Source organism: Agelaius tricolor, unplaced genomic scaffold (genome assembly GCF_023055355.1).
Source record: "Agelaius tricolor isolate 1412-34295 unplaced genomic scaffold, bAgeTri1.0.p SCAF_27, whole genome shotgun sequence".
Lineage (NCBI taxonomy): Eukaryota > Metazoa > Chordata > Aves > Passeriformes > Icteridae > Agelaius > Agelaius tricolor.
The window spans coordinates 9675617-9747705 of record NW_027269287.1 but is presented as its reverse complement, the minus strand read 5'-3'; the positions used below and the strand labels follow the sequence as shown (position 1 = coordinate 9747705).

The 72089-nt window shown below is 40.3% G+C and overlaps 1 protein-coding gene across 1 annotated transcript; it reads left to right on the top strand.

Moving 5' to 3' along the window:
- Positions 1-28933: 28933 nt before the first annotated feature.
- Positions 28934-59012, top strand: GDA (guanine deaminase). Its single transcript, XM_071448701.1, has 14 exons — positions 28934-29206; positions 34118-34206; positions 35913-36084; positions 38576-38663; positions 39899-40004; positions 42853-42880; positions 44240-44347; positions 44826-44933; positions 47061-47158; positions 47685-47752; positions 48204-48350; positions 50555-50673; positions 51554-51581; positions 52300-59012. The coding sequence occupies exons 1-14, from the start codon at positions 28970-28972 to the stop codon at positions 52368-52370; spliced, it is 1467 nt and encodes a 488-aa protein (XP_071304802.1). The 5' UTR covers positions 28934-28969; the 3' UTR covers positions 52371-59012.
- The last annotated feature ends 13077 nt before the right edge of the window (positions 59013-72089 follow it).

Genomic DNA, 72089 nt, shown 5'->3' with positions numbered 1-72089 from the left:
GCTTTCTATCCATAAATATGTTTTCCTGAATACAATGAATGATCATTCTATGGAATAATCAATATGTACCATTCTAGTAGCAGCACTAGCCACTCTCATTTCTAGGTAGTTTCAGAAAATAAAATGCAATTTGCTTTCTCTTATTTCTCCTATTGCACATGAGCTGAAAATACATGATTCAATAAAACACATTTGTTTGATAAGAGAAGGATCCAAAAGGAAAGACCTGTAATAATATTTTAGACTCCTGAATATGCATTCCTCCTCTAGTGTTCACTGAGTCTTCAGGATGACAGACTAGAAATATGAAGCCTGATTTTCAACTAGTGGGAGTCAGCTCAGCTCCATTAAGGACCTATCTATGATGCAAGGTGGCTTCTGAGTGTCAGGCTCAGTATAATTGCAATACTAAGAATCTTGAAAGGGAAATTCAGTTTGGATATGAAATTTATGTATTTTTATGAGCTGATATGAGACATGAGAGAAGGACTTCCCCATTATTAAGAACAGAAATAAAATTTAATCACACTTCCCAAATAGCTAGCTCATAAATAATAAAAAAAAAACCCCACACTGAAAATGATCTTATTTTGAAGCAGAATAGTATGAAACATACATGATACATTCAGTAATTCTACATGGCTTCCCTAATGCAGAAAGCAGCAACTAATCTTTCAAGCCCTGTCTTTCAGGGCTTGAAAAAACTAAACAATTTCTCAAATGTCTGCCAAAGCACAAACATAGAAGTAATGTTAGAAATAATGAAGAAACAGCTTTATTCAGTGTTCCAAGACAGAAAGAAGGGAATAATACAAAGGAAAAATTCCCTTCAGTTTCATTATGAAAAATGGACTAATTTTTTTCCAGAATAAAATCGTCAGCTTGTTTATTTGGGCCCTTCTTTATTATGCTATTCACAGTACTCATCACAAATCTTACAAATGCAGTCTTACTCTCCCCTTACTCCTGCAGCTGCAGTGATGTGTGCAGTGAGTTCATAGCAGATGGAAGTCTTATTGCAACCTCCTTTTATGGAACTTCCAGTGGGAAATAAGGAAATTAGTTTGATGTGTTATTGTTTAGGAATGGTATTCTCCAGTACGGTGCCCCCACTAAAACCATGCACTGCTCGCTCCCTCCTACCCCACTCCAGTGCCGTGTGCTGGAGAGGGGACCTGGGGGTACAAAAGGCAAAGACCACGGGCTGAGATATGAACTGTTTACTGGAAACAGCAATAAGATAAGAAAATGAACGGGAACAGCCACAATATTAATGACAGAATGTACAAAGGAGGGTGATTCACATGTAAAATGCCCACCTACAACCGTGACCAGGAGGGAGCCCTTCTCCCTGGAACAGACTCCCTTCCCCTACTCCTGGTAATGAATTGAGGTAGTATAGAATAACTTCTGGGTTCTGGCCATGCCCCTCCTGGCTACTGCAGATAAGGACCCTGTCCTGGCTGGAACCAGAATAGATGTGAAATAAGTTAATACATTTTTATCTTCTTTCTTTCTTTCTTCTCCTTCTGTTACTGAATTCCCAGATTCTTCATCCAAAGTCTTCCAACCACTGTCTGTTGTAACTGGGGCCTTTGAAATGGCTTAGAGAACAGGTATATAACCTGAAGCTAGATCTTGACATGATAGAAATAGCTGCAGCCATTACAATTATGAAAGAACAACTTATTACCTCTAAGAACAACCTGAAAGAAAGACTACTTGTGGAGGCCACTTCATAAGAAGAGACAGGCTGACCTCAGTTTTGTCTCCTCACACTGTCCTCGAGATCTCTTCTTGAGGTAAAATTAAGCTTCCAAATTTTCAAGTAGAAATCTCACAAGCCCTTTAAGAAGATACTTTGGGGGTAGAAGTTTCAGGGCTAGTATAATAAGCTGTTTCGCATCCTCCACATTAAAACCGCCTCTCTGAAATTTTTTATACTTCAGTTAAAGATCTGTTAAGCAGAAAGCTCTGAAAAAGCTCTTTTTTGGCAAGTACTGTGGTACTGTGCAAGCAAGTACCCAATGGAGATTGGACAGTCACAACAAAAAGAGCTGCTGCTAAGTGGAACATATAAATTCAGAAGCTTAAGTCAGAAAAAAGGGAGAAAAGCAGGCCCAGAAGCAATGATTAGCTTGCACATTCAAGCCTATCTGTAGCCATTTTGAAATAGATTTTGTCTTAGCAGGCACACTTTCACTGCAAAGGCATATAATATGTAACCAGTCTTAAAAAAACCCTCAAGACTATCTTTAATCAGGTGCATCTGAGCATGATTTAAAAGAATGAGTTATGAACAAAGTGGGTGTTTGCATGTGGGAAGTGAATGAAGTTATTCAGCAGTGAGGAGTTAACGAATTCTGGTGGGTGCTGCTATTTTTGTTTAAGGCACACTGAGCTGCTGTTAGTATTAATACAACCTTCAACTAATTAGTTGCTTAGTCTTCAGCCATTACAGGGTATTAGAAAGGGTATCTTCTCACTCCCAAAACTAGTTCAATTAAGTTGCCCAGAAAATGAGCTACAATCTGGCTTTTCTAATCAACTCCTTCACTGTACAAATTTGTTTCACAATATAAACATTCCTTCCCCCTAGAGAAAGAAAGGGGTCCCTGCCAGTAATTAAATAGGATTTTAATGTACACAAAATCTTGTATTTCTGCTGTACTATACTGCCAAAAGTATAGACTATATAATATGTAATATGTAATATGTAATATGTAATATGCAGTGTAAAGTAATTAATGGTTAGATGGAAAATGTATTAAAAAAAATTGTAAAACAAATTAAACATCCAATGAGCCTCTGACCACAGACAACCTGGAGACAGATTACCACACCGAAGTGGTTGCGAAACTCCTGGTGGCAGCAGGGATGAATGCCTCGTTAACTAATAAAAGATGTGGCTGGTGCAGAGATGGGCTTCCCCTGGAACCACCCAGGAGCACCCAAGGACGATCAGTACTTGATAAGTGTCATCACTCAAGATAACCAAAGTCATCAAGAACATCCATCTGAATACCCGACTCCCCCTGACATGATCAGCACCCACCACCACCCAGGAAACAGCGATTGTCCAGCCCTGCTGCAGTGAAAGAAATTCTCATGCATGTGCGGGATTACAAAAGAAATTGGTGCACCTCTGCCTCAGGCATAAAAAACTGTATAAAACAGCGACTCTGGAAATGGCATTTGGGAACAGAGGGAGATCCGGTGCCATAGAGGTGGGATCCAGGTTCACCCAGTGCTGATCCCGAGCTCAATGCTGTCTCTTTGGCTGTGGGTTTTTGAGGACCGTATTTTGGTCACAAAAAATAAAATCTTCTGCATTTATTAATTTGGCTTTCTTGTTGATCATTTATAAAAACTATAAACCCCAGTTTCATTTTGTGATGTAAAATGCAATTGCCCACTTTTTGTTTTGTAGTTTGGCTGTGTCAAAATAACCTGGCTTTTTCAGTTCTAACTGCTCAGCTGAGGAGTGAAAGATGCAAATGAGGCTTTCTCTGCAGATCAGCCTTCCTTATGTGATAGATACATATTATAATATTGGCTTTTCGCAAATGTTAAAATGGATTTTATATGTGTAGTGTTAAAGTAACTTTGTTATAAAGATATAGTTTTTACTTCTGTTGTTAATTAAGCTTAGACATAGTAGTGAAATAGCTATGCTTGTATTAAAATAACTGCTTGGAGGGGATAACATCCAATGAACATAGGATGAGGACACCTGCTACAGATATGCCAACTATCAGCTCCCACTGTCTGAAGACAGTGTGGACCAAGGCCCAAACTGGAAGTGATAAAGAGAAGGAGCCAGAACCACAGCCAAGAGATACACATGCTCTAAAAAGGTGGATCCAAGGAGGGACCATGTAAAATAGTTCCTGGAAAATGTAAACTAATTTATGGATATGCATGAGGAGCGATGAATATGCAACAGGCTGATGTAAGGGAAAAGGTATTTAAAGGGTATCTCCGAAGATAACAGTGTGCTCTTGGCTGAGTGCCAAAATGCACCTGGCCATAATAACCTTTGATCTATGGTCCTTGTCTCCTATTGTCCTTTAGTAAACTTTTTAAATTTTCACAGGAGAGTGAATGTGTTTTTCACACTTATAATTCGATATAATTTTTTTATAAATAAATTTAATGATTCCATAGACGAGATGAAATCAGGAAGTCTGACAGCAACCATTTCAAAATCATTTTCCATTATTTCAGTTCAGCCAGTTTAAGATTCCTAAAAATACATGGGATTTAAGTTTTGCGACAGCAGAACATACTCTGAGGCCAGTGTTTGAGGAGCATCACCACTCACAGCAAGAAACCAGCAGGGGTAACGGAGACTTCTATGACATTTTGCAGTCAGAAACTTGCTCAGATATTTTACATTTCTGCACAATTTCCCTGATGTGACACAACAGACCTGGCATTGCTGGAACATAGTTAATTATTGTTTAAAATGGTCTGGATTTTGCTAGCACATTGCTCTGGAATAGCCCAGGCACATCCAGCTTTGTTAGTTTCCTAGTGTCCCCTGGCCACCTGCTGTGCTATGCAAATGCCTCTGGAGCAACCATGTTGTTTCCTACAAACCAGGAGTTGCCACATATCTCTTGTACCCAGACCACCACCTAACTGATCATAATCCTGCTTGGAACTGTGCCTGGATGTCGGCAATTCCCTCAGCACAGTGAAGGTGGCCTTCCCTCTTGGTAGTCATTACTGCAGTACAGGATGCCAATTATATGACAGTTTTAAAATCTGTCTGGCTTTATAATGGAATCTATATACCCAGAGCCTTCTGTATGTGTGTGAAGAGTGGCACACATATATGACCTCTAATCTTGCAGGCTTGGGAGGTCTGTAGTTGCTGCAAATACAGCTATAAATTCTTCTTCCTTCCCCCTCCCCTTTTCCTTTTCCTTTTCCTTTTCCTTTTCCTTTTCCTTTTCCTTTTCCTTTTCCTTTTCCTTTTCCTTTTCCTTTTCCTTTTCCTTCCCTTTCCTTTCCTTTCCTTTCCTTTCCTTTCCTTTCCTTTCCTTTCCTTTCCTTTCCTTTCCTTTCCTTTCCTTTCCTTTCCTTTCCTTTCCTTTCCTTTCCTTTCCTTTCCTCTTCTTGTTATAAATGATCAACAAGAAGGCCAAATTAATAAATGCAGAAGATTTTATTTTTTGTGACAAAAATACGGTCCTCAAAAACCCACAGCCAAAGAGACAGCATTGAGTTCGGGATCAGCACTGGGTGAACCTGGATCCCACCTCTATGGCACCGGATCTCCCTCTGTTCCCAAATGCCATTTCCAGAGTCGCTGTTTTATACAGTTTTTTATGCCTGAGGCAGAGGTGCACCAATTTCTTTTGTAATCCCGCACATGCATGAGAATTTCTTTCACTGCGCAGGGCTGGACAATTGCTGTTTCCTGGGTGGTGGTGGGTGCTGATCATGTCAGGGGGAGTCGGGTATTCAGATGGATGTTCTTGATGACTTTGGTTATCTTGAGTGATGACACTTATCAAGTACTGATCGTCCTTGGGTGCTCCTGGGTGGTTCCAGGGGAAGCCCATCTCTGCACCAGCCACATCTTTTATTAGTTAACGAGGCATTCATCCCTGCTGCCACCAGGAGTTTCGCAACCACTTCGGTGTGGTAATCTGTCTCCAGGTTGTCTGTGGTCAGAGGCTCATTGGATGTTTAATTTGTTTTACAATTTTTTTTAATACATTTTCCATCTAAGCATTAATTACTTTACATTACATATTACATCTTCTCTTCTCTTCTCTTCTCTTTTTTTCCCTCAGCGCAGCAGGTATTTGCCTTGGAAGCTGTAGGGTTGGCACACAGCAAAACTTGTGTAGAGTCACAGAGTAGAAGTTTTTTTTCTCAAATGATACATCCAGAGCAGAAAGAGTATTTTTGGCTGGTTCTTACCTAGTTGTCCAGACGTCCATTTCTCTCTTACTTAACAGAGTAATGGGATAAAACTCCTCTTCCCCCAGACAGTGAAGGACTCACCAAGAAACTCTGGTAGGCCCCAGCTGTTTTTCTGTAGCTCTGTATGGAGGACTGAGAAAAAGGAGCCTATTTGATTTGCATAAATTAACTGCCTTTTACAAAGACTTAGTCGTGGTGGTTTTTTTTTTTTTCTCCCTGTTGTATCTAATAGAAAAAAACCCAAATTACAGTGTTTTAACACTGATAGTGTGTGAATGAGTGTGTCTTACCAGGGATCAAGATTCTCAAAGCAGACAATCCACTTTGACTGCTCTGTCTTTCTGTCATGGTGTACTATTTAAAGCTTCATACTTGCATATCAAAAGAGCCTGTGAGTCACAGAACATCTGAATCACAAAAATTTGTGCTTGTGCCACAGATGAAAAAAATAGCTTCACTGTGAATGCTACCAGGCAGCAGACAGTTGAATACCTGTGTGTATGTGAGTAGATGTTGGAAGCAGAACTTCTGCATTCCCAGGAAGCAGCCTGATAGTTGCAAGGGTCACTGGGTGGACCTGTAAATACTAATAATACCTGGTTTAAATACAGATAGCATTTTCCAATTCTGGAAGGGATGTCAGAAACCACTTAAGAGGCTGATGACATATTCTGCTTCTGCACACAGACTATTCGAGTAAGGAAAGCTGGAGCCTGGAAAAGAGTAGGTAAAAAAAAAAAAAAGACAACTCCCTGGAAGTGAAGGGAGACTGGAGATCAGACAGCTGAGTGAAGATGAGTGCCAGGAGATGCCCAGAATTTCTAGCCAGCACCACACTAGAGAGGTAACTGCCAGAGGTGACACAGCAGGAGCCTGTGTGACATTCTGGCTGACAACACTGGGTCAGCAGTGACCTCCCTGCTGCAGACTGAGGTTGACAATTGGGAGCCTAATGCTGAGAGAAACAAGGGTGTAAGTGCATAGCTCAGATCCCAGATCCTTGATGAGCTGTCATTCAATATGTCTCATCTGGGAAACCTTGACAAGTTGCTTCATATTTTTAATTTAATGATTTTTAAACAATTTCAGAGCAAAGATTTACTAATGTATGCCAGGTGATGCACACAGATGCTTTGGATTAGAGATACCACTGCTCTTTCCCATAAGGATTAAAAGAAACAGTGAAAGGAAAAAAGCACAGGACATATTTACTGTAATGATTTTGAGTGCTTTTATCTCTTAAATAAGATTTTTCTGCTATAGTGGAGTGATAAAATTCTAAAAAGCCTAAAATTTTAAAAAAACTTCACACTGAATGATCTGTTTTATCAGAAATAGCACAAGATGGGATACCATACAGAGTCTGTTTTTGACCATCTCACTAACTCATATGGGAATGACAGACCTCTAGCCACTATTCATGTGAAAGTATGTTATGGTATCTCCACTAGAATTGTGGAGATACTGATGCTGTGCTCCACATTCATCTTACTAGCCATTAAAAGAATATATAAATTTTCACTGTTACACTCTGCAAAATACACCGATAGGAAGAGTAGCAAATAATAGAATCCACTTCTGTGATCTGGACATCTTGACTGCTTTGTCTCAAGCAAATTGTGCATACACAAATATAAGGTGTATGCTCATGAGTGACTAATGTATATTGTATTTATTATGCAGCTGGATAAGACATAGGATTTATTGTGGTCTATAAGGCAATATGGCCTGTTGGTGGAACAGTACAAACAAAATGGCAAACATGCAGGCTTTAGCTGTATAAATAGGGACATTACATAACCTCTGCATTTGGCTTTACCGTGATTGTTTCTAGCATATGGCATTCAGTTCTCAACATCCATGACAGACACTGAAATCAGACAGAATCAGAAAAAGACATAAGAAACATTTAAGCTGGGAAAATAGGCTGTAACATGCAGGACCAAAACCACAATCCATTTAGATTGTCAAACAGAGAGTGAAGGGATCTTCTTGTTACTAGTGAAAGCACAACTTTCATAAAGAGTTTTCCTTCTCAATATAAAAATATTTTTGTTTGGGAAACCAATGTGAAAAAATTCAGATTATAAATAAAGTGTCTTTCTCTTTCTTTTTTTTTTTTTTTTCTTTTAATAATTTGTCACATCCTATTGAAGACCATAATGAATACTCTACTACTGGCAAATTATTAATCAAGGTCTTCCTAGAGATATTTGAATTAACATACAAAGCCTCAGGTGTTGCTAGTGGCATATATTACATAGATCATCAGACTGTATGATCACAGTTGTCTCTTATTTATACAAAATTTAGCTACATATATGAATGAAGGGACAAGCCATGGAACACACCGCAGTTTAACAGCCTTGCATTTACTGTCTCAGCTTAAAACTTGAATGGTAAAGGACACCTCTTCATGTCACTAATGTGAAAAACTAAAAAGCACATTTTAAAAAAATTGGAAAATTTGCTGGAAGTTTTAAGAAAAGAAAAGTTTGAAGAAAACGTGTGTAAACCATAACAATCCTTGAATACTGCAAGGCAACAAAACATGTCTGAGAACAAATTAGAATGTTATGGTATTCATCCATTCACTTAGGCTGAGGCCAACTACATGATGTTCAATAAGGTCAAGTGCTGGGTGCTGCCCCTGGGTCAGAACAGTGCTATAGGCTGGGGCACTGTTATGGGCAGGCTGTGGCTGGAAAGCTGATGGCAGGAGAGGACCTGAGGATGCTGTTTTAGAGTGGCTGATCATGAGACAGTGTGTGCCCAGTGGCCAGAAAGGCAGTGGCATCCTGGTGTGAATCAGCAATAGTGTGGCCAGCAGGACCAGGGCAGTGATTGTCCCCCTGTGCTCAGCACTGGTGAGGCCACACCTCAAGTTCAGTGTCCATTTCTGTGGTCCTCACTACAAGAAAGACATTGAGGTGCTGGAGGGTGTCCAGAGAAGGGCAATTGTTGCGGTGTGATGTCATAGCTTGCCTCAGTTTCCTGGTCCTTCCCCAGGTGCCTGTCACCTCTGCTTTCCCCACCCTTACCCCCTGCTGAGTGCTGTCTGTCAGTTCTGGCATTCTAGAAGGGCGTTGAGTGATTGGCAGAGTTCAAAAGATGCCTTTCAGCCCTGGAGGACATTGGGCCATCCAGGTGCCATTTGTCTCTTAAGATTTCCCCCCCTTACCTGGTTGGTGGGATCCCTACCCCTTCCTACCCCCTCTCCCCAGGGTTAAAAGGAACAGCAGGGACACAGTTCAGGGAGTTCTGTTGGAGCTGTTGCTGGCTTCAGAGGCCTGTGGGCAAGGAATAAAGCTCTGGATCAAAACCCTCTGTAATATATGGTAGGGATAATTCATGCTAATAATGAATGTATGTTATAAAAGATTGTAAAAATCCAAACACATGTCTCTGACCACTTTGGCCCAAGAGCCAAAGTCTATTCAGATTACAATGAATTCCTGGACACAGCTAAGATAATGATTGATGCTTTAGTTGAGAACAGAAGCTTCCAGGGCGATGATCACTGGTATCTCGAGTTGTTGGAAACCACCTGAGAGTGATCATCGCCCTGCTGATTGCATCAATCAAGATAGTCAGCGGCTCCAAACTTATACATCTGAATACACGGCTTCCCCGGAGCCCATCAACACTGACTGCACACCTGGAACCAGCTTTTGTTCAGCTCTGCACAGTGAAAAGAACAATGACGGATGTGAAGAGTTACAAAAGAAATTTGGACACCTTTGCCATGGGCACAATAAATTGTATAAAACCTCACTGCAAGAAGCGGCATTCGTGATCAGGGGAGATTCTGACACGCTAGGGATCGGGTCCAGGTTCACCCAACACCGATCCCGGGCTCGATGGTGTCTGTTTGGCTGTGGTGTTTTCGGAGACCGAAATTTGGTCGCGCAGAAAGATTAATAAATATTTTCAAAATTTTTGATAATTTGGCTCATGATTGATCATTTATAACAATCTGGTGACAACCCAACGTGATTTGAATTTGGGATTCGGAGGCCCCTTCCCAGCCAGAAGATGCCCCACTGATTTCAGCGGTCTGACGGGATTGGGCATTCGTGAGACCAATCAGAAATCACCGAACTGAAACCGGAGTCAAAAAGGGATAAAAACAGGCCCAGTTCTCAGAAACTCGGCAAGATCCAGGAGAGATCTCTGAGGCCGAGGTGCTTTTTCCACTCAGAAATCGATTTGCACAAAGAATCCATGCGGGAAAGGAACCCTGAGTATTGTGCGGTTGAGTGGGGTATGACCGAGAGTGTGTGTGAGACATGATTCTGTCACGAAGTGAGTGTGGACCCCACGATCGCATTCCCACTATCCTGCGAGGGACATGGTCGGTCAAGGGGGAAGCCGACACTTTTCCTTAACACACATGGGACTGGGGACTCACAGGGAGTTCAGGGGGTAATTGGTCACGGTTGGGTCAGAAAAAGGGGAAAAAGACGGTCCCGGAAAATTCCAGGAGCCCGTCTGCCTTCTGATCCGGAGAAAACAGCTAATAAGACCGGAGATCAGTTGAAAAGTCTGTGGAATGGTTCTCTGCGTGACTGAGTAAGACTGGCAGCATTTTGCAAGCACAGGAAATCGACATCGGACAAGGATTTGGGACACATATCAAGCATCCCAGCCAGAGGAGACAAGGTGAGAAAATTCGCAGGCAGGATTTTTGGAAAAATGGGATTGGGAAAAAGCAGGTTCCAGAAAAAGCCCCAGGAAAAATCTCCCAGGGTCCCGAGAAGGTTCTGCCAGAAATTCCAAGGGAAATCTGTTGGGATGGATGCTAGAACATTGGGACAACAGCCCTAGGAGAACGGGGAGGTCCAAGGAGAAAATGGTCCATTTTTGCATGGAAAAATGGGGAGGGAAGGAGATTGGAAAATATGTGGTCTGGCTGGTGTTTGGCACGTCTGAGGCATGGACTTGTGAGTCCCTGTACAATCAGGTATTTGATCACCGCCCACAGGATTTCAAGGAAATTGAGTATGCCGAAATGTGGAGGTACGCTTGTACGAGTTTATACCTGGTATGAGCCCTCCGACGAGCAGCAAACAAGGGAAAAAATGAATGGGAACCTTTGGACAATCTTCCACCTCCCTACCTTGTTCCTCCACCCCAGCCCGGACCAGTCCAGGCACCGCCGGTGCCTGTGTTGCCTCCTGAGGCAGTGATCCCACTGGGATAGGTCTCAGTGCCGCCGCTCCCACCGGAGCAGGCTGTGGCGCCTTCCCTCCCATGTGAACAAGTGGCAGCATCTCTGCTCCCATGTGAGCAGCCACTGCTGCCGACCCTCCCCAAAACTGAAGAAAACCAGGTAACTTTCCCAGAGACAGCTCTCCCTTGGCCCATCGAATGAGGTGGTGAACAAGGAAGGCAACCACGGGAGACAGTGGGGATGAGGAAGAGAAACCTGGCATCTTTCCTTTGCGGGAAGTGCCAACGGCTCTGGGAGTTATTGGCTTTGTACATGCGCCGATCAATACCAGAGATGTGAGGGCATTCAAGAAAGAGATGGGAAAATTGATGGACGATCCTTTGGGGGTGGTGGAAATGCTAGAGGAATTTCTAGGGACCAGCACCTACACCTGCGAGGATCTGAATACAATCCTGAGGTCACTGTTCACCAATGAGGAGAGGGAGATGATCAGACAGCCGCGATCAAGGATTGGGAATGGAGAAATCCCAATGGGGAAAATGGGGACCAGAGGTGGCCAAACCAGAAACCATCCTGGAGTGCCCAGACGGAGGAGGGGAGGCAGAAAATAATAAACTTAAGGAACATGATAATTCAGGGTATCAGAGAAGCAGTACCCAAGGGGCAGAACATGAGTAAGGTACTCAGAGAATGCCAGGGAAAGGATGAGACACCCACGGAGTGGTTGGAGAGGCTCCAAAAGAGCCTGAGAATGTATTTGGGGACAGATCCTGATTCTCCGATTGGGGTGGTTTTGTTGAAAACTCAGTTTGTGGCAAAATCTTGGGAAGACATTCAGAAAAAATTAGAAAAGATAGATGGATGGCAGGACAAGGGATTGCAGGAATTGCTCTGAGAAGCCCAGTAGGTCTACATGAGAAGAGACGAAGAAAAATAGAAGATTCAAGCTAAGGTATTGGTAGCTGTAGTAAGGGAAGCACAGAAACAGGAGCAGGTCAGAGACAGGGCAAAAGCGGCACTGGCAAAGAAGCAGAACCCTTCCCAAGTCAGAGGACAGAACAACCAAAAGAAGGATTTCGAGTGCTATTACTGCAAGCAAAAGGGACACATCCGAAGGAATTGTCCCAAAAAGCCAAGGACAGGCAATGTTTCAAGATTAGGGGTGTCAGGGACTTTTCAGTTTGGGGTCCGGAACACCAAGGAAGCCCTTGATAAAATTAAGAATAGGACCCCGCAGACAAGAGATGTGGTTTTTAGTAGACTCAGGGGGGGAACGAACAGCAGCGCAGCAGCTACCGCAAGGGTGCTCTCTGAGCAACAACTCAGTGATGGTAATTAGGGCAAAAGGGGAACCCTTCAAGGTTCCGATCATAAAAGATGTAGAAATAGAAACGGAAAACAAAAGATGTACAGGAAATATATTATTGATAAGGGACACAGATTTTAATTTACTAGGGCAGGACTTGATGGTAGCCCTAGAGATCGGCTTGACAGTGGAAAGTTCCCAGCTCAGGGTGAGGATATATAAACTCACCATCCAGGATGAGGAGAAAATAGATCCGAAGGTTTGGTATGTCCAAGGGGAAGCTGGGAGGTTGGACATAGAGATGATTCGTGTCGAAAATGAGAGACCAGAGGACCCCATTCAGGTCAAACATACCCCATCTTCATGGAGGGGAGGAAGGGATTGAAACCGGTGATTGATGAAGTAATAAAGAAAGGAATGTTGGAGCCGTGCATGTCCTGGCACAACACCCCAATTCTGGCTGTGAAAAGACGGATGGTAGCTATAGGATAGTGCAAGATTTAAGGGCTGTGAATCAGAGAACTAAGACTTTGTTCCCCACGGTCTCAAATCCTTACACCTTGCTGAATAATGTTTCTTCCGAGGACATGTGGTACAGCGTGATTGATTTGAAGGATGCTTTCTGGACCTGTCCTTTAGCAGAGGGCAGCAAAGGGCAGCAGAGATTATTTTGCGTTTCAGTGGGAAGACCTGGAGATGAATAGAAAGCAGCAGCTCAGATGGACATCGTTGCCTCAGGGCTTTGTTGATTCCCTGAATTTATTTGGGCAAGCACTTGAGGAGGTGCTGAGTGACTTTGTACCAACGGAGGGTACAAAATTGCTACAATATGTAGATGATTTGTTGGTTGCAGGTCCAAGGGAGGAGGTTGTGAGGGTGAGCACCATTGAACTTTTGAACTTTTTAGGGGAAAAGGGGTTGAAGGTGTTGAAGTTGAAGTTGTAATTCACAGAGCCTGAGGTCAGGTACTTGGGACATTGGTTAACCAAGGGAAAAAAGAAACTGGATCCAGAGAGGGTGGCAGGGATTATTGCTTTACCACCCCCGCAAACAAAAAGGGAAGTCAGACAGCTTTTGGGGTTGTTGGGATATTGCCGGCAGTGGATTGAAGGGTACAGCGAAAAGGTGAAGTTTCTATATGAGAAACTCACCATGGACAGAGTCAAATGGACAGAAAAGGACAAAGAGGAATTCAGGGGAGTCAAGGAAGCACTCACAGCGGCACCAGGGCTGAGCCTCCCTGATGTGAAGCAACCATTCCAGTTGTTCGTGGACGTGAGCAGTCACACAGCACATGGGGTGCTGACACAGGACTGGCCAGGGGTCAGGAAACCTGTGGGTTACTTGTCGAGGCTTTTGGACCCGGTCAGCAGGGGCTGGCCCACCTGCTTGCAGGTGATTGTCACTGTAGCATTGCTGGTGGAGAAAGCCAAGAAAGTAACGTTTGGCGCACCTTTGGTAGTATTTGCACCGCAAAATGTGCGGGGCATACTATAACAGAAAGCAGAAAAGTGGCTCACTGATGCTAGATTGCTAAAGTATGAGGCCATTTCGATTCACTCGCAGGACTTGGAACTGTGGACAACGACCGCACAGAACCTGGAGCAGTTTTTGTTTGGGGAAGCTTCAGAGGAGCTGGTTCACGATTGCGTGGAAGTGGCTGAGTTGCAGATGAAGATCAGAGAGGATTTGGAGGAGGAAGAATTAGATGAAGGAGAAAAATGGTTTGTAGATGGGTCAAGCAGGGTGACTGAAGGGAAATGAAAATCAGGATACGCAGTTGTGGATGGACAGACGGGAAAAATGATTGAAGCAGGTCCCCTGAGTGCAAGTTGCTCGGCACAGGTTTGCGAACTGTACGCAGTTCTGAGAGCCTTGAAAGGACTGAAAGGGAAAAAGGGAACAATTTTTACAGATTCTAGGTATGCCCTTGGGGTGGTTCACACCTTTGGGAAAATCTGGGAGGAAAGGGGGTTGATCAACACCAGGGGAAAGGGACTGATGCACGGGGAATTGATCTGGCAAATCTTAGAAGCTCTAAGGGGGCGGGAGGAAATTGCAGTGGTCCACTTGAAGGGACACCAGGCAGGGATTCAGTTCCGAACCCACGGAAACAATTTGGCAGACCAGGAAGCCAAGACCGCGGCACTAATGACGGTAAGTACCCCGGAGATTGAAGGGATCGAGGTCCCAGATGACCCTTGTCAACCCTCCCAAAAGGAGATTGGAAGTTATGAGAAGACTGGGGGAAAACTGGAGGAAGGTAAGTGGAAATTGCCAGATGGGAGAGAACTAGTCTCCAAAGGTTTTACCACGAGGATTTTAGGGAAACTGCACCAGTGAACACATTGTGGGGCACAGGCAGAACAATTTTTGAAATTTTTTGGGTGCAGGGGAATTTATGAATTGGCCAAACAAGAGGTACAAGGATGCCTGATTTGTCAGAAAGTTAACAAGACTAAGGCATGACAGGCCATCCTGGGGAGTCGCCCCATTGCATACTGACCATTTGAAAGGATTCAAGTCGATTTCACGGAGTTGCCCAAAGTGGGGAGATCCAAATTTGTGCTGGTGATTGTGGACAAATTGACCCATTGGGTGGAGGCTTTCCCCAGTCCATGGGTAATGGCTCAGACAGTGTCCAGAAAATTACTGGAGGAAATTGTACACCGATATGGGGTGGTGAATTACATTGATTCGGACCAAGGAAAACCTTTTATGTCAAAGATTATTAAGCAGATGGCTGAGGCACTAGGGATTCGGTGGGAATACCACACTCCGTGGCATCCCCAGAGCTCAGGACGGGTGGAAAGGATGAATCAGACTTTGAAAGTGCAGTAATCTAAATTAAGTTTAGAAACTCAGATGTCTTGGCTGAAATGCCTGCCTTTAGCATTGCTTAATATTAGGATGATGTCACATTCAGAGATGGGACTCTCACCGTTTGAAATGTTATATGGGATGCCATATAGGGATGGGATGCTGGTGGGACACCCCAGGCTCAAGGACAGCCAGATTCAACCATATTTGGTTGCGATCAACAAAAATTTACAGGAACTTAGGAAACAAGGGATAGTGTCTCAGAGTGCTCCTCTGGGATTTGCTATCCATAAAATGCAACCGGGTGACAGAGTGCTTGTGAAAGTGTGGAAAGCTGTACCCCTCTCTCCTCACTGGGAAGGTCCCTTTCTTGTGCTCCTGACAACAGACACGGCCATTCGGATGGTGGAGAAAGGCTGGACACACGCATCTAGGGTGAAGAAAGTCAAACATCAGGAGGAAGCGCCCGAGTGGAGGGTCACTTCTTCCCCAGGCAACTTGAAAATCAAGTTTCCAACGTCCTTGTAAATGACCAACAGCGAGCAGATAAGTTGTATACTGTCTGACTGTGTATGCCATCCATTTGTACATTTCAAGTGTGAATATTGTCAGGGTGTTTTTGTTGTACACTGCAGAAGGAGACAGAGGCCAAAGGGATTGTGCACTCAGTGTCTGGAAGAGGAGCTTGAGCTTACTGACCGTATCCTAACCCTAGCCACAAGCCTAGGAATCATTGAATTAGACTTGCAGGAGTGGTTTCACATTTTTCAGAATGGGGTGCATGGAAAGCTCAGGTCTAAGGCAGAGGTTCTGGATGTGGAGTGCTGGAAATTGATCAAGGTACCATGCAGCTCAGATGCTGTCAGAATTTCACGGTGGGGTGCCTTCAAAGGAGGTATGCAGCAAGGTCAGAGAACGTATTCCCTGAAGAATACTCCTGCTGCCTCAAAGATGGTCTTCCTCACCAGTGATGGCACTCCAAGGGGTGGAGGCAAAGGCAGAGGAGTACACCTGGTGGGAATCTTGATTGGCCTGAGCCTAGCCATGTGTGGGACACAGAGTCTGCACATTGAGGTCCCGATGAGAGGTGGAAATGAGAGCTCCGCAGACGAGTGTGGAAATTGCGCTCAGATGGTCCCAGTTGAATGAGGGGATGGGGGAACCTCAGCATACTGAGCCCCAGAGGAATGCATCAGAGAGCCTGGCGGGTACTGCTGAGTGAATGGCACGGGGGTCAAATTATGTAAACTGGACAAAGGGATCTGGTGTATCAATCCCGAGGCAGGGGCATGGAATGGGCAGTCAGGCAAGCATCAGCATCAGATACGGAAAAGGAATGCAGAAATTATGTCAATTCCTGTTTGCAATCAATGTAATTGAACAATGTGGGTTGGGGAAAAATGGAATTGATCTTTGTCGCGTATCACCAGGTGAATCCATTGTATTATGACAATGTGAGGCTGGGGATGTACATGATGAACAGGATGGGAAGAAATGTCAAATTTGACGGCAAATTCACTTTAAACAGGGAACCAATCATATTGGATATGGCACAGGCAAATGATGATAGGGTGTGCTTGCAATATGACAGGGTTATCTGCTTTGCAAAGAATAAAGACGGTGAGGATCCTGAGGGAAGAATGAGGGAAATCACTCAGGAATTGAAGAAAAGGGAGTCAGAATTGAGGAAGAAAAGAATTAAACAAGAGAGATTGAAAACTCTGAGAGAACAGTATGAATTACTTGAGAAACAATATGCTGATGGGGAATTACCTTCCCTGGATCAAAACTTATTTATTGATTTAATGCAAGAAATTGCAACTGAACTGGGATTGCCAAATTGCCAGATTTACAGGGGGCTGAAGTCAGCAGAGAACTGGCCATGGAAAGGGGAAGGTTTGGCTCCAGAACAGCTTCTGAAATGGGACAATCCAAGGGTCTCAAAATTGGCACAGAGGCCTGAGGGATGGATTTTGGACCAGAGGGTGATTGGAAGCATTTACATCAGTCGGGAAGGAAAGGAATATACCAAAATGGTGGGATACACTCCATGTATAACTACCCTGATGGTAAATTCAAACAATAAAGGCAAGGTCTGGCAAGCAGAACACCCTATGGGGTACTGGAGCCGGAAAAATGAGACCAATTGTGAATGGAACAGAAAGATAGGACTTTGCTGGGTCAAAAATCCTGGAGCCAACCTTTACCAATCCTTGGAGGGCCTGAGAGAATACTGGGGAGACTCAGGAAAAACAAACATTAGATGGGAAAGCCCCGGAAGGCATTTATTGGATTTGTGGAAAAAAGGCATACAGTGAGTTACCCCCAAGGTGGAAGGGATCATGCACTCTGGGCATGATCCGGCCAGTGTTCTTTACTCTCCCTTGAATGAAAAGTAACCTACTAGGGACTCCTTTATACGAGACCCTGAGGAGGGAGACAAGAAGTCTGAAAAAGATGATACCTGTCATAAGTGGCAGGCAAACTTGGGGGGAGGAAGAGTGGCCGGCTGTGAGAATGATTGACTACTATGGACTGGCCACATGGGCCCAGGATGGAAGCTGTGGGTATAGGACTCCGATTTATCTACTGAACCAGCTGATTATGCTGCAGGCAGTGGTGGAAATTGTTTCAAACCACACCTTAGAGACCCTGGATTTACTTAGTTGGCAGCACACCCAGGTATGAGCATTTGTGTACCAGAATCGAACAGCTTTAGACTATTTGCTGGCCGAAGAAGGGGGAGTGTGTGGAAAGTTCAATGAATCAGAATGTTGTATTGAAATTGATGATTATGGGGAGACCATAAGAGGATTGGCAGCTGAGATCAAGAAAGTGGCCCATGTCCCAGTTCAAAAATGGAATTTGATTTTGAAATCATTGTGGTGGGACAGATTGTTTGATGGGGCCTGGTGGAACAAAATAATATTCTTTGTGCTGTGTTCAGTAGCCAGAATCCTATTCCTTCCATGTCTAATTCCTTGTTCTATTAGGTTTCATTCCATGGTACAGGGGATGCAAATAGCAGTAGTGCCTGTGGACCCGGAATTGTCTTCCGGAGGCAACACATCTAAAATCATGACCCTGGGAGAGAGGATGTATGAGAGCAATGCTGCCGAAGTATTGGCGAAGTTTGAGAAACAAGTCAAAATGAGTGTAAACAATACTGAGTATCAGGGGATTCCACAAGAAGACCATAGGCTGATTTAATAAAGTTTTGTTCTCTTTGTGAAAGACCCTGAAAGGTGGCAGGTAGAAGTAGAAATAAATAGATTTTAGAAATATGGGTTATAGAGGGAGCATGAATTAAATTGATGATATTATAGGGGAGGGATTGTGATATATGGTAGGGATAATTCATGCTATTAATAATGTATGTTATAAAAGATTGTAAAAATCCAAACCATGTCTCTGACCACCCCTGACCCAAAAGCAGATGTCTATTCAGATTCCAATAGATTCCTGGACACAGATAAGATAATGATTGACGCTTTAGCGTAAGAATGGACGCTTCCAGGGCGATGATCACCAGTATCTTGAGTCATTGGGAACCTGCTGATTGCATCTCTCAAGATAGTCAGAATTATACATCTGAATACACGGCTTCCCGGGAGCCCATCAACACTGACTGCACACCTGGAGCCAATCTTTGTCCAGCTCTGCACATTGAAAAGAGGAACGATGAATGTGAAGAGTTACAAAAGAAATTTGGACACCTTTGCCTCAGGCACAATAAATTGTATAAAACCTTGGTGCAAGAAGCAGCATTCATGAATGAGGGGGAACTCTGACGCGGTAGAGGTCAGGTCCAGGTTCACCCAGCGCCAATCCCAGACTCGATGCTGTCTCTTTGGCTGTGGTGGTTTCGGAGACTGAAATTCAGTTAGGCAGAAAGATAAATAATCTGTTCAAAATTTTTGATAATTTGGCTCACGATTGATCATTTATAACACCTCTAGCAGAACCCGACTCCTTTACCTTCACTTTGCCTTGAAGCTTCTCCGCCAGAGGTAAACCTGAGCTCCTGCAAGCCTGGACTTGTCCCAAGCACCCAGCTGCAGCATCCAGCCAGCCAAAGGTGTCTGTGAGGTGAAACCACCACAGCTGCCGCCTTTGGTCAAGCAGCAAGGGCCGGACAAGCCAGGCACATCCCATCCAGTTATATTGGTATTTTACTCCAATAGGCAATGGAGCTGGGAAAGGGTCTGGAGCACAGGTTTGATGAGGCTTGGCTGAGGGAGCTGGGGATGTGCAGTCTGGAGAGACTCAGGGAAGACCTTATCACCCTCTACAACTGCCTGGAAGGAGGCTGGGTTCTTCTCCCAGGCTATCCCAGCAACAGGACAAGAGGACAGAGCCTCAAGCTACACCATGGGAGGTTCAGGTTGGACATCAGGAAGAATTTCTTGTTGCTAAACATTGGAACAGACTGCCCAGGGAGATGGTGGAGACATCATCCCCATAGGTATTCAAGAAACAACTGGATGTGGCACTCAGTGCTGTGGTCTAATGGTGAGCAGTCAAAGGTTGGACTCTGATCTTAGAAGCATTTTCCAGCCTAAAAGATTCTCTGTGTGATATGCAGGAGAAAGACTACAGCATAAAGAGGAGTCACGTAACAACAGAACTGAAAAAGTGCTGTTAGTTACAATCTGGTCAATAAATTGAGGTGAGGAAGTAAAGAACGCCAAGCATGATGAAACAATGTTTTTGGACAACCCTTGGCTAAAAAGGACAAGTGATCCAATGCTTCTTCATTCATTCATTCATGGCCTCTGCAACATTTCTTTGTGTCTTGGTGTTCTGCTCTGTGGTATGTTGTCTATCTATATGTTCATAATGCTCCAGTCAGTAAAGTTTGTCCAGAGCTTTTGCAGATGCATTTCCAGCAGAACAATTTTACCTCAGCATTGCTTTTGGCAGTAGCTCTGGGATTATTTTGTGAATTCTGTCAGGATTCTCTTCTGGAGGTGTCAACAAGAGTATGGGTATGTGACTCGGTATGTATTCCTCATGTAAACTTGAGGTTCAAGAAGAGCACTCCATAAAATTGTGAACACTGTTATTATCTTTGAAAAAAAAAAAAAAAGATATCTTCAGAAGAAGGAGGATACTTAGAATCACAAAATGGTTTAGGGTTTCTTGACATTTAAACTCATCTAGACCAAACCCTCTACCACAGGCAGGGACACTTTCTACTAGTCCAGGTTACTCAAAACCCCATCCAACCTGGTCTTGAACACCTCCAGAGATGGAGTATCCAGAGCCTCTCTGGGAATCTGTTCCAGCATCTCACCACCATTACAGTACAAAATTTATTTCTTATGGCCAATCTTAACTGACCGTCTTTCAGTTTTAAATTGCTACCCCTTGTGCTATCACTAAAGGCTCAGGTAAAAGTGTTTCTTACAAGAAATAATTATATAAGATCAATGTAAGAAAAATATATGTTAAAAAACCACAACAAATTCTCTACTGGAGTATTTTCTTCTCCAGACTAAACAATCTCAACTCCGTCTTCACAGGAGGGGTGCTTCAGGTCACTCATCATCTTCATCACCTTCCTTTAACATGTCCTTGTCTTTTCTGTGCTGGGAACCCAAGAGCTGGATACAGTACTGCAGGTGGAGTCGCACAAGAGCAGAGCAAAGGGACAGAGTCCTCTCCCTCACCCTGCTGGCCAGACTGCTTTTTGTTCAGCCCAGCATGCAACTGACTTTCAGGGCTGAAAGGGCATGCAGCAGATTCATATCTAACTTTTCATTTACCAGTGTGCCCAAGTCATGCAGGGCTGCTCTCAATTCACAGCCTCTGCTGATGCTGGTGACTGCCCAAATCCACTGAGTACTGCTGAACTTCATGAGGTTCACATTGTCTCAGTCCTCAAGCCTGTCAAGGTGCCTCTCAATGGCATCCTGTCCCTTCAGCACATCAGCTGCACAGCTCACCTTAGTGTCATCTGCAAGCTTGCTGAGAATGCACTCAATCCACTGTTTCTGTCACTAAGACATGATTTTACCAGTGCCAATACAGATCCCTGAGGCACACCTCTTGTTAGGGATCTCCTTCTCCTGCTTGATACTGAAGTATTAAAATCAAATCCTTGGATACAGCCATGCAGCCAGTTTCTTATTCACCTAGTAGTCCATCAGTGAAGCACATCTCTAATTTATCAACAAGGATGTTGTGTGAGACAGTGCCCTCAGTGGATTAAGGCTCTCACCTTACCTATTGCCATGGTTCAAAGTGTTGACCTGTGGTGGTGTTCACAGGGGTCCCAGGAAGAGGGAAGAGATGAGGATCTGACTCCATGTTTCTGAAGGCTTGATTTATTATTTTATGATATATATGTATATAATATTTATACTAAAAGAATAGAAGAAAGTATTTCATCAGAAGACTAGCAAGGAAAGGAAAGGAATGGGATGAATAACAAAAATTTGTGTCTGACTGAGAATCTGAAACAGCTGGACTGTGATTGGCCATAAATTAGAGACAACCACATGAGACCAATCACAGATCCATCTGTTGCATTCTACAGCAGCAGATAATCAATGTTACATTTTGTTCCTGAGGCCTCTCAGCTTCTCAGGAGAAAAAATCCTAAAGAAAGGTTTTTTCATAAAACATGTCTGTGACTTTGACCTGCTGGAGGGTAGGAAGGCCCCTCAGAGAGATCTGGACAGGCTGAGACCAATGGCATGAGATGCAACAAGGCCAGGTGCAGGATCTCACACTTCAATCACAACAATCCTATGCAGCACTACAGGCTGGGGACAGGCTGGCTGGGCAGTGGCCCAGGGAAAAACCCTGGGGATAATGGTCAACAGCCAGTTGAGTATGCGCCAGAGTGTGCCTAGGTGGCCAAGAAGGCCGATGGTGTCCTGGTGTGTATCAATGTGGTGGTGAACAGGACTAGGGAAGCAATTTCCTCCTGTGCTTGATACAGACGAGGCGGCATCTCAAATCCTGTGTTCAGTTCTGAGCCACTCAATTAAGGAAGGATTTGAGGTGTTGGAGCAGGTCCAGAGAAAGGCAGTCAAATGGGTGAAGGTTATGGAGCACAAGTCCTGTGAGAAGCAGCTGAGGGAGCTGTGGGTATTTAGTCTGGATGAAAGGAGGCTGAAGGGAGACCTTATCATTCTCCACAACTACCTGGAAGGAGGTTGAAGGCAGGATGGGAGTCAGCCTCTTCTCCCAGGCAGCCAGCAACAGGACCAGAAGACACAGTCTTAAGCTGTGCCAGGGAAGGTTTAGATTGGGCATTAGGAAGAATTTCTTCACAGAAGGGGTGATTGGGCATTGGAATGAGCTGTCCAGGGAGGTGGTGGAGTCACCATTCCTGGAGGTGCTTAAGGAAGGAGTGGGCATGGCACTGAGCTCTATGGTTTGTTTGACATGGTAGTGTTTGGTCACAGGCTGGACTCTGATATTTTTCAACGTAAATCAAGCTTCTGTGATAGAAGCTTGATTTGATGCTATCTGTTGTGGCTCTAGAATTGCATAACCAAGTTGTGCTTGCCAACAAATGATTTGATGCTAGCTGATGGTCATCAAATGCTCCATGTGTCCTTACCTAATGTGTCCATACCTGATACCACATACCTTACCTGTCCACGTGTCTACACCTAATACATGATTCCTACATGAATAAGTTTATAGATTGCATGTGAAACCAGATTTCTGTAGAAACATCTCAGATTTCCTAGTCTTTACTAAGAGAAAACTGCAAGTATAAAAAGAAAACTACTGGAGGACCTTGCAAACAGATTTCAGAAGGAGATGTTTTTATGGCTTCATGTATGCAGTCATCATTAGCTCCCTTCAACCAAGAGGGAAAACATGGCAAACACACACAACTGGTGCTCACAAGCAGACAATGAATTACTTGAAATGTAGATACAAGGCAAATCTACAACCAAAAGGACAAACACAGCTTGGAAAAGGAATATGAATTTGCACCTCAATCTGCTCAAATCGCCAGCATAAACACATCTATTGGATGGCCAGATGACTCTTACTCGTACTATGTTCAGCTTATATGATTGAGTGCTGAAGAGTCAAGAAGACAGAAAAAACAGTGGTTTTATGAAAAAGACACTATAAAAAATCCTCTGAAATACTAAGCAAAATGTGGACAAAAACAAGGACTGACAAAATGAATACAGAGAAGATTAACGTATATCCAAATCTGCAATTTTCCAGCTGTAGGCAATCATGTTTTTTCATGTTCACATGGTCTTTACAGAGTGTACTGACCAGCAGCCATAATGCTTCAAACTAGGTAAACAGCATCTCATGAAGCCCTGTTAGGAAAGGGTGAGGCTGGGAAGCGTTAGTGAAAGAATCAACACTATGATCAACCTTTAAGTGATGAAGACTCCACTTTTTTCTCGCTTGTCACATGTATTTGCCTTTTGGGGAAGTGAAGGGGCTTTCATCAACTTTTCAGATTGACCTTGGATGAATATGTTCCTCTACAAAATGTTGCTTCTTTTCTCTCATATTTCCTCCTTCCTTCCATTCTCTGTCCTTCCTTAAGAGGAACTATTGGGAAGTTCAAAATATTGTATACCTCAAATTAGAGACCACCACTTTTAGATGGCTTCAAAATCTTGTTTTGGATGCAAAGCAGGAAGTTTCTGTCAAGAAGTCATTGAAATAAATTCCTGTTCAATTTCAGAACTGGTAATCCATAAAATTATGTACCGGTGAATAAGCAAGTTAGTTCAGTGTAAATGCATCACTATGACAAATGGAATTCAAAAAGTGTTTGGTTATTTTTTAGATTCTCACAGTTTATATATACTATCTTCTGCAATGAAGTGATGGACTAATAATACTGTGATGTTACTTTTGTATTTCTAATAAACTTTCTTCAACCTGATCACAAAACTTTTCATTATGATTTTGCTGCTTTACTGAACACTGGCACACTTGAAGAGATCCTTCAAACAGCTTAGAAGTACAACTGCTGGTCAAGACATTGCAATTATTAAGTGGTTTTACAGGAGTAGGCTTGGGTGTACAGACTATTAATTACATGTTTGAATTAGATTATTCATCATGGTTCAGAGTTCACAAATCACTCAAAAAGAAAATTAATTCCAGCATCAGTGAAATTTGCTCTTTGGTAAAGCAGGAAAAGTGTTCATGTGTGGACAGCAATATAGCAGAAATAAATTGTAACATCTCATTTTAATTCCTTACCACAATTTATTTGTGACTACATGTCTAAAATGTTTTATCTTCTGTTAGCAATGCAAAGCTAGATAAATCACCACTGATAGTATGTTGGAGATTATTATTTGGTTTTACTGGTTTTAAGCATGAAAATGAGACTAACAACAAAGTCTTCTTTGAACAGTTACCTACAATGGTCTGTGATTTTGCCATGACCAGAGATGAGCTGATCCCATTCAATAATATTGTGTGTTGGCTCCACCATACAATGTATTTCCATGGATAAAGTTTCTCAGTGAAAATTCTCAGGCAATAACAGCAAGTCATGTCCATATTTTTCCCCATAAACCTCTGTTAACAGCAGCAGACACCCAAATTTTATTGTATTCTCTTTAAACACAATCAGAGATCAAGTCCACCAAGCACATTGATTCATCCTTTGTGTCTTGTGGAAAACGCAATGAATTTGTCAGCAAAATATCTTGACATGCTTCACCTATTCATGCTTGTACTTCTTATGAGAGATGAGTTTTACTGATATTTGTGTAGCATTTGCTGTCTCTCCTTAAGCACTTTTCTGGCTTAGTTAATACAATTCCTGTTAGGAACAAGCCTTGGCAGTAAAACAGAAAAAAATCATGAGTGTAAGAACTAACATCAGCCAATCTGTGCTTCAGTTAATTATGTATCTGTGAGCAAGCAGAATGTGCCATTTCTGCATTCTAATGATGGGATATTTTATGACAGTACTATGCCAGTACTGGCCTCTTTAGGAGATAGGAAGCACCAGAAAGTAACTCCAGCATCCCCTGGCAGTGTCTGAGCCTTGCCTTCCCAAGGTTTTATAGACTTGTGTATCAAAGGCTGAAAGATACATCTGGGACCTACAGAGTGAGTACTCACAGTAGCAAATGACAAAGAGGTTGTTTTTATTGTAATTTCTTCATTTCTTCATATTATAATTTCTACATTACAGGAATGTAACATATTATACAATTTTTTGTGGGAAAATAAAGTGGATGAAGTAGCCTGTGCTGGATTAAAACCTAGCTCCCAACTTAATTTCTCACTTGAGAGTAGGTATTTATCATGCTTCACTACTTTAGGGTGGTTTTTTTTGTCTGTTTGGTTTTTTATTTTTAATAATCCCAAGGATTGAGTTCTGCAAAATCAGTTCTTCCTTATCCAGGAAAAAATAAATTATTGGCAGATAAATCAGCTGTATTTTTTTTCCCTCTCCTCTTATCTAGTAGCTATGTTACAAATAATGGACAAGGTCCATTTTGATCATAAATGCTATAATAACATCATTGCCAGATCAGAGTAATAATTCTCATATCCTGGCACTCAGGCTGCACAGGCACTGACCTCAACAGGCTCATGACAGAGGAGTTTCTTGTTGGTGGCAAGGACCCCATCAACTACTTTTTGAAAGTAGTGGGAAGAAGCAGGCTTCTTTTTCTTATATTTCTCAGAAGTTGCAGGATCACCTTAGGTGCTCTGAGACTGTGAATCAACTAATTGAATTCATCCTTGGCACAGTGTGACAAGTGAAGAAAAGATCAGAAAGTGAAAGTGTTAAGGAGAATAAAGGCACTCTTATTATGTTAAAATCTGTCCTTGTGCTCTTAGAAATACATTGACTGATTATTCTTCTAATCCTGAGTATGTTTGGCTTCAGGACTCACCTAAAGACTAATTTCAATAATTTTCTAGAAGTCAATAATTTAGAAGACATAGAGAGTCTGATAAGGTACTGAATAACGAGACAGACTTTTTTCTTTTTTAAACAGTATTAGATCAAAGTACACAGTCTTAATTATTAAAAGTATTAACACATATATGATAATATTAAATTCTACTAAAAGAACACCTATTGTGTGATTTATAAGAAGCTAAATGTCTCTATCCAGACCATCAACTATTCTGGGGAAGGAGAAAATAAACCACTAAACTACTCCTTAAATTAATTACTGTGTAACAGTCACAACAGAGCATTAAACTTCTGTTCCAGATGGTGAAGTGCCTAGCCCAGTTTATCCCAGAATAAACTAAACATACTTCACTCTTACAACATTTTTGAGCGGTGGCTCAATTTTTCATAGTTGGCCAAGGTCTCACCTTGACTCGTGTAAGTATCGGGTATGCATATGTAACTGGTTGCAAATTAAAATAAAAAAAAAAACCATCTGTGAGGAGGGAAGGGTGTTAACCATTCTTCCATCAGCAGTTTTCCACAGCTCCCATGCTTTCCCATGTGACAGCTGGAAAAAGAAGAAGAGATTTCCTTTTGACAATTCTTTTGACAAGGAAATTGTATAACTTCAGAGTGTTTGGAACACACTAAAGCCAAAAAACCAATAAAAATAATAAAATATCACAAGCACTGTTATTAACATTTCTCCATAAAAGTGCTAATGAAGCAGACTGTCCATATTTTTGGTTTTCTTCTCTTGCATAAATACTATCTGGATTACATCTCACTCAAATCACTGCACTTCTTTTTTTAAGTGTGTTGAAGGCAATACCTGAGATATTTAATGGAAAACTAGGGTTGAAGACAGACATTTTCAGCTGCAGCCCCCTTCACAACACAACCAAAAGGTTCCTCAGAAGCACTGAGCTCTGCTGAATATTATTTTGAACAGCAGAGTAAATGAGTTTGGTAGCAGCAGCTCCTTGGTTTACCTCTCCAGGACGCTGTCCTAGGACAGCTGTGTGCTTCACTTAATGCAAATTAGGCTAAAACAGCTTTTGGTACCAAATTCCAAGCTCTTGTGCTGCCTGCTGCCACCTTTCTTCACAGGAGGAGCAAGTGAATTTACTGCTGCAGGGCTTGGTCCCTTCGCCCCGTTTCTCATTTCCACTCCCCTTATTACTCAGTTTTGCTACTCAGTAGCAAAACCCAGCCTTTCTCCCACTCTTTATCTTTCCTGCTGCAGAAGACAATTTTCCTTGCCTGGAGTAACATCTCGGAAAACAGCTCATTTCAGCTGCAGCCTTGATGACCACACCCTGAGAAACAACTTTGGAAAAGGGGTTTTTGCAAGTCCTAAGTGAGAAGACTTCTGATCCTATTTTTGAAAAATTTACTACTCTGCATTTCAAAGAAACAGAAAGTGTTATTTTGTTTTAAATAGTCTAAATTGCATGAAAGATATTTATGCCAGTTTCTTCTCCAAACGAGAAGATTGAAGATCTTCTAGATCAATCTGCAAGACTTGTGATTTGTTTTGTGTGCTATTTTCTCATGTCAAAGATGCTAGAAATACAATAGAAAACTGCAATATGTCTTAAATAACAATTTTATGTCATTGTGAGTTTTCTTAAACTGCAAGAACTCTTACAAGAATTGCCAATATAAGTAAAAGTCACTTTCACGTCTTTTTTTTCTTTTTTTTGAACACTCTATTGCCTGATTAAGCTGATGTCAAAATCCACCTATGAACATCCCATTGATATCAATAAATCCAATATTTTTTATACTTAATTCTCATTAGGATAACACATTCTTATGCAAAGAATGCAAGATAGAGGCTGACGACTTGCCCATAGCAGATTAAAATTAAATTTATTCTGCACTTTCTTGCTGTGTTTCTCGTTCTTCCCACCGTTAGTCTGGAGAGTTTGTAGGAGAGATAATCTGCCATGCCTTTGTATAGTGTCAGCACAACGGGGAGTGCAAAGGTCTTTAACGATAAACCATGTAATGACAAACTTTGCAATGCAGCCCTGAGAATAGCAGTGTCAGTGCCCTTGGTGCCAAGCTCATTTGTCACTTGATAAATTGATGAATAAAGGTCACTTCAAACAGTAATTCAGAGGATATTAATGGTGTTATCCTTGATGCACATAATTCTGCCTTTGTGAAGTCTTAGTCCAACACTTTCAATAGCAATCCTCTTAGGATGTGTTCATTATGTGAACTTGGGCTTGGGCTGTTGGAGCAGAAAAACATTCCAGGGACACATTTCTCTGAGTTAACAAAATTAATTTTTCTCTGCCTTTCATTCTCCTGAGGCTGTTTTCTCTTTTTCTGTAGACCATATCCATTGAATGAGGCTGCCTATTTCTGGAAGTTCTGGTACCTCAGCTGGCATCTATTCTCTACTCTTACACTCTTCTAATGTCCGATACAGAGGCCGAGGACTGACGAGACAGTCTGACATTTGAAGGTCTTAAAGGTCTTTTCCAACCTACAAACCCTATTGTAAATTAAACTTCCGCAAGTGGTTACAACCCGCAGGTTGGTTGCAAACTTGAATTGCCAGACACTCGTAAAACACTACCAGACACATTGTCGAATCTCTCACCGCTTCCCAGCGAGAAACCGGGACCCTAAAACCCACCGGGCATCTCTCCTGTCGTTCGCGCCTCTTGCTCGGGGGAGAGCACGTCCCTGGGATGGGGGCACCGGCGGCGGGAAGGCCGAGGGTCCGGGGGACACCCCGTCCGCCCGCCCGGGGAAGGCGGAGGTGCGGCTCGGCCTCCCGCCCTCCTTGCGCCGCAACCACTCCCCGTAAAGAAAGTCACCAGGGGGTGGGGAAATGGTGACAGCTCCAGGAAGCCGGCGGCGGCACCGAGAGACTCGGAGGGAAGGCAGCCCGCGGGGTGGCAGCTCCCAGCCCGCCGCGCCCGCCGCCGCGCCCGCCGCCGCCGCCATGAGCTCCGCGCAGCGCCCGCCGCTCGCCCACGTCTTCAAGGGGACCTTCGTGCACTCCAGCGCCTCCGCCCCCATGGAGATCCTGCACGGACACCTTCTGGGGGTGGACGATAACGGGACAGTGAGTGGGGGGCTCGGGCGGGGTGTCGCGGTGCGGGCGGCGGGGGCGATGCCTTGCCGGGCACTGGGAGTGACCTCTGCGGCCCCGAGCCCGCGGCCGGGGTGCCGAGGGGCAGGGCCGGCTCCGCCGGTCTGTGCAGAGAAAGCGGAACATTTTCGCACTCCCGTCCGTCGGGGCAGGCGCCGCGGAAAAGGAATTTCGCACTTTGCGGGAGCTGGAGTTAACCGGGATGGAGGGTCCCCTCGGCACGAGTCTGCAGTTGGCATAAAACTGCTTTTGAGGTGTGCCGAGCGTTCCCGGAACAGCAGCGTTCCTAGATCTGGCATTCTTTCAGATTCTGTTTTCTTTCGGTTTCTTATTATTCTAAGGGTATCTAAAGAGTGGTGGTGAAAATAGCTATCTACCCACTGCACAGCCATCTAAATGAGGCTTTTTTCGTCTTCTCGTCACAAAAATCCCCCCTATGGCATATACTCATAAAGATTTAGAAAGATGGTGATGTTGGGCATTTCAGTAGGATGAACTAAGCTTAAAACAAGAATTGCACTTACTGATAATATAGAAGAGAATCTGGCAGGGAAGCAATGTCATCTCCTTAACCCTTATCACACTTGAAACTCAGTTTCATAGTGCAGGTTGTGCAAGTAGACTGGTGATATGGTCACCCTATGTGAAATCTAAAAAAGTAGTTTTCTTTCTTGTGGCTAAATAACAGGTTTCAGTAACATTTGAAATATGTGCAAAACACAGTTTGATCCCTAACAGTGCATTTTCTCTATTTGCACGGGTCCATGAGGGCCTGTTTCAAGACAGACCTTTTATAGCTGTTGAGGAGTCTGGTGCAAGGTGTATTGAAGTCTGTGAGGAGCTGTATTTTGATGAACAGGAGGGAGTAAAGACTTGCATAGTTACGTATTGGCTGGTGTTCACTAAAACAATAGATCTAAATGTAAAAAGGTTTGACTGGTGTAACTCGGGTGCACAAGGCATAAATTCATACCCCATCCCACTCTCTTTAATGTCAATTTCTGCAAAAGTGTCTCTACACAGCATCCATATGAAATCAAGATTTTTAGTGATTTTCTTGAAAAAGAGGTATATTAGTAAGCTACACCTAGACATCTGTGCTCTTACTTACTGTCTCCTTTTCCTAGGGAACAAGGATTCGCAGTATAATGTTTTTCTTGCATAAATTGGCAGAAGTTTTTTTTTCTTTAAATCCATTAAAACACTATCTTCCTAAAATAAAATTCCCACCAGAATACAATGACAAGCACTTTTATTTAATTATCTTTTTATTATAAATTCTTGACATTTTAATATTCCAGGGACTGATACAGTGAGTATCCCATATGCTCTCTTTTCTCTCTATTACTCATAATGTAGCCTCACGCAGAACAACCACTGGAATCACAGAAGAGTTGGCTTTTCAAGAAAGACATGGTGATTAGAAAATGACTTGCCTTTATTTTTCAAATTTACACCAAAACTGCTTCTGTTTTCCTCCCAAAGATGCAAATTTAACTAAACAGGTGTCCTTCTTTTGCCTCATGTTGCTGACTCCATCATGTAAAAATTTTGCACGGTCTCTGACACTGTGTGTCACAGCTTGTATGAACAACTGGGTTCTGCTTTGCAGTGTGGGTCCCTGCATGTCCTCAAGGGATGTAAAATGTCATCTCTCTTCTTTACTCCAGATGTTTTTACCCAAAGTTTTATGAAGAAAATCATTGCCTTTGGATATAAAACCCCAATTTATCATCAAGTTAGCAAAGTAAGGACCATGTTTTACTGAGTGGTTTGCAGAACAGTGTAGTGTCTCCCTTGAGGAAAAGCAAAGAGAAAGACCAGCATTCCTCAGGGTAAAGAAAGCAGACATAGGTACAAAATATGAGTTGTTATTGAAATGTTGGTGTAATTATCCTAGGTGAGTAGAATATTAAGTAAATAGAAAAAAATATTAAGCTAAAAGCCCTTGTTAAGTTATGAAAAGAGCAAGAGTTGTGGAATAAGGATTTAAGCATAAGTTTTGATTTCAGCCTGTCGTGACAGTGAGTGGACACATGTCAGCTGTACAAGGAGGAAGGTACCATCCATCTGGAATCCACTGCTTCCACTTTCTCAGCATGCTGGGCAGTTCCTTTAGCAGCTGGGTGTTGTGAGTGTTCTTGTCTCTCATTTAGCCTCACATTCCAGTTTTGGGAACTAGGCAAACAATAGGCATCACTTGATAACTGGGAGGGAGGAGAGCATGTGGGATGGGAAAGAGGGCCAGACCCTTCTCATTTTCACCTCTGAATGTCATAGCCAGGCACTTCTGGATCCAAGCAAACCATGTTCCTTCAGCCAGTATAATTCACTTTCCATTTTCTTGTTAGTAAGATATTTGCACTGTGGTGCTTGAAGGCACTCAGGGTTTGCTCCATCAGGGTTGATGCACGGTTTAGTTGACCAGCTATACTTTAATGGAAGAGCTTTGGGCATCACTTGGTGTACAAAAGGCCTGAATTAGTCACAAGTGTTGGGAGAGCTTTACCCCTGATCTTTGGATTATTTAGCCCCATTACATGAGTAACACGTGAGAACTTATGGAAGTGTTTGGACAATGGGGTTAGCAGCCACTAATTCTGTGTTTTGTGATATACCTTTCCCAAAGTGCCAGTTATTTTCCTTGACTTCCTTCTTTAAAGCTGAAGTTCTTAGTCTTGTGCACTTCTCTTAACTCTGTAGTGACTCTGGTGTAGAATTTCTTCTTGCTTCTACAGTGCTGAGGTGCAGAACTAATTTAAAGAACTGTGCATCCAGTTGGTTACCTTGAATGCACAAGCAAATACTGGAGGAAAGGTCCAAGCATAGGATCTCAGAGTTTAAAGCATTCAGCATTAGAAATGCATCCTAAAGCAATTGGGAGCAACTCTTGGCTGACTAAGGAATTCCATTGGGAAGTTTGTTTGAAAAAAACGTAGAGGTCTTGTTGATTTGCCCATAGCTTAATTCAACCATAAGAGACCAGGTGTCAGGTTTAGAATTGGTTTAATCTACCCAGCTTCCTTGAAACATATTTTCTTCATTTTTCCATGATTTAGATGTTTTATTTTTCTGCACCCTAAGAGTACATAACAGCCACTGCTTTTCCATGGCAACGCCTGTTTCCAGAATTTGTCATCTGATGTTTCATGTTTTTCTCTCCCTCTTTTTTCCCCTCCCTCTTCATCCTCCCCCCCCTCCCCCCCAGCAGCTCTAACATTGCTCATTCTGCATCCATTTTGACTTCAATATCTGAATGACATCTTCTTTATTGCACATCAGATATTTCAGTAGGTCTGTATTCCAAGCCTTCTGCAGTTAAATTAAGTTGGATGTATTCCTCTTTGCATGGAGGACAATACTGCTTCTTGTCAACTATTAATGGAATACTACAATCTTACAATTTTTGCTAGTGTGGTATTTATTTATATGATATTATTTTAGTATTTTTTCTGACTGAAAATGTAAAACATCTGCTCTTTAAACAATAAAATCATACCAGCCATGATTAGTTTAAAAGACTAGGCAGTCAATAACTTCTTGTCTACAGTTTAGCAGCATTTACAGTATAGTAGCTTTGCTTATTTTTGTCTATGGAAAAACCAGAAAATGGTGAATTTCTATGCAAAAGAAGCATGCACATAAAAAATGGCATGCAAATAAGTGCTAAACAAGGCTTTTTCCAGTCCTCTTGCTCTTCCTCCTGAGTTTCTTCCTATTGCTATTTTAAAAGTACTAAGTTTTGCCTTTTTTAATGTGGTTTTGTTTTTCTTTTTAACTGATACCCTAGAAACTGCTGTCGTGAGGGTGACACAGGCCCTCCATGTGAGCATCATCCTAGGAGCAGAAGGATTCTGATAGCAGGAAGAGTATTCCCTTGAAATTAGGGGAACCAGCTCTTACACCAAGGGAGTTAGAAGACCATGAATTGGTTTCTGGCAGAGGCTGTGGCTAGAGGCAGGAATTTCTGTAAGTTCAGGTAGGCAGTCTTTGGCCAGGGGAGACTTCCAAGTCCTCTAAATTGTCAAGTGTTGAGGAAACTTGGATCCTGCATGGAGCCTGTGGTGGGCATTGCAGTTCCTAGGCTCCATAGTGTCTGTTTCCTGGGGAGCTGTCATGCCAATTAGTGATAGACCTGAGAATGAAAGAGTTGAGAATTCAGCTGCTAAGAGTCATCTTGTAGATTAAAATACCACAGAAGTTAAAAATAAATAGGAAATGTGTTAAAATTCTGACTAGGCAACAGCAACTCATCATCAGTAAAGTCTATGTTCTCTAGGAGTCAAATGGGGTTGAGTTTGGCTCCAGATTGTGGGGTTTTATTTTGAAATAAACAAAGATCTCAGCATCCTTTTAGCCCATTCTGTAAAATGAAAATATTATCCACATTTTCCCCTTCAATTTATTTGCTCATCATAGGCACTGAAAAAATTAAAAAAGACTAACACCAGCAGAAAATTAGAAAATACTTAGCTTGATGTCAGTCAGTCATAGGCACGGGAGGTAATTTGACCCCTCTTGTTGTGAATACTGTACCTGCGTTCCTGTAAGGCTGTTGTACAACTCCTCACAAGTGACTGTACTGCTAGCATGATGTTACATTACAGGACACTAAGGTTTGTGCTGTTCTGCCTGTGTATTACCTGAGAAGGAATTAACTGTTTTATTACAAGTTCCAAGGTGGGTGCGGTTATTCACTGGATTATGAGAAGGTATTTCAAAATCATGCTTGATAGTCTGGAAGAACAAGAGTCTCAATGCACACCTAACACCTCTGTAGTAAGTGTGTAAAATTGGTTTTAAGATATAACTTGTTTTGCCTTCAAATAAAGCTGATGTGGGATGCATGTTTGAGGTACTTAACTGTGTTTTCTTTTTTTTTAGATTGTGTTTATGGAACAAGCTGATCAGCTAGAGCAACTGGCTAAGACGTGGGGGTTCAAAACATCTGACATTAGACAACTGAGTAAACAGTATGTGTTTTATTAAGATTAGCTTAATAGCAAATGCAGCAAATGCAGTTTGTTCTTTGAGTGAGGTAAAGTGAGTCTTTGGAATACATTTTTACAGGGAGCACATTAAAACGATATGATGCCCATATATTTAATGGCCAAAATTCCATTTTAGTGCAGTGAGAGCTCTTTACCCAAAGGTGGCTATGTTCTGGATGCAACTCAGACAGTCCATGTTCTTTTTGCATTCCTTGGTTTAGAATTGCAGACATGGCTGAATTGTACTGGCTGATATATGCTGCACAGAGCAAAATGCCATATTTAATTTTCAGGCAAAATCACTTCCGTGCTCACGAAAGTGAGTGCCATTCTTTCTTGAGATTACATTTTATATCCATTTTGTTAGCAGTGGACTGTGCCTACCATGAAAGTCTAGACGTAGTAAATGTAGATAACACTGACGCTGCAGATATGAAACTTGTTTGCTTAGACTTTGACACATTGCATAATAAAAATTAGTACAATTAGAAGATTTAAGCCCTCTAAACACAGAGCTTTTGATTTCTCCATACTGCAGCTGGAGCATTTCTTTTTTTCTTCAGGCAGTAAAATCCTCCAACTTTATTGTGAAGTAAAAAAGTTTTGGACTGTGTGAAAAAGTTTTGAAGTATGTTTTGCATGTAGTAGCACTGTAAACGACTTGTGGCTTATCATTGAGACCTGCAACTACCTTCTAGTAATCAATTGTTAAAAATCTTTTATGCTTTGCTGAAAGGCTAACCATACAGTATATATGAATAATCAGATATTTTTTCATTTTAAATAGCCTAAGGAAAAAGGAAGGTGCTGAGAATGTGAATCGATTAAGGAAGACTTTTCAGCATTTATTGCCTGCAAGAAAACAAAAAAAAGAGGAGCTAAAAAGAGACAAAATTCGGTTCATTCAGTAGTCAGGGAGAAGGAAAGAGGAGTGAGAGAAATGTTATGTAGTAAGGAGTTTCAACACAAAACAAAATAGCCATAGCAACTTCCTAGTAATGTTGATATATTCATTCCTGCTATTGCATGAACATTGCATGACAACATATAGTTTTACAGTTACTTTGCAGATATACCTTTCCTGTCAAGATACTGAGCAGATCTTTTTTCACCAGTGTCTGTGTCTGCATTTTTAGACACAGTGTCTGTTCTTCCATTAAGCCTTGAAATTCATTGATTTTACATATCTATATAGACATATAAATAATGTAGAAGAAAACTGGCATACAGAAAGTCACATTTTGTAAATATAATGGTCTGGAAGCTAGAGGCATTCCATATATATTCAAACTAGGAAACAAGACTGTGTACAAATCTCTTTTTCAGGTGGATTCTATAGTGGAGTAATTTTAGTTATTGTGAAGTCAGTTCCCCTTTGTTTGTTGTCATTTAGGGTGGGTCAGTATTAGAGATAATTAGATTAATCCTGCTCCTATACTGTTTTTCTCACAGTTAGATACATGTATTTTGTAGTGTAAATGATATTACTCAACTGCTTCATACCAAAATGTGGGTATGTGTAGAGGTACAGCAGGAATTAATAGGCTGATGCTGGAAGAGACAGATTAATCTGTACTTGCCGTTTATTCTGATGGATTTTAATCAAGTATACTCTTTAACACAAAGCTAATTACTATGGAGAATTTTGAGGCATTTTCGATTATTACAATTTTGTTTTCTTTCCTTAGTGAATTCTTCATGCCAGGATTGGTTGATACACATATTCATGCTCCTCAGTATTCATTTACTGGTACCAGAGTAGACCTACCTCTTTTGCAGTGGTTGACTGCTTACACATTCCCAACAGAAGCCAAATACCAGGATGGTGGTTTTGCAGAAGAAGTGTACACCAGAGTTGTTGTAAGTCCTGAAAATGACATTTACCTACTTGACAGCATTCATTTTTGTGTAATATAGGCATGTTCTCAGAAGGTTGGCAGAAAGAGTAGAGAAAGTTTTACTGTCATGGAAACCAGATGAAGCCAAGATAGCCACTGTTCTAATTGCTAGTCAAGATTGTCTGTTACTAGTTACAGTCTTGTTCTCTTGTCGTTGGCAGTAGAGTTCATTTAATCACAAGGTTAACAATGAACTGTTTATCACCTTTTCTGAATATAATGACATCTACTAATCTACAATAACTAATCTACTCTCAGAATTAGTACAGCCAGCAGGTGCAGACAACCTCAATGTAGCAATAACCAAGCATAGTAAAAAAAAATAATTCAGGGAATGTTTCCTTTCTTCCACATAAGTCCTCTATTATAAACCCACCATCTGAAAAAAAACGCATGAAAGAGAAGATACTTCTGATAGATGACAGATCTGGAGTATTCTGGAGCAGTAAAGAAAGACATTGCTGCTGCTGAGGTCTTTAGAGTGAGAATGTCTTTCACTCCAGGGGCTTTAGAAGGAGTCTCTCAGCGGTATTGTGGGTCAAAGAAAGACTGTGTTTGAGTTAGACTGGATCTGAGCATTATAAAGTCTTTAAGATCTACTGGATGGACAACAAGCAGCTAGGTCATATTGCAGAGTACTAGTTCTGGCCTATAACTGATATTTATCCCTTAATATGTGGACTGAAATATCTTCAACAGATTAAATTATTTGGCCAGCATAATTTGCCTTGCATTTGTCTATTACCCTGGAAGCATCTGTTGTCAATATAATAACATAACAAATCTGAAATAAATAGTTATGCTGTTCCCTGCCACACAAATTTTAAAAGAAATTACTTTCTGCCATCTGCCATGATAAAAGCATGCAGGAGCAGCCTGGTCATAAGCTCTTTGACAAGCACTTTTAAGCCTTCAAGTGCTTAAAACATAGAGGTGGCCTCACCTTTGAGCCGTGTGCCCAACATGCTGTTACAGTGCAGGCTGAGTGACCCCAGCACATCTGGAGACCTCACCCTGCAAGGTGTGTCACAGAATCATCTGGAAAAGAGCTGCCAGAGAGAGGTGGAAGTTAGTTGTGGGAGCCTGAACACCACAGTTAGGCTCTCCCCATGTGAATCAAATAGAACAGGGTTAGGAAAATGTCTTCACCTATGGAAGATAAATAATACCACACTCTGCAGTGTTTGACGGGCCAATTATAACCTTCATCTGTTAGAACTAAACCTTCATGGAGCAGATGTTTTTTCATAAGTTTCATTGTGCTTATGAAGTTGTAATGAAAAAACAGTTGATTTTTTCAAATCAAAGTCCTGTTTCCAACAAATGCCTTCTATACTCAGCAAAAGAAACAATTTAGGTGAAATTTTCCTCCTTTTAGCTGGAACCTCCTCTTTGTGCTGGTGATTTGGAAACAGAATTTTTTTAGATTTACTTTAACAATGTTGTTAGGATTTCAGAAGTAGAGAATTCTGAATTTTAAAACCTAGAAAAGACAAAGGTAACTTGTCTTTGTAATGACATTGCTATTTTGAGACTTTTTTGGAACTTATAAAGATTTTAATTTGAATATTGTAAGGAAAAGACAGAGCTTGGCTTCATGTTTGTCAAATAATTAACTCTACCCTTCCTCTAAACATTGTGTGGAATGTCCCATCTTTTATCTCATTAAAAGAAATTTAAGAAATTCTCAAATTATTTGGCACCCAGAACCCAAAAGTATAGTGTAGGTCTGTATGTTGGATAAGTCGTCAACATAGTTTGCATCAGTCCCAAGGATGAGAGAAGCTATAAATTTCATCATGAATTAATGTAACTAAAATACCTGGTAATTTACTATTATATTCCCCAAAAGTAATATGGGGATTTCATTTCAAATGGTATATTAGATAAATAATTAACTCATAGTTTGAGTGGTTTTGCTCAGTTTACTTTTACAGTTAAGTTTGATACTTGGTATTTGGGAGCAACAAAGGTTTTTGATGCATGAAAACCTGGCTTGTTTTTCCAGCTGGATCAGGTTGCTAAAAGAAGGTTTTTCCAGCTAGATCAGGTTGCTAAACCACCATGTTTCCCAAAAACCTTGCTTTGCTAACACTGCATAAATGTTGTTTCACAATCAAAATTGGAGAGCCTTTCATAACTAGGAAATAAAAGAATTACTAGTTGTTTGTATTTCTAAATATAAATTGGAGTATTTCCAGTTTGGGGAAAGGAATAATAACTGGTTTCTATGGGTTTAGCCACTGCAAAAATGTTGTGAGCAGTTTTTGTATTTATTAACCCTCAGACTTAAAAAAACTTTTATGAAATTAAAAATCTATATTTTTACCTTCCCACTTCACTGCAAAATTTCACGATAACTAAATGTTCTTGAGGTTTGAAATGAGACTTCTGCATTTTGGCAGCTTTATTGGCTTTTTTCTCAGACAGTTGAAACTGATTTCTTTTTTTAGAGACGAACTCTAAAGAATGGCACGACTACAGCTTGCTACTTTGCAACAATTCACACAGATAGTTCCCTTCTTCTTGCTGAAATTATAGGTAAGTCTAACAGTGAGTTTTGAAGGATTATGTGGATCATGTTAGTTGAAGGAAACAATGTTTAGGAGTTTAAACTAGCTAGGGATGTGTCTTTCTCCTAATTTGTTTTTTATTCATTGTACCTGTCACACTGTGTCCCCAGGCCCCACCTGTTACCCATGTTCATTTAAACACCTCTATCCTACTTGCTACTCCTTCTCTCCTCATTCCCAAGTCTGCTGTTGGCTGAGCTTGAATTAGGTCTGCTGGACTTGTTCTTCAGCTGCAGCTCTCTGCTTTTTCTAACCTTTTGTTATTTGAGGTTTAAGAGAACTGAATGACAGGAGGCCCAGTTGGTGCATTAATTTCCTGATACACTGAGGTTTCATCTGACAATCAATATGAAAAATCTTCACACACCTTCTGAAATCAGAGAAGTGGAAGCTGCATCAGAATTTTATCCTTCCCTTCTGTTCATAGTTGCAAATGCCTGCTTGAAAATGTTTTTGTTCTTGCAGGATTTCTCAAGGCTCAGACAGCTCATAAAGCAGAGAAATTTAATCAGAACCTCAAATTTCATCAAAAATGAGCTATTCTGATTTATTTGGAAAATTTTGAAGCCATTGCATAAAACAACTCAAATAGTAAAAGTGGACAAAGCGATCTGATTTTAAAACACATTTGACAGCCTAGGATATTACATGCATGTTTTACATATGATTTCTGATTTTTTCATCTAGCATGGGTAAATCTCAAGAAAGAGGCTAGAATAGATCTGGAAATTTCTCCCTCTAACTGCATGTGGGAGGCCTGTTAGCAATCTTTGCCTGTTAGCAAAAAGAGCAATGGTTTGCTAAGGTCTTTATGCCTTCTCTCATCTTCAGGTAGTCATCTACTGCAGCTACTGTGCTTTGATGCTTGTGTTTCTCATTCTTTGTGTCACAGCTGTCTTCACAGACTAGCATTAAGAATTCTGGTTGTGGTTAAACTATAGTAATCTAGTTCTTATTTATGAGTCTTAGTGTGGAAGACAGCTCCTATTTAATGTTGTTTGTGTCCTTATTTTGTCTTTTCTTTTTATCCTTAAGAGTCACATGAATGATCGTAACTTAGAGACAAGGCAGGAGCATAAATTCTGGTCTTCCTAAATGGAGCTGGGTGGGGTGGAATTAGTTTTTTTTATTTCAGTACAAGCTTTGGTAATGATTTCTGAGAACCAGGGATTCTGAGATTTATGTTCTAATGCATCTCAACAGATAAATTTGGCCAACGAGCATTTGTTGGAAAAGTCTGCATGGATGTGAATAACAGTGTGCCAGAATACAGAGAGATTACTGCTGACTCTGTCCAAGAGACAGAAAGGTAAAATGATAAAATTGATGGCATTACCTTTTAAAGTAAGATTTTTCATACATCTGAAAAGTGGATGTGAATCTGTATAAGAGCTTACAGGTGTGAATTTATTAGCAACAGTTTTTTTTGTTCCAACAGTACTGTCCCCTACAGTCCTGGCAATTCCTGCAAATCCTGGCAATTCCTGAAAAAGTTGCTGCACAGCCCAAGTAGCATCCCTCTGGCTTTTCTAAAGTGAGGGAAAAACCACGGATCTAGGGCTTGAGAGGATGTGTCTGTTTTCTTCTGCCTCTTTTCCCTTTCACAGCTGTGAATGTGTGTGGAGGTCCTGGGGCCTGACATACAATGGTGAGGTGGCAGCCAGTTCCCTCATCCCCATTAACTTCTAAGCTATTTCCTTCCATCATTTAGGTTAAGACTTTATTCAAGCTGTAGAGCTCAGCTCTCATATACTGCATTTTAAATATCTCTTGTCCATCACAGCACCAGTCAAACCACTCCAACATGCAGCTGAGAGAATGAAGGAGAATCAAATGAAGGCAATATTTGTACTGGAGGAGAGCCAAGACTGGATTATTGCAGCTTACTATCATGTTTCTCTTGTCTTTTGCACCCATGCTCAGAAAACAGTTAAGCAAAATTACAGCTCTTCTCATAGAACTATCTATTTACTTACATAAATGTTTCAGATGTCATGCTGAAAGAGAAAACCCCTAAGAGTAATATATATATCTTTTGGCACTTGTGTGAGATTGCTTCCTTTTTTTTACAAATCATGCTAAAGGTGTGACAATAAAAGTTAGAAATAGTAATGTATTTCTATAGTGTTTATATTTAAAGAAAAGTTTAAAACATGCAGTGTGAGTTACCTTCACTCTTCTAACCTTTGTTTTCCTCTATGTAAATCCCCAGCTTCTATAATATGGTGCAAGTCCTGCCAAATTGGCCTAAAAGAAGCAGAACTTCCAATTCTGATAGTTTTAAAAGCTTCAGGAGTAACTAAATAGCTTTCTTTCAAATATCTATCTTCTGCCTCCAATTAATTCCTTTTTGATTGTGTAAAAAGAAATTATTCTGAACTTTTGGTGAGAGGTTGCCACAAGTACTCCCTAGCTGTCTAGGGAATGGGGCTGTGTGCTTCCTGGCATGTATCTGGAGTATTTACCCAAATCACAGCAGTATAATTGCAGGAAGATGAAAAAGCTGTTTCATTAAGAGTGCAACATGTTAGTTGGTTTTTTGTTTCTTGGTTTTTTAAGAATCTAAGAAATGTGATCTGTCAGAAAATGGACTACACTCATTTCAGTTACTTAAAGTCAAGATTCAGAAATATTTATATTGTATGCATGGAAATAAGATACAATTCCAAGTACTTCATATATTAAATTTAAATTCATCAAGAATTTGAATCTATCATTCTTTGTCAAAGAGGATTTAATAAAAACTGAGGGAATTGAACTCTCTATTACCATATATGGTATTATTAGTTATAGTCAGCTGTAAAGATGAGATCCTTGTTCAAGTCTGTTCTGCTATAGCAAACAGTGATTTGAAGCTGAGCTTCTTTCTTCATAGAGAAGTACATAAGCCAACAAACTATAGACTATATTTGCAAACCATATTTCATCACATTTCAGCAGTTTTGAAACAGCTCACACTGTTCAAAGAATGTGAGAAAGAATGAAAACAGCCACATTGAAATTTTGGCTTGTCAACTGGGCATTATATTTCTGTTAAAGCTTCTGCTCAAGTGTGTATTTTATTGATCAAGTTCTGATCATAAAGCTTCTGATGAAGTGTCATCAGGTTAATTGGTAAGAGGAGAAACAGGCAGATGGTAGCTAATTCACTTGGCATTTTAGCTCTCAAAGTAAGACAATGGTGGGCTCAAACTCCTTTGGTGATTGCAGAAGTCAAACTCTCGGTTTCTTGTTTCCATCTGGTGATCTAGTGCAACCTTCAGGGCTGTGAATGTAGCCTCTAGCATAATTTTCTTTTTCCTCTGAAGACATTTGAAAAAATTGATACAATGGCTTGTGATCAAAGTTATACAGTTTTCTTACTATGAACTATAACATAAAATTTCACAGAGATCCTGTCCAGAAAGCATCTCAAACTGTCTTTCCCATGTCACTTACATACACTGAACAAATGGGCTTTGAAAGAATTTCCTCCTTCCAAAGTAGGAGGAAGCTTAATTTGCTCATCTGCATTATCCATAGTGACTGCTTGGGGGTTTTTGTAGAGGTCTGAGGTGGCATTTTATTTAGCAGAGTAAGTAAATCTTTATTTTCTGGAAGGTAGATAGTCTATACATTAACAGTAATATAAGATTTCAAAAAAAATCAAGGGTTCTTTAAGTGAACAAGGACATAAACAAGGACATACTGTAAGATATAAAATATTGCTGCATCTTTTAAAACTTGGATTTGAAAAGGTTTAAACACTGCAATTTGAATTCGTGGACAAACAAATTTAAGTTTGGTTTGTTTTTTCCTTCTTCAATATTGCAGCTGTAGGTTATAATTATGTTTTCCATTCATATAATGTAGCATGTGTTTGGTTTTCAGGGAGAACTCAGAATAATTACTGCTTGTCAAATGCTAAGTATTGCAATGAAAAAACAATAGTCTTCATGTTCAGAGTCAAATTCAAAACTAGCATAAATGGTGTAACTATGCTGACTTCATTGTGTTCCCTTTTTTTATTTCATCTGAAAATCTGGCTCAAAATTTTGTAAAACTATTGATCTGTCAGAAATGTTTAACAGGGTATCCAAGTATATATTGTTTATATTTTTCATAATTAATAACATAGAAGACAGATTTATAGCAACTTTATTTCTACCCTTTTTCAGGTTTGTTAGAGAACTACTGGAAAAGAAAGTAAGTAGTGTTCTTTATTGAAATCACTTCTGTATTCAGAAGATGCTGTGTGAACACATGAAATAATTAATCCAGCTATCCAAATCCGTTGTCTTAGTGACAAATCAATAAATATACATATGTCTGTGTAATAGACAGATATCATCACTCTGAAAAATGTTCTGGTCATGTTGAGAAAGGTACTTGTAACAGTGTAAAATCAGTTTTCTCAGAGCAGATCAATGTTCTGTGTGTTTCTCTACTGAGTTTAAAAAACCTGGCTTCCTAGAAAGGATGATTTTCTTGTTAAGAAAGGTGGAATTCAGTTTAGCACTTCTAGTATAGAGGTAGACAGACTAATTGAAGGAATTCTCACCAGCAGAAATCACTATTTTTTTAGTAAAGTTACTAATCCACTATAAACTTAGTGTTTTGTGTCGGTGCATGTCTTAAAGTATGTTTCTAATAACATTCATGCTTACACTCCAGTGGTAAAGATAGAAATTTACACTCCAGCATTATACACAGCAGTACTTTTCTTATCAGCCTTTGGTTTTCAGTGGCTTCTTTTGACATCCCACCTTAAAATATTCAAGAGCAGTTGCCTGGAGTTTAATGCCTAAACTGAATGTATCACGAGAGTAAGTTGGCTAATTTGCAAAGACCTGGGCTCTTTTTTTCTGGGAGATAATACAAGGAACTGCAGTCCAAGTTATCGCTTACTGGCTTGTGCTAAACTCTGGCCTCTGACTGGTGACAGAATTGCAATCCTGCTGACTATTGTTTTAGGAAAATTTTTATCTAGAGATGCAAGGTGTAAACCTCTGTAGCTTTTAGTGTCTTCTCCCCTGTTTCCTACTGTATAGCATATTTGATTATATCACCATTCTTATATAAGGAGTTCAGGGGTTTGTCGCTGTTATGAGTAAAGAGGATTGAACAAGAAAATGGCTTTGGTTTTATAGAAGCTTGCAGTTTTGCATCATTTTATCTTCAATGGTCATGGAAGTGTGACTGAAAAAAATCTGCTCATTCAACTGACTTACTTCTCATGCATTTAGACTGTCAGCAAATATGAAAAACTATCCAGTGTTGCTGAAGTCTGGTGAAATTTCAGGGACTTGATGCAAGTTCAAATAAAAACTCATTCTTTAATAAAGTTCATTAAAATTATGGTCAGAAACCCCCACTTTCATTCTCTGTTTCTGCAATGAGATGTCTAATGAAAAAAAGGAAATGACTATACAGCTTAATTTGAGTTGGCAAGGATGCAGTAAGCAGTAAGCAATGAAGACAAAATGTAATTGCCATGTAAATGCTAGTCTTATGGTTGCTGAAATATATATGTAGAATGCAAACCCCATCTTCTATTATTTTCAGTATCCCAGAGTACAGCCTATCATAACCCCCCGCTTTGGCCCCTCCTGCACAGAGGACTTGCTGAATGCCCTTGGGGATTTAGCACAAACCCACGATCTCCATGTGCAGGTAAGCTCTCAGAGCTCTGTGTGCCATTTAAGTGGTGTGGACAGACAGCGTGCTGACCATCTAAAGATGCCTTTGGGAGGAGATACATACCTGCTGCCTTGATCTCAGCATCCACTCTGTTGTAGACGTCTTCTCTCTTTCACTTCACAATAACATCGTGTATTATTTTATCTATTATTTTAACATCTTCCTAAAATTGGAAGTGGAGCCATTGTGTCACCACATTACTGAGATGGACATGTGTACCATCTCATATCCCTTTGTTCCTTTAAGGAACAAGTGGAGCTACTTCTTTAGGCTCTATGAAAACTTGTTCAGGTGTGATGAAAAAAGAGATGCAAGGACTAGATGGAACTATAGGCTTTACAGGCACTATTTTTTATGAATGTATGTTTAGCACCAGTAGATTGCTCAGAAGGTTGCAATGTCAGGTTCAATGCTGTTTAAAGGACTTGCTCTATGTATTTTCTTATTCCAGAGTCACATAAGTGAGACTGAGGAAGAAATCAAACTTGTGGAGAACATGTTTCCTGCCTACCAGAATTACACTGAACTGTATGATAAAAACAAGCTGCTAACCAGCAAGGTAGCCACATTAAAAATTCCCAAATATGACTTAAATTAATCCATGTAGAGAATATGATGGTTCACTGTATTTACCTGAAAATTTTGTTTTGTTCTGTGAAGGTCAGTGACATCTGGGGAAAAGTAAATTTGTTTTATGTTCTATGTTGAGGTGTTGGATCTTTAAACAAGCCCTCTGTGTTCCTAAGTATTTTAGAGGAAGTGAAAAAGAAACATATTTTATGCTTCCTGATTCATTTTCGAAAGGCTCCAAGGAGAATTATGGCAGTAGGAATAGAAGGAGGCTAGATAAAGCTGGTGTTGTAGGAACTGGTAATTCTTGGACAGTACCTAGTTATCCTTATATTCCAAGGATGTTACCCAGTTTTTCCAGTTTGCCTGAAAGTTTCTTCTGTGGTGTTACGTTAGGACCAGCTTCATTTTCTTCCTATGGAGAAGCAGCCTTCTGTGTTGAATTCTAAACATCTACATCACTTGCAGACAGCTGCACTTTATTGCTCTGACTATCCAAAAGCACTCTCACCTCATTTTACCAACTTATTTTACCGAGCTTTGACAGGCACACTAGCCCGAAGAATTGAAATTCATTACAGCTTTGTGCTGCTGAGAAAAATGTAATATACCTGCCCACAGTAATTACAGGCTAGAGACCCAGGGCACATCTAATTAGATAGTGGACTGCCCCTGCAAAAGTGAATATGAACAACCCAACTACAGTCAGCGTACCTAAACATCAGTCAAGTTCATTTAAAAATTTGAGAGAGAATTTTCAGATGCACAAGGGGCAGCTGGAAACTGCCAAGGAATTAGCTGCTGAGCCCCCATTTCTGTGTTTGAAATTTTACCCCAGTAAATGACTTGTTTACCGTCCTTTTTGCTGAGAAATCAATATGGACTAGAGAAGCATGTACACAGAATTAACCTTTGCTTTCTTAAGTGGTCCTTTGCATGCTGATTTGGTGTGCAAGTGTTCTAAAGAGCATATTTGTGCTGCAAAAGCACAAGTCTTAATTCTGTGACTTGTATGCACACAAGTGAAAATGGTCATGAAAAATCATGATTACTGATGCCTTCTGGAGTCAGGCTCCTGGATATTTGGGAAAGGATGATATTAAACACAAGCATAGCAGCAGAACCTCAGATATTGTCTCCCCATCCACTCAAACTAAGACACCAAAAAAATTTTTTTTAAGTGTTTTAAAAGCAGGTGTTTTTTTGGAGCTGTTGCTGAAATGTTTCTTTCCTTTTAAAAACAGCACAGATTGGCAGGGATATGGTTCAGTAGCTACCATATGTAGGTCCTTATCTGAAGATGTGGCTATTCTCTTTGTGTTTTCAGCTACAGTGAGCTTGATGAGTAGAGATGAGAGGGGTACAGTGCCATTATGTGATGCTCAGTGGAAGCAGTCTCAGTGCCATGCTCAATTTTATGTGCAGATTGCAAGATCTAACAGAGCTCTTGCTCCTCTCTTTCAGTGGGCATTTGGCATATGAGGTAATGCCAATTAGATTTGAATGGGAATAATTGGTTTATCCACTATTAAATTATCCTATCCTATACTTCTATATTTTTCTTCTATATTTTTTTGTGAACTTATTTTTAAAGTCAGTTATGTTGGCTAAAAAGTAAAAGTAATTTATCAGTTGCATAAAAAATTAGATTATATTTTATGTAAAGGATATTTAATCTCGTTCTCTTTCCCTGGTGCAAACCTTTAGAGAGCTAATAGGAAACATGCTAAGAGTACATACATCTTCCATTTTATCTGATGTTTTCCTGGCCCCAGCACTTAATCTCTGTGTTAGCTACAAAATATAACTTGTAAGCTTGCTACAGCACTAGGACAACTGGGAAGTTCTTGCTTTTGTCTTTGGTCACAGCTGTCACTGCAAGAGCAATTATCCTGTATTCTTATATTTAAAAAATGCAAAAAAGCTGAAGGAATGATATGTCAGGCACACTGAAGTTAATCAGCTTTTGTGGGTTTTAAAAGCTCAATTCAAGAAGTGCATTAATTTCACTGAATGGTAACGTGTCCTTTTTGGCTATTTAAAGCAGTGCAGCAAACCTCACAGCCACAGAAATAAATGAAATATTGAGTAAATTTGTGATTCTCTTTTTCTTTAGACTGTGATGGCACATGCCTGTCATCTTTCTGAAGAAGAGCTGAAAGTTTTTAGTCTTCGTGGAGCTGCAATTTCACATTGCCCCAATTCTAACTTTTCGTAAGTTAAAAAAAAAGGAATGGTACATAATTCAATAAAGCTGTTGTTTGTGTAGTACCCTGAGTCAGAGCTACCATTGCAAAACTATGATATAGAAGCTATATGATACCTCATTACACCATAAATGACATATTGGATTGAACATGATTATTCATCATCCACTTCTGCATAGCATGCTCTGGATGAGTTTGTGGTCTTTCAGTTTAGTTATTGCATCTATATCCATATCTATATAAATACTTCTTTTCTAAAAGTTTGTTTCTTTTGACTCTTCTGTCAGTGGTAGATGTCAGTGGCATCTCCCTTTCCCCCTGAAGTCTGCTAATGTTTTGGGGAAATGGACTATAAAGTCTTCTTTCTGTTGAACAGACATGAGATACTGCATGGTATCCAGACAGAATTAGTAATAAACCAAATCTTGTACGCATTAAAGGAGAGTCTTTGTCATAAAATGGCTCTGCAGCCCTGCTTCTCCTGAACTTTTTCTGCATGTAGCACACAGAACATGTTTCTTCTTCCAATCCAGGATGTGCAGTGGTGTCTTAAATGTGCAAAAGGTTCTTGAACACAATGTGAAGCTTGGTCTTGGCACAGGTTAGTAGTTTCCTCTGAAAGTGTTTTTTTCTGGAAACCATTGGGAGATACATTCACCTGTTCATATTTAAAAGTCAGCATGTCTCAAATTTTTGGTCCTCCTTTGTTTTCTCCACTTGAGTAAGGAAGTGTAGACTATTGAAATTCTAGGGTTGGTCCAAAACTCTTTCAAAACAAATTTTAAAAATTAGTGAAGAGTTTTGTTGCTGTTGTCAGCTTAAACAGGACCTGACCATCAACTTTTCAGGTTTCTGTTTTTGTGTTGTGTTCTATTCACCTGACTGTGTGCGAGAGCACCTTTTTTGGGAATTATGCCTTCAGAGACAGTGCTTAGCTGTAGAACTTGTTTGGTTTACCACATATTCGCTTCAGAACTTTGAATTAAAACTTATAGAATTTAACATAGAGATCTATACCCAAAACTTGTTTCTAAGACTCTGATCCTTTCTAGATGTTGCCGGTGGATATTCAGCTTCTATGCTTGATGCTATCAGGAAAACAATGGTGGCATCTAATAGCCTTCAGATCAATAAAGTGAATGAAACAGGACTAACCCTTCAAGAAGCTTTTCAGCTAGCCACTCTGGGAGGAAGCCAAGGTAAGAAGAAAATTCTTTCATGTGCACACAGAGAGCTACAACTCTCTTTGATTATATGTCTCCCTGTCTTCATGGGAGATTCATGGATTTTCTGGTCCAGAGTGAAATCTAACTGGTAGGCAGAGATAATCCTTCAGTTTCTCATACTCACACTAGGCTTTTTAGAGAAGAGTACTCTATTAATACTGAGAGTTTAATAACAAAATCTTAATGGCTTTTCAGGGTTGTACATTTGCTTTGCAAAGATCCTCAGACTAAGTCATAAGGCTGTAAGTGCTTGTCTATTTATTGTACCAGCTGGAAATTTGTTTTCTCAGCAACCATCACCTAGAAGAAAAACTGCAATTACTGTAAAATCATGCATTCTATTTGTTATGAGTTTCTAATTTTGCTTGCACTTTTTGAGCTGTCAGTGAGGCAGTTTGTTGCAAATCAAAACATTATGCAAATCACTCCTCACTCAGGGAAGAGGAGAAAAACAGGCTTTCCACCATGGTTGTTCAAAACACAATTGCATTTGCAGAATGCAATCATATAGTATATGGGTTATCCAGTTTTGGAGAACCAATTTTGCTGTAATCAGTGTGCACATAAAAATAGATACAATTAAAAAAAGTTTTAGTGTAACTGGTATGATTTAGCAGAGAGGAAATCCACATAAAAGTGAAAACCTATTATTGTTTCAGTTACCAGAAATGAGCTCACTACCTTCTAAAGCACTGGTCCCAAATCTTCTCAGTGTAACCTGCCTGTAGCTGCCAAAAAGCTCCACTGGGAATTATTAATGGAAGCTTAAAATATGTAGTGAAAATGTTGTCAATCAGGTCTTCTCAGAACTGAGTTTGAATTCCTGGAGGGTGTAATGGGGAAAATAGAGAAGACAGAAGATGAGCAGGGAACAAATAGTGTTCTTTTTCCTGCAATATATACTGTTCCACAAAGTGTGAGAATAAACTAGCTGAGACACAGAAAGGAAGACTTATAAAAATCCCAAACTCATATGTGGCTTCCCTTCCCAGCTACTCCTATAGCTATAGGAGTATAGTATAGCTCCTATAGTGTTTTTTCTATATTAGATTTCCTTAGTAAGGTGTTAATTTTTTAAATTGATTTTAAGCTGTTTTATCCTTACTGAATCAATTTTAAGGGTAGAATATAAATTATTTCTACAAGCTTCCAGTAGCCTGATACTGAAAGGGAAAATTTCAATAGCAGAAATTTAAATGAGTGATTTTTTTTTTTTTGAATAGTTTGCTTTGTTAAGACTCCTAAACACTTATCACCCTCTTGTGTTTAATCTAAAAATTGCATTCTGCTCAAAAACCTGAAGGAACATGAGATCATTGTTGAAACTAGTAGGTAATCAAAATATTTCAGAATTTGTAGGAGTTTAAATGTCTTTAAGATATTGCGATATTCCTGCCACTCACAAACTTCAATGACTTCTTAAAGTAACTTCAAGACTGAATTTCCTTTATCAGTGCAATCTGAAAACAAATAAATTATTTGCAGGTATTATGCTCTTTGATGACTTACTTTCAGAGTACTGGAAAAATAGATTTAATTCACAGGTACTTTCTAGAAATTAAAAGGGTCCTAATTTATTTCTAAAGATGCACAGGAGTTTCTCTTTAGGAATTCTGAGCACTTGCAAGCACCCAGTCCCTGAAGATGAATTTGTAGGTTTTCAGGGCATGTGGACCTGAGAACTTGTAGTTGTAATGAAATTTTGAAAAAATAAAGCTAAATAGTAGACCACAAGGCAGGCCATACGGGTAGGTATAAGACCTTCAGACTGGCTATGATTATTTCTCCACACCATATTATTATTTGTTCCTGCTAATTGCAATTAGATACCACTGCATACCTCTTCTATTATCATATTACTATTGCAATATGTCTATAAAAACTTTCAAAATTGCTTAAACTTTTTAAAAAATGCAGTCTAATACTGCCTTAGCAAGATGAATGTTATTATATGCTTTACTGTTTCTCATTGCCCCATTTGGAGTTCGAATGCTTTTGGAATATAATCTATTGTTTCTTAATGCTAACATACTATTCAATTTGGTTTTGGGTTTTTCCTTGTAATCATCTAAATTTTTGTTTGTCTTATGAATATTTCAAGTAAGTTCCAGGTACTTCTACATGGTGGGAGGAGTCTGGTCCTGAAGACATGTTTGTGAGTTTATTTTCTTCCTCAGCTTTAGGACTGGATGGTGTGATTGGAAACTTTGAGGTGGGAAAAGAATTTGATGCCCTGCTAATCAACACAAAGGCTTCAGACAGCCCTTTTGACTTGTTCTCTGCTGATGATTTTGAGGTAATCAGAACAGGATTGATGATCAAAACATGAATGGAAGTGATGTGGGGAAGGTCCACGATACAGACAGAAAAGGTTTCTTGAGAGTGATTCTGGTGGCAGGAATTGGGTGTACTATACCTCTGCTGTCTGTGCTTCAGACTGCATGTTCCATGGGGTTTTTGTTCATCAGAGTCTTGCTGACCCCAGTGACAGTGTCATAATGCCATCAGCAAAAATGCATGTAATATTTTTAATGCATATTTTATTAGCCCAAGATTGCAGTTCCAATTGCAGTTGTGTATTTGCAGTGACAAATGGCAGCGAAGAATAAGCAATTTATTTTTAGTCAATACTTAGAGCAGAGCTCAGACTGAAAAATGTCAGCCTGTTCCCAGAGAAAGATTAGGTTGCCATTTCTGCATTGCTGTTACAAAATGAAGCCAGCACTCAAGATGGCTATTTTGAGTTAGAAGCACAGTTTTTATGTTAAGTTAAAGCAGTGCTGGTTTTATGGTAGGGAAACATCTTCTCATTCAAAAACCTTCTCTGACCAAAAAAGATAGTTAAGAGCAGTTACTTGAGTTTATAGATGTGGTCAGACTACCTGGAAACAATTCCAGTTCTGTAAAAAGAATTATTTTTAAATTTAAATATAAACCTTTTAAGCTAAGTTATTGGTCCTTAGCACTTTACAAAAATTTAAATTTTGCCTTGTTTTCAAAAAGCAAATTATGTATATATATAAAATATGTATATATATATTAAGTTTTGATTTCACTATTACTAAGAATATTTAGGAGAAGTGTTATTATCAGTTCTTTCAAGCTTCAAATGATTATGAATCAGGACAGCACATACTGACTGCTTTCTGAATTTTTTTTCTTCCATTTTTTTAAAGGACACTCTCCAGAAGTTCCTGTATCTAGGTATGTTTTGAATTTCAGTTCAAGTTGAATTCTCATTTCCTATATCAAATATCTCAATTAATATTGGGATTAATAATAAATTCATTTTTACATAAGTAAGTGTACATTTGTTTGCAGTAATTAAATATATTTATTCAACTATTATATGAACAGTAACATGTCCCAAATAATTAGCATTAATATTTGACATTAATAAATACAAACTGGCTTATAATTATCATTGTTTGTAAATATGTCCGGGCAGTGTCCGGGCTGGGGCTGTGCTGCTGCTGTGTTGCGATGTTGGGGTGCCTGGTGCCAGCTGTGGCCACAGCTGTGTCATGCTGTAATGAGACTTTTGCCTTTCTGAGGAGCTGTCTCACCAGCTTTCTTGGTGGCTGGTTCAAAGCCAGTTCAGACACTGTGCAACAAATCATTTTCTGTGCAGATACATAATATTTTGGGGGTTTGGATCTACTGGATATACAGAAAATCCATTGCACTATTGCAGCAGCTGAATACTATGTTTATTTTTTTTTAAACACATGGGCTGATAAAATATTTATTAATTTTTGTGGTAGACCTGACTATTTCTCTTCAAATGGACTTTCTTAGTCCTAGGAAATAGTTGCTGCAAATAATGTGTTCCAAAACTGTTTTTGTAGACTGCATAATTGTCATTAATTAAATCAGTGTTTGTATTTATGAGCAAACCTCAGTTTTGACCATGTTATTTCAGGTGATGATCGGAATATTTCGGAAGTGTATGTGGCTGGAAAGCAAGTGGTTCCTTTTTCAAGCTCTGTATAAATCCATTTTCTGTTTGCAAAATATTCTGCTTACCTTCTGCATCTGATTTGGAAAAGATTGATTAAGTGCAGTGCCTGATCATCAGGAATGACACCTCAATTTTGGATAATGTTAAAAGCTTGCATATATTGAAAATTTTGTTAGACCTTTCAAGAACTACTATACTGAAATTTTTCATAGTTCTAGAGGGAATAGCTATTTAAATTTCTTTGTAAAAATAGCATTTGTGCATTGATTGGGGATTTGATGAATACCTTATTTAAAGAGGACACCTGCTGCTCTATTTAATAATAGTATAGGAATCATTATGTGGTACAATGAGATGCTCATTTTCTATAGGAATTTAAATAAAAAAACCCAGTGCTTGTAAAGTGATTCTGCTGGTAATGAATATCATGGAAGACTGCAATTTCCATAATATTATTATCAAGTATGGAAAAATCAATGTCCTTTTGGAGAATGTAGTTTTCAGTTTTTTCCATGAGCTTTAAAAAAATTAATTTAAAACATTATTTTTAAGAAGAGTTAAGTCAGAAGTGTGTGTTTATAAATAAATAAGGGTCCTTATTTAAGAGTTTAGGATTGTCATTTGTAGTCAGACACTCCATTGAATTACCTTGATCTGAGTGATGGCTGAATGAAACTTCTCTTAAATTAGAAGCAGGCACTAAGATATCTCTGCAGGCTACACAAAGGCAAACAAATTAAGAGGGTTTTCTGGACTAGAGTAAGTACTTCATTTAGTTTGGCATCCTGCAGAATCTTCCCAAACTCATTTGCTCCTGACTGTTCAGACAGGATGATATGATGATGTCCCTTCTCCTTTCTGTAAGGGAAGTGAATGCATTTAAAATTTTCCAGGAGAAATGGTCTCTTTCTGGCCATTACCACCTTTGACTTGAGGTGAAAATCATCACTGAAAAAAGCAGCTCAGCTTTACTGTGCTCTTTGCGTTTTTCAATGTGGCAGCCATAATTCCAGTCCTGTATAATTCCAGGATTCCAGGTAAAAAAATATGCCCTTTTTGTTTTGGAAATCTGTGTGACTTCCTTTCCTAAAATGGCATATTTCCCTGCCCTTTTTGGTTTTTGTTTGTGGTTTTTTTGGGGTTTTTTTTCGGGTTTTTTGTTTGGTTGGTTTTTTTTGGTTTTGTTTGGGTTTTTTTGTTTTGTTTTGTTTTTAAATTTTTTTTTTTTTTTTTTAGATTTGTTTGATGAGGGGATTTCTTCTTGTTTATTACATTTTTGCAACACAAAGAATGTGCGCTTTAATTTCAGGGTCATTAGAGACCAATATTGTATTTAGATACTGTAAACATGTGTTGAATATGGTTTTAAGGCCTACTTCAAACTTCTTGATTTCACTAAGCCTTGTTTCGCACTTTTATCTCACTGCCTGGGGATATAGGACTTACCTCTGTTTACAAAACAAGGGAGGTCACTGCACCAAAGTTTCACTACGTGTCTACTTCAGAGAGAGTGCTTGGCCAATGCCACTCATAATGTTCTGATTTTACAAGAATTTTCAGAGCTTATGTATTGTTATGATTATGCCTACATGAGACAGCATAGCGTCAAGGGGAAGTGTAACAGCTAATTTGGGCACTTAAGCAGTACAGTCAGTGTTCAATGTGGTTTTCTTGCCAAAGCTGAGGGGCTGTACCAACACCAGGGAACGACCAGGAGGTGCCTTGCAGGCATCACCTGGATGCTGCCACTCACTGGAAGCTGGCTCAGGTGTCCTCCTGCTTGCTGCACCGTGCTGCTGCCTGCCAAGGCACAGCCCTCCTACCCTCTGTGTCCCAAGACTCCTAAGGCTTTAGGAGTCAAGATCTAAGGATTAAGATTTACACATTCCATCAGGGTGTCTTCTCAACCATTATGTTTTGCATGTGTCCCAATCACCAACACAGTTGCACACTTGTTCAGCAAATAACAACCTTCAGCTTTCTAGCTTGCTTTCCTGATTCAGGGACATTTATTCTCGTGAATTTTACATGAATTTAATTGACCAAATTTCACATTTCAAAACCAAAGAACTGTGAGACACATGTTTTAATCCTCCCAGTTACTGTTTGAAACTATTTTTAGGGAATTACATGGTTTTCAGCTTTGGCTTTTCTGTGGTGAAGAAAGATCACACAGGCTTGTGTACAATGTATGCTAGTGCCCTACTTCTTTGTCTCCAGAGCTATGAATTAAATCAATGCTTTTATTTTAGTGGTAGTCTTAACTGTCTCTGACTTAATTGTTTTCCCATTATTTTGTGGTGTTTTTAAGAAAGGGATTCAGCATTTCTTAAAGTACTATTGGGGGGTGGACAGGTTGCTTATTTGTAATATGAGAACTTGCTAAAACTTTAACAAGTTCAGGACTACACTGCTGGCCCAATTACAAAGGGACTCTCCTGAATAACTGCTGCCAGTGAGCTTTGTATCTGAATTTTTACTGGGTCATGAGCAGTTTGACTTCTGTTAAATTCAGGGACAAAGTAGGAACTCCTCTTTTGATTATAGCTTTTTTTAATGTCTAGTATCCAGACATTACCCAGACATAGCAATGGAAAATCATCTTTTTAAGAATCTCAGCTGGAGGAGGAGCTCTGCCTGCAGGTAGTACCCTGGGCTGCCTGCAGCACTCTGCAATGCCCAAGATGGATTACATTAAATGCTGAGATGTAAAGGAAAGAAGTCTGAATTTGATGTTTGAGAAGCCAATGGAGGAGTTGACATAAAAAATAAACTGATGGTCTTTTGACAGCAGCATTTAAATAGATTTGAATGGAGAAAAAATGTGCTGCCAGAAAAGCTAAGTGGGGTCATCTAAGGCAGTCCCAAAAGCTTGTTCAGTGGAAGATGGCTTATGCACAAAAATTTAAAGGTTTTAGATCATACAAAGAATGTAATAATCAGAATTCTCTGAAGTAATTTAGGGAAAATTACTCACTAAGGATCACTAAGGATCCCACTGTAAAGTCTTGGTCCTTGAGACTCTGTGCCTGTGTGTAGATTGCCAAGATGTTTGTTTAGGTGGGGGAGAATCAGTGGATTAAAGGGGTTACTGCTGAAATTTACACATGCACACTATGTGCATCTCAAGACTACATCTATTCTGCTTCCTTGGATAGATGCCCCTACTGCATATGCACTTTGAGGCAGGCCAATAATGGGTTCAGATTCTTAGTGTCTCTTTTGGAGACTGGAGAATATTTGGAAGGCAGCTTAATTCTTGTATAGCAAACCACCCTGCAAAGTGAACCAAGGTCCAACAAGGGAGAATGATTGGGAATTTAGAACAGCACTGTTGTCTCAAACCAAAATGCTAATAGAGGCTAGAACTTGAACTATTCCCCATCTGTCCTCATCCCATCACAGAACTCAGTAGCTGAATACAAATTGAAGCAACCCTCTTCTACCTTCCTCCCTTTACCCCAACACTACCCCCTTAAAAAAACTAAACAACCAAAAAAACCCCAAACCTTAAGATGAAAGAACTGAACATTAAGAGGATATGAGTATGTGGAAGAAAATAAAGGAATAATTTTCAGTCAGTATAAATTGAAAAATATGACCGTTTAAATTGATTGATTAAAGATAAAACCTCTGGAAAAATGTACATGCAACAGATTCCAGATGTCTCTCCCCACAAGTTTTCTTACCAGATGGTGGATGAGATCTTTCTTTCTTAATATGTCTTTATGTTCAATGGTAGCACGCCATTCAGACAAAGGAAAAAAAAGGGTATTTGTGTAAAGCTTGCTTGTTGGGACAATATCCTTACTGTGTTCTATGGTCAGATGAGCACTTATTTATTATAAATAGAATGCATTTGAATTACTGTTATATGTTGATCTCATTGTGTCACTTTAGGTTTTGAAATACTAGTAAGAATTGCCTATGCATTATGCAGCATTATTTGAATTATTCATGTGTGGCAAGTGGAGTTCTGCACTTTAAAATGTTGCCTTGGCCTAATGTTTATATTTATGCTGTATTTTTGTGTAATCCTAAGGTTTTGTAGGGGGAAAAAAAAGTGTATTTTTTCACTGTATCGAAATTTTCAGTAAGTTGGCTTTCTTTTAGAAAAGGGAACTTTAAAATTACCCTGTCTAAAATTCTGTGCCTGATTAAACACTCATGAATGGAAAGAATTATAATGGTTTTATGAACTTGAATAGTAACATTTAATGTTAAAAGAAGTGAAGATAAATAGAATTTTTTCAAATATAATTATTATAATGCAATGCAAATTAGCAAAAGGTATTACTGTTGAATATCTACAGTTAAATTGAGGAAAAGAGAACATAGTTATTCTTGATTATTCATTTAAAAAGAATACTTAAGCCCAGCTTCTTTCAAAGGATATCCCAGTTTTAAAAGGAAAAGACATTAATGTCATTACTCAGATGACCTGTTTAAAATTATTATTTTAAACATTTCCAGGAACAATCCATAACAAATCATAAGGTGGACATCTTTGAAAGTTCTGGATTTTCATTAATAAACTATGCTGCTTTATTTGCAGCCTGGTATATCTTACACATACCTGTAAAATGATATTGTAGAGTCACAGAATAAGCTAGGCTGGAAGGGATCCTCAGGGATCATCGTGTCCAGCTCCTGGCCCTACATAGCACCATCCCCAAGGACAGGGAAAAAATTAATTTCAGAAGACATTTGAAAATACTGGTAGCAGAATACAAAATACTGCAAAGTAGAAAGGAAATCGATCTGAGGAGCTCATAAAAGGAAGATGATATGTCAGTAAAATTTTAGGTGTGAAATGCTCAGAGAAAAAGATACATTCCCAGGTAATGATCTGTAAGATCATGGATGTCATTCCTTCTAAAAGTCGTGGAGGTCCAAAACCTGACCAAGTTTCCAAAGCAGTTCCTTACGTACTTAATAATACAGGCCCAGATACCTGCTCATGGCATAATTATGTAACTCTTCACAGCTTCTGGAGCTCGGCTCCAAGATTTAAATCAAAATTACCAGTAATGGCTCCAGAGGAAACAAAATGTAAGGGCATATTATGTTTTATCTACACCTGTCCTGTGAAACATTTAGCACTGGCCAGAACGGAGGCTGAATTAGTCTGGTCCCAGTGAAGAATTTCTGTTTGTGCATGCCCCAGACATCATTCCCTGTCATGTGCCTGGTGATGCAGTGACAACCCAGTCCAGCACAGGCAAACAGTCTGGTGTGACTGAAGTACTGAATGCAAACTGTTTTAAATATCAGATTGTTTAGAAATTAAGCTCATTGCTGAGACCAGTGCATACATTTTAAATCACACAATCATATATCTAGTACTGAACTTCTAGACACTAGGACTTCGGCTTAAATCTGTGGGGTTTTTAAGCCCTTGCACTAAATGTGCAACAACTCACGCTTCTCTCAACAGAGAAACCAGCAAATGACATCCCCAAGGTATGAAAAAGAGTAACAACAAAAACAACAAATACCATTCTTGGGAAGCCAAAAGAACATCAGCAGCATTAACAACAATCTGTTGTTTGAAGTTAATAGACCTGTTGGTTTATGTGGAAAGGCTGAGCTATGTTTTTGGGAGGCAGTTTCCTGGAAACTTCGGTGGAAATTCTTTCTTAGAAAATGCCCAGAATCAACGTGCTCCAACCAAAAGGTCCTTTGTGGCTTCTGCAGAGACAGTCACTTCTGCAGAAGTGAATGCCTCATTCATGCCTAGACCCTCACTTCTTTACCCTGTCATGACTCATGTATTAGCTTTAATTCTGGTATTGGTTTGTGGTTTCTCATAGACTGAGTCTTAGTTTGAAAATAACTATGGTAAAGGAGTGGAGCTGAGGGAAGGATAAGGATAAATGGCAATCTTACACCAGTCTGCCTAATGCTCCAACACAAAATATTTGTCCCACCAGGTAGATGATGTTATGTTTGCACAGCTCTTAGACTCAATGATTTGGCTTAATGACTTGAGTCAACTTCTAACAATTAAACTCAGTCAAGGCTAGGACATAAACTATGAACAGCTGACAAACACATTGTTTTACTGTGTATTACAGTTTATGTACTGTGTACATAAACTATGAACAGCTGACACCTATTGTTTTACTGTGATCTGCACTTAAGCCATCAGCAGCTTTCCTTGGCCAAGTGCCCCTAGGCATATTTAGATACAGAAAACTGGAGATAAGCCAGCAGGAGAAGGCACCAGTTTTGGTGACAACTGAAGGCTCTAAACTGCATCCTATCTGCCTTGTGGCTTTGGAGCTGGGTTGTGTGCTCTAACAACTTTTAGTGATGGAGCTTTTAGAAAGGATTAGCATGTGCTCTTACCTGAGGATGTTTGCATCCCTTGCTTCAAGACAAATTTTCTTTCCCCAAAGGAGAGTTCACATCTTGCTGAAGTAAGTTTTTCTGATGCTGATTTGTCTGCTTGTCACCTGTTGTGCATAAGCTCTGGTTCATGTGAAAATGCCTAACTGGAGTTAATGTTGTTGAATTTATCCTTCCTTTTGTACTTGTGCAGTTTCAAGGAAGAACAATGTATTAGAAGAAATGGTATATGCGATTTCCACTGTTCTGCTTGGTTTTGGTCATGCTAAATAGGAAGTCATGTACTGTTGAAACAAAATAAAGAGGCCTTGTGTTTACACCAACCCTTGTATCTTTCTGTATTTGACTTTTGAGAAGAAAGAGAAAGCTGACAAGCTGACTAATAAGCAATGAAGGGCAAAATACACAGCAACATACCCTGTTCTCTGGGGAACCTGGGCAACCCCCCCATTACAGGAATTTGCAAAAGGGCATCTTTTTTCAGATTCAAAGCTCTTACAGGTTTTGATGTATATTTATTACCGAATTGCTGGCTTCATAAACCAAAGCCAGTGTTTAGTAGCCACTTTATTTTTTTTGTGTTGAGGTATACTGTCCTAAAATGGTTGCTTCTTCTGCTTAACAAGAGTCACATCTCCTTTGATGTGTGTTTCTTCACTTTCTTATTTTTCAAAGTTTAGGCATAAAAAGCTCCTCAGTCTAAGCATCTGTGAAACTCACCAGAAGTGGATTTTGTTAAAACAAAAACTGCCATAAGAGGACCACTAATTACACACTGAGGAATTGTATACTGAAATGTTGAGAATTATGTGCAAGCTGTTATCAACTCGCTCAAAATTTTGTGCACAAGAAATAAAGCTGTTCTCTATTTTCAACAACCAGCAGAAAATAGAAGTGAAAGAAAACTTCTTTATAGACTACTTTTCTTACTAAGAGGGTCCGTTTAGGCTTTCAGCATGGGAATTCTGCTACTTGACACTTTACTTTTGAAAAACACCATTAAGAAATGCTTTTGCAGTGTTTCACTGGAGTACTCTGTTGAAACTTACCTGTTTAAAGTAGTGTGAGCCCCAGATGCGAGCACAGTTCTTATGCTGTAGAGGGTTTCCAAGACAATTTGAAAATCTGAGAGCCTTTGGTATGCTCTCAGTAAATCTTAGTATATAAATTGTCTGTTTCATTTCAATGAGTTGGTGCAGGCTCAGTTTGTACAAGTGAAAACAAAGCTTGCAATCCCCCCAAAAATTCACTGAATAATCCTCAACATAAATTTATCAGTCTTATTCCATGACTGTAAAGCAGAAATTCTTTTGGTTTGAGATCAGATACTGGATCATTTATATTTCAGCTTAATGGGTTTGCAGTTCATGACTTAAGAGCATAGTTAAAATGCAAAATGCAGATTGCTTGCCCTATGCTTGTAAACAGCTGTCTTCCTTTCAAAGCATGTGACTGCCTTCTTGCATTATGTTAAATTAAATATGGCCTTTAGGAATTACCTTAAAAATACAGCATAAAGGCCATGAAATCAAGCTGACATACGAGCAATGTCTCTTCCTTTCATAATTGGTATTAGTTGTAACATCTCAAAATATAGAAGTATTTTTTTTCTTAGGAACTGAAAGTATTAAGCAGTAGGTACATTTTCATCTCAGCCCCTGCTTGAACCAATCTCACCTCCCAGCACAATGGTGAAAGTTCAGAGCTGTCAGAAACCCAATTTCTCTGATAATTCATAGGTATTCAACTTCTCTCATAATTCATTCAGAATATCAATTCCAGCTAGCTAAGGGCAGCATTAATACTCACTGTATTCTCTTGGTGCTCTAAGAATTATTCCCTGGCCTTTTTTTTTTTTTGGGAAAGAATCCCTATTGTTGTATTTTTATGACTTGTGAAACAGCAAACAGATGTGCCACATGAGCTCAGCAAGGCCTTGCAGAACACAGCAGCCAGTGCTGAGCAATCATCCCTACCCCAGCTGAAGGGCTGCCTCTGGGCATTTCCAGCATTGTTATGCAAAATTCACTTGCTTCAAGGAGTAACAGGAAGAAGAGAAGAGTTTGAACTGTGTGTAACAGCTGATGCTGTTGCAGAAAGAGAGATTCACAGATTTTGTAAGTGTAAACCTATAAAGAATGGAAGAATTGCAACCATCTGCTCTGACCTTTCCAGGTCAGAGAGGGGCGGCTGAGGCACCCGTGAGGCCATGTCTCATGTGTTCATCATGTACCCACCCTTGGGGCTGAATGTCCCAGTGAAACACCCACAGAGTGGATTTGAGAGACCAGGATTAGTTGTTTCAGGTACAGTATGTAAGAGCAGCATAGTACTGTGCACATGCTAAACACCCCGTGTCTCAGTTTACCATGGGTCTTGCTCCCTTAAGTGCAGTGCTGTGATGAACCTGTGCTGTCAGTTTGGGAGGTTGCTTGGGCACCCTGCAGAAGTAGGGTCAGCTCAGCCAGCCTACAGAAGCAGCCCAGACTCTCTCTGGAGGCCTGTTGGAGAGCAGGGAGATCCCATCACCAGGGCATCATCCTCTCAATGACATCACAAAATATCACATTACATTCAAATTGCTGCATTTACGCTTCTTCTGATACAAAAGCCATCTCAATGCAGTTTATGTGCACAGACAGCTCTTTGCTGCACCCCTGCCTGTTCTGGGAGCTGCTGCTGTCCTGTAGCAGCTGCTGCTTCTGGCTGATGTGGAACTGAGGCTAGGTGAAGCAGCATGAAGTGGCATCATGAGCTGCCTTCATAAATTCCTGCACTTCAGTTTTTCCTCTCTTTAAAATGAACTTGGCAGAAGAAAACCCTTTGTAAAACCCTGTGAGGATTTAAAAGGGGAAAGAAAATAAATGAAAATAAGAGAAAAATGAAAGAAAGTGCAAAAAGAATAATGAAAATAACAGCAGGAGTGGAAAAAAAGCACTTTTTCCTGCACTTTTTCCTAGGTTTGATCTTACAGAGGTATTTCATACCAGTGGAAGCAGCCCAGGGAGGTAGGTGGAGGGTGGTACCTATCTGTGCTGCTCTTTCCTATCCCTGCACAGGCCTTCTTCCTCTTCTCTTGGAGCATGACTCCTCAAGGCTGGCTGGCAGGACAGTCATCCTAATCCCCTGGTTAACCACAGCCCTCTGAGAATTATCCTTCAAAGTACCATGTTTCACCACTTTTTGTGAGCCCTTCACACCTCTGAAGCACAGTCCATCATCTGTCCATCATAGAGAAGCAATTGCTTACATGCAATTTGCAGTGATTGCCCTACAATGTCTGCCACCATTTCATACTTTTGCCTCCAAAGCAATATAAGCCTTCCATTAAAAAAGTCCTCCAGGCTTCTCATAGTACTGAAATGAGCAGTGGAGAAGAGGACATGACCTGCCCAAAGAAACACCTTGTTGTTTAGGCCGTGAAAATAGCATTTATAAAATCACTGCAACAATAAGAGAACTCCCCAGGAACACAGACCCCCCAGGATCCATGCAGTTTCCTGATGGTTGCTGCTCACAGAGCAGGTGTCACACAGGCTGCAGTGCTGAGGGCTGCAGCCTGTGCAGGCATGAGATGAAGGTGGGCTGTGGCACCACCTCACAGTGCCCTACCCTGTCCCAGCCCATCACGCCTGGCTGCAGGATCTGTGCCAGACTTTGCAATAGTTCCTTCCAGAACAGGAAGCTGTGGGCTCGGGTGTGCTTATGCATGCAGCCAACCCTCTCCATTATTTTCTTGGTTTTTCCTGCAAAATGTGGTTTGATTTAATTTAAAGTGCCTGGTAACCTTTTTCCAAAAAGAGGTTTGCTGCTGAGTGAGAAGAAAGTAGATGTACTTTTAGGGGGGTGATGAAAAAAGAAGTACACAGTTGTCACAAATGAGTGGTTTAGATAACTTGAGGAATCACTGTCAAAGGTATTTAAAAAGCAATTTTAATATAAATTTCCATAAGCATAGCTTAACAAAGTTCAATGACAAGATTCTCTGCATTACATACTACATGGATGAAATATACAAAGTAAAATGAGATAAGAAGTGATTTAGAATTATTTACTGGGAGACATAGAAACAGTAAGGATGAAGAGGGGAGACTATCCTTCTGAGTCATGAGATTCAGGACGGACCCCCTCATTTTCTAAACTACCAGCAGATATCTGTCAAGTTGAAATGCCCCATGAGTGCAAGGGTGGCATTGTGGGATTTCTCCCAACCTCCTGTAGAATGAATCATCTGCCTATTCATCCTGGCTAGGTGGTCTGTAACAGACTCCTACCAGGACATCCACTCTGCTGACATTCCCCTGATCTTTACCCACTCAACCTGTCATCACCATCATGGGTTTCAATCTAATCTAAACAATCCCTCACAAACAGTGCTACCCCACTGCCTCTCCTGCATCACTTACCTCTTCTAGAGTTCTTAAAGCCACCCAAGAAAGAAAGTAAAATTGCACCCATTGCAAAAAAAACCCCAATTTTCTCCTGGCAAATGTTATCTGTAAATTCTGCTGGGAATATTTTGTTGTGGGACCAAATAGGCATCAAGCTGAATTGAGCAACTCTTTTTCCTACATAATACCCATTCTGTGGATTCACAGAATCCTTCAGCCATCCCACTGATGACCCTGGCCCTTCTATCTTCAGACCAAAAAAACCCTATAGCTTTCTGATGTATTAAAAACTACTGATTTGGGGGGAAAACATAGCAGAGGGAGTGGGCACAAGAATGTCAGAGTTGTTAATAGTATTATATTCTTCACATGGACAGCAGGTGCATCTCTGTGGCACACCACCCTCTCCTCACTGTGTGTCCTCTGCGGGGATAGCTGCACTACTCATGACCATTCAAGGATGTGAAGAGCTTGAGCTGGGTCAGACCAAAGGTTTATCTAGTAAAACTGTCATGTTTCTAGTAAGGTTGATGAATAATAAGGATGTGCAGGAGGAAAGCAGGACACAAAACAAGTCTTCCCTTACAGACTCCCCTGCTTTCAGCCAGTAAATTGTATACGTTTAAGTCAACATTGCATTAGAGAACTTTGTTTTAGCTCCTTAGTTTGTCTAGTCCCTTTCTGATACATTAATGTTGTTTGCTTTTTGCAAAATTCAGCAACTGTGAGTCTCATCTGTTCATTTTTTGTTGGGTGGCACAGTCCTTTCTTCTGTTTGTTTTACTGGCTGCCTAAACATATCGCTGCTTCCCAGACTGCAAGCTCTAGTGAATAGTATAGTGTCACCTTTTCGACTAGCATCACTGTCCTTAAAAATTATTTCAAGGAAGAATAAGAGTGTTTTCTGCTTCTTATAATTTTCATTCAATTTATCAAATGGGTGTGTTCATGTATTTTTTTTTTTGTAATTTGGTTTGACACAGAAAAATTCAGGCTGGACAGTAAATTACATGTGAAGTAGACTGGACTGGTTTCTCAGAAAACAAGGAAAAGCTGTTAGTACTGCCTATCTCCCAAATAAAACAGACCATTTCATAGACCTGGAGGCAGCAGAACATTTTGGATGTTTTGTAAGGGCCAAACAGGCTGGCATTTGCCTGAGGCCATTAAAATATCTTGTTTCTCCATGTTAAGACTGATAGACATGCTGAGCTGGGAATTGCTGGAAGATGGTGTCAGACTCAGGGTTCACCAAACTTTAGAAGAAATATTGTGCAGCTAACATCCTTCTCTTGATCCAAGGCTGATTTACAGCCTCAAGATTCCACCTTTTCCTCCTTCCTGTATGAATGTGCTGTGTGGTATGAGAGCCATTGTGAAGAAGATAGCAAAAACTCTATGACAGGGCATAGAAGGAGGGGAGAGAAGGAAGAGAAGGGTGTTTCCTTCTCCCCACTGGCTCTCGTGTATGTAAAACTTAATTTTAAAAATAGATCCTTTCTGACAGAAATGGAGTACAATCAGAATATGGAATGTTGCACTTCTAGTAAGGACATGAAAGGAACTGGTAGTGTCACCCTGGCTGTGCCATCTCCTTTTGGAGATGTTTTGTGTGTTTCTGCTGATGTGCATTCTGTAAGCACTACCAGAACTTTATGTTCTGGGACAAGTTTAAAAATTTCATCCAACTACAGACATACTTGAGGTCTGATCTCAAAGAATTTAAAGCTTGACTGCAGCAGGATACACAAAGTGCAAAACACTGCTTTGGATCATGATTCATACTCCTGTTATTCACATGGGATCTCAGAACCACTTTTTTTAATTGTCCCGATAAAATTCAGATACTGTGGTGACAAATGTGGGATGGACGGATGAACTATATGATATTACTAATGGCAAGGATAAGAATTAGTAAATTGTTTTTTAAACCCAAGATTACCATGTAACCTCAGCATCCTCATAGATGCAAAGACCATGAAAATTTCAACTGGCCTTCTCTTGGAATAAGGTCACAAAACCAAGGTATTAGACATTACCAAGAATTACTTCATAATAACCACAACAGCCTTTTAAAAACACTTACTGCCTTTTACTCCAGAGGGCAAGAACAACAGCATGGCCCCACTGCTTTTAATGTCTTTGGCAGAGCCCAGGAGGACTAGCTGGACACTGTGGCTTCTCTGCCAAGACAGGAGTACAACGATGAGCACCTCCCTCGGCCTGGAGGATTCACCTGCCAGCTCCGCCCTCCTCTGGAGCAAAGGAAGCCAATGCTGACTGCTTGCGAAGGTGTAAGCAACTTGCTCTGACAGACGTTGAAAGATTGCATTATATTGCTCCCCTCTGGAATGTTTGTGCTGCTTTGGAAGAGTTAAACCTTTCTACAGGCATAATTTAACCAAACACTTCTAGTCTCAACAGAATGTGAAGATTTTTACAAAGGAGGATTCTTGCCTATTCAGTAAACACTACACCCTGGTTACTAAAAATATCTATATAATTGTTTTGGGTGGTTCTGTTACTTAGGCAGGTTTCTGAAGTGTTAATTGTGATACTAGTGCTAAATGCACTGAGCTGTCTTTTGCATTTACTGGAATTGTGACTCACTGAGCTGACTAAGTTGCTACATGTTTAACTTCAGAACAAGGCAGAGCTAACGTATTTCGAAGTGGTATTTGATAAGCAGATTATTCCACTGCCTACAAAAATCCATAATAATAATTAGACAAAATTAAGTATGAGAATTAATTTTGTGGTGTCTCTCGTTGACACAAATAGCTCTCACACTCCTGCATTTTGCTTGGTCTATTCACCATGCAAAGTGTGAGAACCTTGAAGCAACCACAGCCTCAACATTGTATACAGGATTTTGAGACTCCTCTTTTGACATTTTGTTATATCATCATAAAAACAGAACAAACACTCTTATCTCCTATTACAGCCATTTGCATGATAATTCACCTAAGCATGACATAAGATTCCTCGTTGCAAATCTTTATAAAATCATAAAACAAGAAAAAAAGTACTCCCCTTTTTCTCATGAGTCAGATCAGATATGGGCAAAATTCACGTGGAGCCCTATAAAGAACAATCATACTGCAGGCATTAAACCTTCCTTGTTATTAAAGGAAAAGTGTTTGGAAATCAAAAAAGGGACTTGAAGCACAAAACACCCTCCTGGATGATCCACATGGCTGCTTGCAGGGCTTTGTACAAGTTTTTGTGGCACTGTTGTGCTTTGCCTCTGAGCTCAGGTAAAGTGAAATCAGTATGTCTTGTTGGAACTCAGTCTTCCCTGGCATTTGCAATGAATGTGCGGCTATGACACTGCTTGTGCTGGAGCCATGGTGACAGAGGAGTTGCTGTTCTCCCCTCTTGCAGGCTCTGCTTGGCCTGGTAACTTGGAGCATTTTTTCCATCTGATAGCCCCTTGTCCAGCATCCTGGGGATCAGCAGAGGCAAAATGTTGGGAATAAATACTCACCCCCTCCATGGTTCCCTTGGAAGGGCCTGGCTGCTGACTACATCCACATACTGCTGAAACTCCAGATCCATCATCACAGTGGTGGCGTGGCATAGACAGCCCCAGGGCACCATGCCCTGCCCTTTTGATCCAGTCAAAGTCCTTCTGAGCTCTGGAGCTTAGCTTATAGTCAAAGTGACCTGATTGTGCCACAGCTTGGCAGTATCAGCACAGATAAAATAAACACACCTGCCTAAAATATTTATTTGTTCCTGGAACTTTGTTCTGGGACTAGCCAGTGTGACTGACAACTTTAATTGAAAAATGGGGTCATTTTACTCTTAGTTTTAGCCTTGGGAAAGGGGAGCCTTAGGACACCAGTTAGTTTCTTTTATTTTAGTATTTTTCTACATGCAGTTTCCTTATATTGAAATTTCTTGTAAGGACCCAGCGAGGAGGAAAAAAGGCTGTTATTCAGCTGCTGAGTCACTGACAGGGGAGGTTTGTGGTGGTGTGAGGATGCCTTGCTGGCAGTGTGGGCTGGGACTGGCACTGCAGCAGGCACGGCTGGGACCCCCGCAGGCCTGCCAGCCAGCCTGGGACTGCTGCAGTGACACAGGAGGACTGAACTGGGCTCCTGAAAGGCATGACAACTGGGACTCCTGCTCACATGGGGATGGCAGTGTCAGGGCTCAACCCACAGCAGGGAGACCCTCATGGGCTGTCCTGGACACCCTTTCTCTACAGCTGATTTTTGTGAATCACTTTCAGATGTGCCAGAGGGAAACTGACACACAGTGAAGACTGTGGTTAGCCACTGGTTGGTTATATTAAGCTGAATCAAACTCGTGAGCTTGTTGTGTTTCTACATTTGTGGGCTGATAATGGCTCTTTCCTTGAAGTAGGAAAGAAAAAAGCGATAAATTGTGCTCATGGCTGTAAATCCTGCACACAAAATGTTTTGAAACACAAAAGAATATATCTGATATTTGAACACAAGGCTTTGCTTCTCTACACACAGCTTTCAGATGACTGAGGTGGGAGAGTGAGGGACAAGGGTTTTCAGATGCAGCTCTCACCTAGAACAGAGCTGGGCAGCAAGCGTGTTTGAACAACAGACTTTTTAAAAACACAATGAGCAGGTTTGCAAAAACAGAGATTTCAAACAGAATTACAGAATTCTTTGTCTATACTCCACCTAACTATGCTTAGTTAAAACAACCCAAACATAAGTTAGCAACTTAACTGATGTAAGTAAATCATTCCCTAAAAAGAAGCATATTTAGCAGAAAGAGAAGTGGAAGTTACCCTGATTGCTTAGGACTTGCAGTCCATAGGGGCATTCTTGCTTTTTTCTTTTCTAAAAACAGTTCTATACTTGTATCCCAAACCAGAATACTACTTATACTGCAGGCTATGCATATATTAACTTTCTTCAACACTAATAAGGATTGTTGCAAAGATATGTTCTCGGCATAACCTTTTAGTGGAGTTAAAAAACAACACAAACACACATACACAGAAATCAGGTTTTCGAATTATGTGAACTGCCTTAAGAAAATCAGACATGTTTACTTCAGACTGTTAAAGTGCTTTCACAAGTGGGGATGAAATGAAAGAGCAAAGGCCAGTCAAAGCTTGTGCAGGAGTTAAGTAACAGAGTAAGGGTAAGGCAGCAGAAGTGTATGGGTATTCTTGCCTGTTGGTGCTTTTCTTGTTTGGCATTGGTGTGATACAATTGTTACCTGAGCTGAAGTGCTGGTGATTGGAGAATTTTGATAGCCTGATGAGTACCAAGTGTGGTTCTGGGTGGATTTTAGCGTCCAGAGAACATGCTGGAGTTCACAGATCTTTTGGGGCAGTTTTTGCTCTAAGGTAAATGTAGAAATGACAGTTCTAGGCTTCATCTGCTTTTGCCCACCAATGTGAGATGGTGGAGTTGTGTCTTGAGTAGTGTCTGCTCAGGGCCCAGCCAAGGGGCTGCTGCTCCTCCCCAATACCACTCTGGAGCTTGGGAAAGCAGGTATGCCACAGTGACACTTGAAGAAGCAAGGAGAGCTGGGTCCAGAATATGGCACTGCTGCTTTTCCCAGACAGGGGCAGTTTAGAACTCAGATGTTGCACTCCTCTTATTGAAAGATGGCGTTTGTTGGAACTTGGGGTACTCCTAGGTGTTGTACCTCTGCTTCTGGTAGTGTAACTCACCCATCCTCCCTGAGATCTGTGATGTTGCTCTTTAAAATGTGGCTTTTTAACTTGGATCACTTCACCAAAACCAAATCAGGGAGCAATTGCAAGAGTTAGGGTAAAACTAATGCTGTAAGACAGTCAAGCAGCTGGTGGCAGTAGTCTGGTAATATGGCACAGTTGGAGCCAGAACTGCAGGACAGTGTCCTCACTGACCCCTTCCATGCTTTGTCCTCCCCTCTGTGCATGAGGACAGCAACCCTTAACCACCAGCATGAGGGGCTCTGGAAAACAAAGAGGCAGATTCAGTAAAAGTCCTGATGCTACTGTTCATTGATATAACCTTTGGCTTCCAGCAGGTATTTGCAGAGTGAGTGTTACATGCCTCTATTTACTGAAAGCTGGCCAACACTGAGAAATGACTCTGTGCTGAACTGTGATTCAGCCTCAGCTGATGACAAACACAACCACCCCTGCTTAGGTGAAATGAGGAGCAAATTAACTTGAACCTCTAGGCCATTTCCTAACATAGTACAATTTCAAAACTCTAGCTTAGAAAATGTTGCTGAGAAGCCAGTGAACTGCTGCTCCCGTCGGACCTTTATCTATTGGCAGGTCCAGACATGTAATTACTAACTAGTTTCAGCGAAAGTATCCACTTAAATTTAAAGCTATCTCTGCAACCTGCAGGTTACTGGCTCACACTCAGCTAGCAAACCTAAGTCACAATGGCAAATGCTAATCTTTGCATCACTGCTATGCTTGAAGCTACCAGCCAAACTGTTTCAGCACAGAGACTGAAACTGCGATTCCTCACCAGTGTGTGCAAGTCTGTGTGGTCTCACCTCTCCACCTGCCTGTGCATCATCCTCACACTAGACCCAGTACTCAGTGAACTTTCCTTGAGTTGCTGTCGTGACTGAATTGACAACAAAACATCCAAGACTTTGGTCAGTCAGGAATTCTAACAGAAATCCACAAATCAGTAAGGGTGTTATTCATCATATGAATCCAGCAATCAAAGGAACCAGCTCAGTCTCACTCTGAAGACTGAAACCAGACTGAGAGGGATCAAGATTTTTCCAGGGTCATAAATCTACTTTCCCCTCATAAATCCCACGCTACTTAAAATACAACTAAGGAATATCTGCTTTAGCCTAATCCTGTTTAAACCCAATCTGACCTGGTCTCCCAGAAGTATTATCAAAGTCAAATAGTCCTGTGCACAAACTGTGTTTCACAGGCTTTCTTGGGAACTCAGGGGACAGACATCATGCACCCAACTTCTCCCTGATGCATTAAAGAAAATTCAATCACATCTAAAAATGTTTTCCACTCAAGGAAAACCCTAATCAAAAAATGGCACAGGCTGGGTGGGTTTTAAACAATATATAAGTGCACTGTGGTAAGGAGTAGATGAACAAGAATAAGGGATAGTGAATTAAACTGATTTCCTTTTCCTCAGATTTGTGCTACAATCTCAATAATACTACCAAGTGAAGATTCACAGTGGGACTTTATTTTCTTTTGTTATATTTGAAAATATATTAAACAGGCAAAAATATTAGACACAGGTATTGTAGGTCTCCAAAAGTGAAAGGTCAGAGCTGTAGGTAGCATTTCTTCACCTCCACACTTGCCATGCAATAGCTCAGCAAATCTTTTCTGCTTTAAACACCTCTCACAAGATTATACCAACAATGTAACAAAAGCTGTAAATATAATTATCCCATTTATTTTTTGTTTTCTCTTCATAGTGAATAAACCTCAGATTGTGATAAGCAGGCTTACTGCTGCTTGAAATAAATGCTGGTGAACTAGTTGTAGATAAAGACAGAAAAGAAAGAGCATCACAAGGGGATTTAATGAAGACACAGATATCTCATTAAGGCAGTTTGAGCTGAAGTAACACTCACCTGAGAAGCCCATCTTCCAATGCTGCTACAAATCTGGCCATGAGCTTACAACAGAAACCCACAATGAAATGAAATAGGCATTAAAAAAATGATTTGTCATCTGCATCTTACCATCTAGTACAAAAGACATGTACAAGACAACTTCTTCAGGAAGCTATGACACCAATAATTTCAATTATCAACTTTTTTTTTTTTTAATAGTAGATTCTACCTACACAAATAAAATAGTCAAGCCAGTTTTTGATGACTATTCTAGATGTTGATTCTTCCATTTATTTCAGTACTCCCATCTTTACCCCTATTTTAATCTAATTTACATCAAATCACAGGCTGCTGATATTCTGCTAATTTGCCTCCTACAGAACTCAATTCTTCATACTATGAGTGATCCAGTCTCTGGTTTGGCTTTATTAGGCTGATGTGCCCTTTCAAGCAGAAATGGCCTCTGTATTTCCTTTGATGAAAAAAACTCCAAACTCCAACCCTGCTTCTTTGGCCATCACTAAATTACTTCAAAAACAAGCAACCTAAGGGCTGAAGCACTTTCTCCTAAGTGTTTACAGTAGATTAAGTGACAACACAGGTTTGCAAAATGGCATTTAAAACTCTCTGTGGTGATAACTCTCACTGCACTTACAGACAGAACTTTGTTCCTGCACTGTATTTCAACATACAGTCACTCATTATTTTTCCAGCTGTAAAATAACTTCTAACTATTCAGTTATTTTCAGTTATTTTCTAACTATTCATGTTCGTCATATGTCAATTCCAATGTCATCCAGGTATGCTGCCAAAGCTCTTTATGTCCTAAATCAGAAAGCAGTCTATCAGCATCCTGGGTATTTAATTACAGAAAAAGATCAAGGGAGCCAGTAATATGTTACTTGTGAGAAAACTTGTTATTTCTGGCTGACAGAGAAACTAATGAAAGAAGCAGAAAAAATCACACATCTATACAGAGAGCAAAGTTCCATTTCTGACTGAATCATAGCTACTTAACACACCTGGATACCTGAAACAAACCAATTCCTTATTTGCTGTACATTTCCTCCTTCAAGCAGATGCATCAGATGATACTGTAGAGCAGCTTAGGAACACGGGAAAAATGACATGCATTTTGACTCATCAGTGACACCAGACCTGAGTCAAATCCTTAAGTACCCTTTCAGTGACTCGAAGCATCTAAGACATTCCGTTACACCTGTGAATAATGACCTTCCAAAGCAGAGTCACCAGTGATCAAGGGCACGGTTTCAAAGATCTAAGCAACATGTCAGGGGTGTTGGTAGTCAGGGGTTCTTGACCCCATGGCATCCTTATGCATCAAACCAACAATCAACTAAAGCATCTGGCAGCTCATCAGCATTGGAACCACCACAGGAAGGCTATCCTTACATTCCAAATTTCAGGTTTAACAGTAACTGTCAGTAAATTTGCCCA

What these genes read in the sequence shown, in the direction of transcription:
- GDA (XM_071448701.1), top strand. Translation starts at nt 28,970, where the DNA reads ATGGTGACAGCTCCAGGAAGCCGGCGGCGGCACCGAGAGACTCGGAGG. An exon ending in CACTCTGGGAGGAAGCCAAG is followed by an intron (nt 48,351 to 50,554) that starts GTAAGAAGAAAA and finishes TTTCTTCCTCAG; the next exon opens with CTTTAGGACTGGATGGTGTG. An exon ending in CCAGAAGTTCCTGTATCTAG is followed by an intron (nt 51,582 to 52,299) that starts GTATGTTTTGAA and finishes ATGTTATTTCAG; the next exon opens with GTGATGATCGGAATATTTCG.